Source organism: Lathamus discolor, chromosome 2 (genome assembly GCF_037157495.1).
Source record: "Lathamus discolor isolate bLatDis1 chromosome 2, bLatDis1.hap1, whole genome shotgun sequence".
Lineage (NCBI taxonomy): Eukaryota > Metazoa > Chordata > Aves > Psittaciformes > Psittacidae > Lathamus > Lathamus discolor.
The window spans coordinates 139196578-139268666 of NC_088885.1; the positions used below are offsets into that span (position 1 = coordinate 139196578).

Here is a 72089-nt window from a genome sequence, read left to right on the forward strand (position 1 = left end):
GTTTACACAATAGTCTTATCTCCAGCTACATCCTCTGCAGCTGGAGGCTCATTCTTATTCTTCCAGACTTTGTGAACTGTGGGAAGAATTACACCTCCGCTGGCCCGGGGGTTATCACAGGGGTTTTTTTCAACCACGTGCTGTACAGTTCTAACACGTGAAGCAAACCTGGCCCTAAAACCCCAAACCTACTGAGCATAAACAAATGGAGGGAGTAGGTGCTGGGCTAGAAATATAAGAAGAGATGGAATGCAGTCACTTCAATAATAAGCAAAGGTTTAAACGTTTCAGTCACATGCATCTGCTCTCACAACATTAAGAAGAAGATGGAACTGTAGAAGGTGTGCCAGTTCACCTCCAGTAAATGCCAGGTTCTGTAGGTCTGGGCTGCTTTGGATGTGGGTGTCTGCACTGAGCCAGTACGTCAGAAGTTTGGGAGGGTTCCACTAGTGTCACCTAGTCCTGCCTGTGCAGCAGTGGCGATGGAGTGCCTGGGAGTGATGGGGACAGTGGGACTGGTTGTTGCTATTTGGTAGAGTGGGTGCTGATCAGTGCATGCCCACTGACCTTCCTGCAGCAATCCCAGCAGGCTGGCCAGGCCCGTCCTGCTGGAAAACTGCCCTCAGAGCACTAAGAGAGAACACGGCTTTCAATAACCATGAGGTGATGGATATGGGAGATGGATACAGGCCAGAACCTCTGTAGATAAATCTGACAATTACTTCGAAGGAGGCAGGCACAGGCTGTCCTTTGAAGGGTTAGATTTGTGCACAGGATGTCTAATGAATATTAGGGAGAAAGATACAGGGAAGATTTCCATCAGCTGGAAGAGCTGGTGCAAAATTTGCCAGCGATGCTTGTAACAGCTAAGAATCCTAGGTATTGAAATCTGTTTGTGTCTGTGGCTGGGCCTCTGATGCTTTCTCATTTTCCCACACACATCATTTGAGACAAAGGTGTGTGTCGGATGATGTTTATTATTGAGTGTAATTAGCCACTCATAATAATTTTAGTACAACTGATTAGCAATGCTATTTTCCATTTATGTTTTATTTTAATATACTCTGCACTTCACACCTGGCAAAGCAAACGGTAGGGAAAAGTTAAGTCTAGAATTCTTTTCTCTCAGTTATTGTACATGCTAGCTAGTGTTCAACAAAAAGTTCTTCATACCCAGCTACTTCTTCATGACTTCTAATTAGTACTTAGCTAACCAACATCTGCAAAGCGGACTTATTTTACTTAGTTTATTTTAAATTAAGGCTACTGGGGATTAGCATCTACAAGGTCACTTGACAAAACGCCAACCTTGCTGATCAGACAAAGGGTTACTCTAATGGGCTCATGAATTCCCAGCGCTGTGCACTGCCAACACGGGTACCTCTCCAACAGGATCACAGAGCAGGCTTCAGCTAATGACAGATTAATGCCAATTTAGTCAGCATAATGCCTCCTGTCGCTAAAGCTTTTCTGTTGCAGCAGTGCTGATAAGGTCCCTAAAAATCCCAGGTATGTGAACTAGCTTTGCTTACAGCAGCTTTGACCAAAGGATGAAGTTTTGCAGCAGCAGATTTCAGAACTCCTGCATCTAGGCGAAAAGATAAACATTCAACATTTCTCTCAGGAGCTGATCTTTTTTTTGTTTTAATTTTATATATATAAATATACCATAAAGCGTACCATTTCCTTGTTTCAGTACAGAGGTTTCGAACTTCACTAAATAAATGAAATGTAAATGCTACAATTTTATGTTTAAAACAAGTTTTGATGACAGCCTTCCCCTAAGAGCAGGCCTAGAAACTGTTAGCTACATGGAGACAAAAACACCCCCAAAACTTTCTTCTATGCAAGAGCATTCAGGACAGCAGATGTGCCTCAGCTGGAGCTGCTTGCAGGTGTCTGTGAGGTCCTCACATGAATGCTCACTCTCCTTAGTAGAAACTGCTTTATTACTAACCTGAAAGTTTCACATTCAACACGTATCTCCCTTAAATTCATTGTCAAGACCCAGTTTTCCATATTCTGTGTCTGCCTTTGCTGATCCCAAATGGCAAGAGGTATCGTCAGTTGTGGATTTGGGGATCAGGATTGCAGATTGCTGAATTTTCAGACAAAGCCATGTGAAATCAATCACTGTAAACCTAGTAAAAAAGTCAACCTTTGTTTTTGCCCCTTCTCCTTCATGACCTGGTAAATGTTCACAGCATTGAAACAATGAGGCATTGGAGCGCGGGTGCAGGCAATACACCCCACACATGATTTGCCCTTTCATACCTCCTCCCTATCCTGTCTTTGACCTCAACTGGTGACTCCTGGACAGGAGAGGAAGAGCTCCAGGTGAATCCTACCCAACCCATCACAACCACTTTAGTTCAATCTCTACTACGCTTTCGGGTCCTGCGGGTGAATACTCAGTGACTAAGGTAGCAACCTAAAATCTGTCAGTGTGTCTTGCTGCCAAGGGCTTTGCTGTTGCTTCACTCCTTCTCAACGTGTACTTTCCAAAACAGACACGTTAAAACAAAAAAGTCCAAAATGAAATCTTTAAAACGATTATAACACCACAATATCTGTTTAAAACAGTACTGCCCGTGCTCTGGACAACTTGTTAAGAGCAATTCAGCATTCTTATAATTAATCCACAACAAAAGAAGCTATAAGATGCCACAAATGAAGGCATAATTGGCCATACAGAGGCAACACTACCATGAATGTTGTTTGGCAAGGAAAAAAAAAAGCAGATACAGAATTCATCCAAAAACGGGTTCAGAACTGCCCGGCGCTGCTGGGATCACACTGCAGGAGACGGACTATGGATGGATCGCTCTTGGCGCCTCGGATGAACTCCTCCAGAGAGAGCTTTCCTAGAAGAGAAACACGTTTGCTTAGCACATGCGGTGGCTTGCAGCACACATGCCAAGCCTTTGAACAAGCATGGTGGAAGGAAATGGGGAGAGCTCCAGGAAAATCCTTGGGAAAGCAACCCCACAAGGCAAAGCCCTGCCTGCCTGCGCCCTACTGGCTGTGGGTGGTGTGGCTTTGCCTGAGGAGCCGAGGGAGGAGTGGTGGGTTTGAGGGGTAACCCCATGTAGGCAGGACACCCCAGCCACCCAGCACAGGGGCAGAGGCATCTGGAGGGTGCCTACCATCACGGTTGGTGTCCATCTGGCGGAAGATCTTCTCTGTCCTCTTCTCTGGTGTCGACTCATCTTCTGGCATCTTCATTACAGATGAAACCATCTTATAGATTGCCTGTGTGATATGACAGGAGCAAAGACCTGGTCAGAAACACATTATCTTAATGCAGATTACCTCAATGCAGATTATCTCCTGGTGACAGAAATAGGCAGAAAATATCCCAGGAACATCGGCTTAGACCTCCTCTCTGGATGCTGAAGGCAGTCGCGTGGCACCAGGGCATGCAGCTGCCCTCTTCAGTGGGACGCTCATTTATGGAATACTGTGTTTCCTTATTTAGTCATGGTCGAACTTGATCTGGGTTTGGACCGAGGTTACATTTTTCCATATTAAACCAGACTTCAGATGAATTTATCACTTTCACAGCACATTAGGCACTGACAGCTCCCAGAGCCCGGGGGGAACGGTGAGACCGCTGAGGTCTTGTCCCATGCTGTGATGTGTCTCCGTGCTTCAACCACCCAGGCTCTGTCCTCACCACCCTATCCCCCTCACCCTGTCTTTGCTTCTCCCATCTCCTGTCTCTCCCCTCTTGGTCAGCACCCTGCCCACAGTGACTCACTCCTGCATTTGCCACATCTCACAGATAATGAAGAATTGACCAGCAAGGAGGTGGCCTTTTCCTCAGGGATTGGCATGCGTGCACAGCCCAAAACCCCATTCACAATTCATTCCACAGAGAGCAGGTGTCTAATCCCACATGGCACTGGTGCTACCCATAGCTATTCTCTGCACAGACAAATCCATTAGTCACGGATGGTACTAGCTGCCCCTAAATGAGAGGTGCTGTTAATTTTAAACCAAGGATGAGTAGCTGTCTCTGAGCTGGCCATCCAGACGTTGCCTGCACATGTGAGCATGCAGCACCAGTACCCAAGTGCTTTTTTCATCAGATACCGTTGTGGTGCCACACAGCTGTGAGAACAGAAGCAGCCAGATGACTGCAGGGTGGTGGCCTTGGGAGCCTTCTGGCCCCTTCTGGCCCCTTGGCACATCCCAGACAAGGCAGCCTTGCCCTGGGCTGACCAGCTCCTTCTGCTTCCAATCACAGCTCTGGCTGACAGGCACTGCACTGGGCAGTCACTCTGCCCTCCAACGCTGCTCTATAGATGCGGGTAGCTTGCTTTCAAAGACTCAGATTCTTGTCCCCCCCTCAAAACATGGTGCCTGCAGCCATCAGTTGATAACTTAGGGCAGACGTGGTTGCTGTAGGGTATGATTTCTTTAGCTATTTGTTCTCCACTTCCTCCTGATCTTGAAAGGGGGGTCCTTGGTTCAGGTCCAAGATTCCTCATTGGATCTCCCCTATCCACTTTCCCCATTCTTCCTAGCACACTCCCATCATCTGGCCCACAGCCCACAAGGGTTGGCTTCAGGAACATAGCAGCACAAATTCACCAGCTGGAGGATGCTGCTAAGCAGCACAGACATCTACATCCTGACTAGGGAGCATCCACTTCCTTGGCCATCTTGCTGGCTTCTCCTCTGCCAGCAGCTCACCTTTCAGGCTCCTGGCCTTTAAATAACTTGAAGAGTTACACACTGAGAAAGGCATTTTTCTGTTTAATTAATTATTCATGGTTTATGCTCAGCGCAATCAAACATCTGCTCCTCAGTTATGTCACCAACACTGCAACTGGATTTCCTGGTCTGCCCTCTGGTAAGTCTATAGGGCTGGCTATGGATGCAACCAGGGGAATGTAGCAGAACATTTCAGCACAAACAGCTGCTGGCTGAACTGAAAAGTGGTGGGCACTCTTTTAATCATCATCATCACCATCATCATCATCATCACCATCATCATCATCATCATCATCACCATCACTGTTACTGTAATGATTTGCGCTGCAGGAGGCCCAAAGACTCTCAAGAGAATTAAGGTGCTGGAATATTGGGCGGAGTCTCAGTAGAGGCAGGGATGCTGTCCACACAACCCTGATCATCTCATAACCAGGGCAACAGAAGGATGAACATGCAAGCACACGAACATGGGGATGAGGGAGCTGGGAGAGGGAGCCAATAAGGGAAGAAAAAGAGGGTGGACAGTAAGAATTTACACCTTCCTCGTCCTCATCAGCATGCAAGGCTTGTAGGGGTCAGAGCAGAGATGAGGCTTGTAAATCTGCCAATCTTTAGCATCTTAAGCTTTCTGGCTTTTGTCTGGGGTAGGAAGAGAGGTGGAGGGGTCATTCCCTCGCTCTGGGTGAGAGCACGGCAAAGCAGAGAATCTGCATTGAAAGTGTGGGAGGAATGCCCGAACCGGGAGCGCAGGCGTGTTTACCCCGATCAAAGTAACCATAGTAAGAATATGCAGATTTTTAGGACAAAAAAAAGCACTTCAGGATGACTTCATCCTACAGAGTCCTTTTCACAGAGGCGTGTGAAGGGAATAACAGATGAGATATTCTAGGAAAGCCAGATGGGAATAACATAGTAAGCGTTCCTTTCATGCTGAAAATGGTTACTCTGGACAAATTCTTGTGTCCTTACTCAGAAGTTCAGTGGGAAGTTTTCCCAAAGTAAAAGCCAGCTAAAGCCAGCTTAAGAATTTCGAGCCTTGCCCCATATTAATTCAAAGAAGCTACACAGAGCTCTTTATTGCTTGTCTGAAAGAGCAAGCTTTGAAAGGAAGCTGGTTTCATGTGGTAATTACGCGGAGCTGGGCTGTACTAACCCTGGGCTGTAACCTGGTACTGAAAGGCTGCAGGGCCTCCACTCCATGTGGAGTGTGACTCCTCAGCCTTGCAGCACTTGGGCTGAATGAAAGCCGTTGGTGGTATTCAGCAGGAGGAGGTTTGGAGGTTGTCATCTATCAGCCACTAGAGTCAGGGAGACTTTCTGTTGGTAGGGCTCCTCAATGCCGCCAAGACACTGTGCCTCTAGAGCCCTGTGTGCACTGATGGAGTGAGCACAGGCTCCAGCTTCATCTGAACTGGCTGGTTCCCTGCCGAGCTCTCCCCTTGGATTTCCCATCTGCATGTGGATGAGCAGTGAGGGGTGATTTAGGGAAAACCCCACCCCTTTGCCCATGCTCACAGGTTTGGTTTCTAGTCACTAGCTGCCACCCAGAAACCTTTGTTGGGGCTGCACTTTCCTGCTGTAGTTGGCAAAGTGTCAGAGCAACTTACAGTAATGGCAGCAGTGACAGCACAAATTTTCAGTAGATCTTTTTTGCTCTGTTGAAATAAATCTTGACAGCTAAAAATCTCATTAAGTGAATAATCATCCTGAAATAATTGCTTTCCTCTCAACCTCATGAGGATTTTTGACACTGTCTTTACTGAGAGCCCAATCAGCTTCTGCTTCCTCCCATATCAGCTTCTGTTTCTTCCTGGCTTACAAATAAGCTAGCCCAGCAAGTGAAATGTGTGTGCTCTGTCTGTATTAAACTGGAAATGTTATTCTCGTCTCTCAGTTCAGTATTCTTAAGATGCCTTATGACTCCATATGGTGAAAAAACGCATCCTTAGAACAAGGTTTCCATCACTTATTTGAACTCTTATTTTAAGAGACTCACCAAATATGTCCCATTTCAGCAAGGCGAACAAACACAAATATTCTAGCTGGTTTGCAGCTATTTTTGAGTGGACTGGGCTATTTAGATTATAGGTAAACATATGGGAGACATGAAAAGCATTTCTAGAGCAGGAGAATCTGAGAGGGTCTGTGGCGAGGTCTGTCAAGAGGGCAGGCTAGGAAGCATCTTGCTGCAGTACTTGGCAGATGTGCTATGCCTGGTAGGTGGAGCAGTACCCCATGGACCTTCTTTCATTAAGCTCTGCAATCATCAGAGCCTAATCAGCCCACCACTAAAGTCCTTCATGTTATGTGATCCTCCAAAGTGTGCAGCCAGCTCTAAGCAGGGCTGTTTGGAGACTGGTTTAAGGGCATGGACAGGCATGGTGAGTCTGTGACAGGCTATGCAAACATGGTCAACACCATTGCAGGTAAACAGAGTTTAACAGAATGGAGGTGCTTTGCCCTCTGTCCCATTCTTTGCAGAGAAAACAGGCTTCATATGGACCATTCATGTTTATCTCCTTGGCAGCTGACCCATCATTAAGGCTTCTGTGGGATATGAGCCATCTTATCCTATAGTAGCTCTGCTTTTTCAGTGCTGCTGCTGCTACCGCTCTTACCACAAGCGCCTTCTTGCCATGTTGAGCAAGAGTTCAATTGCCAGTATTGCCTGCAGTGGCGTTAGATTAAGCCAGACCATGGGAAAGGCAATGCAAGTGACCCTCAGCATAACAGTGAAAATCACTACAGAGACAGAACTCTCAAAGCACAAAGAAAAGCTGATGGAAAAAGAAGAAAAGCATGCTTTGTCACTATGTTATTTAAGATACAGTAATCCCACAGTAACAGAGGGCAGTATTTTTCTGTGAAACTAAGACTTTTAGATTGATGGTGTTTCTTTTAGCCTTCATTTTGATGTATTGTCTCATGCAAAAATCCCAATGAAAACATAATAAATCCTGCCATACCAATATGCAAATGTATGCTAGATAAGGAACTTGTAATAGGTTCTTCTGAGACATATATCAGGGATATAGCAGAGTTCTGGTTTTCACTATAGAAAGACTGTGATGGCTAAGTGCCTCCAGGAAGACATTTGCTAGAGAATCCTGTCTTTCCAAAAAATAATCATCTTTTGTAAATGAAAGTGATATTTGCTAGCTGTTGTTTTTTTTTTTTTTTGGGGGGGGGGTTGTGGTTTTTTGGTTTTGTTTTTTTTTGTTTTTGTTTTTAGGTCTAATCACTCTATATCAAGGGAACCTCTCGATAAAGCCAGAAAATGTGCTCATCTACTTCAGCTTCACATGTCAACCAAACATGCTTCCAGAGACTACACAACATATCTTATCCCACTGGGAGGAGGTACAGGTGACCAGTGCAATACAGGCACATCACCGTAGCCATAAAAACTGGAAGAAGAGAACAAGATGAGATCAACAAGAACATTGCCTCGGGGGAAGCTCTGTCGCAGAAATGGCAGCTTTGGAAAACTGTTGATGGTCCATGGTACAGAAATCACTGTTGCTCAGGCAAATGAGGCTGTTTCCTTCTACAATTGCTGTTTGTGTGGTCCCTCAGAATGTGGGGTGAGAGTATATGTGAGAAAGCATCACTCAGTTGCAATCTGAAAGAAGGAGAGAGCCAAATCTCCCAAGAGTGCCAGGCTGAGAGCTGTATGCAGTCCAAGCGTTGCTTTGAGCTGGATGTAAAAACTGGCTAAATGTTGCCCTACACTGATCCCTAAGCTTCAGGTTCATTTGATGATGGCATCGTGGCTGTAAAGAACAATGCTACAATTTGGTACCAACACGATTATGAAGAGGAGTCAGAGCATTTCAACCTCTAAACATGCTCATGAGCTGATCGGGGGTAACTGGAACATGCTGCCAGCCTTGCTGCTCCTTGCTTGGCTCCCTAGAGAGAATCCAGCCACTGATGTGTTTATTGTCCTCCCTCTTTGTGAATCTTCTGATCTAGGGGTTTGTGCCGCTGTTCAGCACCAAGGCCTTCTCGGGCTGCTCAACAGCAGCTAGGAGTCCTGTGGTCCTTGGGGCGTCTCCTCCTGAGGAGCAGGAGCTTGCTGGGGTTTGGCTCCTTGTGTTTGCTTTGTACTTTGCTAGTTCTTTTGGGATTCTCTGTTTTCTCAAGAGGAGAAATACAGCTAGAAAAACAATAAATGACAACCTGTTTACCTTACCCAGGGGAGAGGAAGATCTGTGAGGGACAGAGTATCTTCTAATTCAAATATTCCATGGGGCTTGTTATGGCACAGAGGCACGGAGGTCTCTGCATCTGAACGCTATCTCCTCTTCTACTCAGACACAGGAATGCAAATCGGAGTAAGTGAAAGACACAACCCTACATTTGCAGCTGAGAATTGTATCTGGTCTTGCTGAACCAGAGCAAGTGCTGTTGTTGGCTGCTGTTTGGAGGACATGAGAAGAGCCCTGGTAGAAAGACAAGGGCACCTGGTAGAAAGACAAGCCCAAGGTAGAAAGACAATGGAGTAGGCTGACTCCATATGCGCAGTTTGCCATCACAGCCTGTAATTTGTGGGCACTCCTTTCCCTTGACTTCCAGCACAAATAGAAGTCTGAATAATACACTGCACTGTTAGCACTTCAGAATTTCCGTGGAAAGAAAGGATCTTGATAACAGGCTCTTTTTTTTTTTATTTTTTAACAGGGCTGCACTATACAGCTTCAAGCTGTGTAAATACACTGCCATATCAAAAATGTTCTAAAGCTTTCAGTGGAGTGATGTGCCTCAAGGGTAAAAACATGTTAGGGGAAGCCAAAATGAGGTGAGACTCCTACTAGCACCACAAGAAAATACATCTTGAGAAGCTGTGTATGGAATCATTGTCTACCCAGATAAGGTTTATCTATCCTGGCACTTAATACAAAGACACAAGTATGATACTAAGTATGTAGACCTTACTGGAATTAGGCAGACAGACACCTTTTAAAATATGTGAGCTGGTTCTTCATAACAGCATGAGCTCAAATTATATTTGTTTCTTACTGTGTAAGGCACCTGCTTTCCTTAAAAGTACCACCTGGTTGACCTAGGATATCTATTTGGTCCAAATGTAATTAAATGTAATTAATTGTCAGTGATTTCCCAGAGGACAGAATCACATTTATCATCAGGTTAGTTGCTGTGCTCTAGCCCAGCACAGCTCCCAAGGGACAACTTCCCAGCGTGTTGCTCAGGAAGGACTTGCAATGGATACCAAATGCTGTAGTTTGAATTGTGAGATGATCTTTGCCAAGTGAAATAACATTTTATATTCAAGCAGTTATAACCAAGATCATAAACCCCCAAATGTTGCCAGAGTTTTTGTTCAGTGTCTCACTGCAACATTACTCCATAATTTGCTTGCAAGGAGGGAGGCCAAGAGGTGCCTCTAAGCAGCACATACCTGCACGATTTCCAGCATCTCTGACTTACTGATGTAGCCATTCCCGTCCAGGTCGTACATGCTGAATGCCCACTTCAGCTTTTGCTCCAGTTTCCCTCTTGACGTTACGCTCAAGGCTATGATGAATTCTCTGAAATCTATTGTTCCATCTCCATTGGCGTCAAAAGTGCGGAATACGTGTTCCGCAAACTTAGAAGCGTCCCCATAAGGGAAAAAGTTCCCATATATTTTTTTAAACTCCTCCATAGATAAATGCCCACTTGGACAGTCTCTCAAGAAGCCTTTGTACCACTCCTGGATCTCGTGTTCTGTAAAGTCTGTACTTTCTAGCAAATCCTGCATGACTTCAGGGCGTAGTTTGCTGTTTTGCTTTCCCATATTGGTGTCAAAATGTTACCTGCAGAGGAAAAAAACCCACATATGAATTGGTATTTTAATTATTAATAATTAATAACTATTAGCCTGGAGGCTGTAGAAAAGCAGTGTGCTGGATTCTGAGGTTTCTGATGATAGATCACTCTTGGGAATGGATCGAAACTTTGGGCAGCATCCACCACTACGTGTATACTGTAAGAAAACTCACAAGCCTTAAATGCATGTTGATTGGATTGTCTTTTCATGGTCTGGAAAACTGTAATTACATTGAATTGTTTGCCAGCCTACTTTGCCTTTGAAGTCACTAGCTAAGCAACGGATGCTGCAAGGTGCTGCTCACCAGTAGCTTTGTGCTGCAGCATACCCTCCATCCCCGTCACCCCTCCGAAGGATCTGACCTGAATGAGGTACATTTATTTGTACCTCTGGTGGAAACCAGGTTGCTACAAAGGGCTATGTTCAGTTGGTCTTACTCCAAAATAGGCTCATGGAGTAACTGCAGTGTACGCCAAAACCAAAGAGCTCGAAAGCCCTTCTAGATAAATCTTTATAGCCAGAATCAAACAGAGCAACCCAGAAGCTGCCTCTCGTTTGGTAAAGACAAATTTCAATTTTAATTCAAAATGCAGATAAAATCTAAAAAGATTTAACCAAAGATGGATTCCCTTCCCCTAAACTATTACTGTGGGGTTTTATTCTCCTTTCAGCCAGAAATTGGATCTATTACTAAGTAACAGTAACCTGGGTGGTCACAGGTCTTTGAAAAAAAACAAAAAAACCCAAACAAACACCTCTTAAAAAAAAAAAAAAGAAAAAAAAAAGAGGAGAAAAAAAAGTACCCAGACAATAAAACTGGCAATTCATTTCCCTTAAATGAACCATTAAGGAATACTATTGGATACTGCGTATGTTAAATCACTGTAATTATGTTTTATTTAAGGCAAGTTGCTACATACCACATTGTGCAGCAGATTTACTAATGACTGATGCCCTTTGGGTTTAAGTTTTGGAGCTGGAATGAGTTGGCTCCAAAAGGCAACATCATCAGTTTTACTGGAAGCTTAGCATTATACCCGAATTAGCTATTCTCTATCGACAAACCTGCCTGAGAATTTGTCATGTGAATGACAGTCACAACTAAAATATGATGTATGGATAACTTAAGTAGAACTACAAAATGATTTATACAAGGCTTCCACACTGTTGTCAGAATAGAGTCTCTGGGCCACAGAGATGGATTTATGAACGCTGGTGTGTCTAATGAGCATTCAATAAAATGTCTGTTCTAGACCAAAGTAATACTTTTAAAAATGAAGAATAACACAGTGTCATTACATGTCAGCAGCAGATAGCAAGAAATGTACCACCGTTTGAAGCAAATCTACTGTCTTTCCCCTTTGGAACTGGGAAGAAGAAATTGACGCTCCCCCCGGTTGATGCGATTTTTTTCCTGCGGTGAGAAGCTCCCCTTCTCCGCAGGGTGAATTTGAGCACCTAGAGGACTGTATCCTTAACCTCCTGTGTTCTTGGATCAAAATAACCAAAAAAGTTTCATTTCACACGGGTAAAATGGTGGGATCCATCCTAGATCTTCCTATGTTTTCACAGGATCCACTGGTGGCTGTCTGGTAAAACAGATACCTAGTCTAAACTTGTTGCCTACACAGTTGAAGGACAATAGGCTCTCCTCCTCACAGAGAGGAGGCTGAAAGGGGTGAGAAGTCCCTTCTGATGGGAGCATCTCCATCTCCTGACCATTTCAGGGGTCTGGGTGGCTACCTTGATCCAAATAATGTCTTTTCCTCCAGAGTGACTACAAAAAACTTGGAAAATGGAAGGGGCACCTCAAAGGCAATTTTTTCAATTACCTTTCATCCTTTCATCCCGATCAAAACATATCGTGCAGTTTTTAAGTAACCCAAGCTCTTAATATCTTGAAAATAGCAAAAAATCCCTGTTTTATAGGCCCGGTTCTACAGCTGCCGAGGCAGCTGAAGGTTGTGTTGTCTTCAGCAGGAGCTGGACAGGGTCCATAATAAACAACCTGGGAATTAGCTGAGTGAACGGATTACATTAGGGCAGCCAGACGGGTTTATATCAAGCAAAACAACAAGAGCAGGGTCTGCCAGCAGGATGGAAAAGCAAGTGGACAAATGAAGTAGTCAGGCTTAGCTTAGAGCAGCACCAGTTTAATACAAAACAAACCAGTAAAATCCCCTGAGTAGGTAGCAGCTACCCACACCCACGTGGGCAGCTATTCCATAGCCCCAGGGACTGCACACTTTTCAGACCATTAGAGTAGAAAGGGAAGATCTCTGGCTAATGTACAAGCCAGTTGCGGTAGGAATGAGCTGGCAGTAGTGATATAATCCCTTGCTGCTTTTTAATATCCCAAACATTTGAAAATGCAAAACTCAGCTTTCACACTTCCAGAGTCTTATGGCAAATAAAGCAGTGAAGTGACATGCAGGCAGTGGCCTTTAAGAGGAAGCCAGTAAGAACACGTTCCAGTCCAAAAAATGATGCCTTTATAGCTGCACATGGCTGCAGATGCAACATACTTATACCAAATAATAAAAAAGTAGAGAATAGCAGAAAGCACTGCACTGCAAAACACTGCAGTCAGAAAAAACTGTTCTCCAGGCAGGAGGGTGAGCTAACCTTATCTGACTTGCAGCAAAGGGTTGAAATTCATGCCAGGCAACACAGTCAAAACCAATAGGATTATTTCTGAGTCCACTTGTGATGAATTTGTATCATGTTCTTTGCCCTCTAGATTGTTCCTTATTAATAGCTGGTGTTCTAGGAACTGTAACAGTGGGATTTATTGTGCCCATTCTATCAACAAAGAGCAAAATGCTTTTGCAGTCCAAGTACAGAAAATCCTTGAAGACACTTGAAGATCCTTATAATCACTTCATACACTGCTGTCTGCCTCTTCAGGATAGATTAGATTACTGGCAGAGTATAGTAAGCTAAGGGAATCTCAACTAACAATGTCAGCAATAAATGAACAGAATGAAATAAAATTCAACGCAATTTCAGGCATCTTTTCACACTTTATCACCTCTGTAGATCTTTAAAATTTCTGATGAATGATTACATGTTAAAAATGCAGCAAGTAAATAGCGAACGCCAACCATGGTGGCAAAGTAAAACATTGACAATACTGAGGAAAAGCTGTTGGAGGTATACAAAACAAAGACAAAGTAAGTGTTTAATGATTATGTTTAATTGCATTTCTACAATTTCTTCTCTGATACAGTGGTGTTACACATAACATACATGAAGGGCTTCCTATATGGGACAACATGGTGTACAAAAATATTAAGGTCTTAATTCTGAAGGCAATATTGTTTAGTAAAAAAATGTTTATGTCTTGAAGGGTTGATACTACTTCAGCCAACAACCATAGACGATCAGAAAGAAAAACATCACTGCTGTGCTGTTGCTCTGGAAAGAATCTCTCTTCCTTGGCTATTGTAGGAAATGTCACAGGTACCACTCCACACAGCAAATACTTAGAGCTTGCCCTAATGAGGCCTAGGTGCGGAGTTATAAGATGAGACTGAAGACAGAGCTATTTGACAGGCTGTGGCAATTCAGCGTCTAAGAGAATAAATAAGTTAAGTAGTGACTGACACCACACTGACTTTCCTGCCGTGCGGTAGGTTGTGTGCAGACAGCAGGACATCAATGCTGTTACACCCCACTCCTCAAACAGGGAGAGCTGACTGGACAGGAAGGTAATGAACAATTATTCTCCCTTGTCAGCACTTTGCTGCTGCTCATTTACAGCTTTTACCTTGATCTGAAACCTCAGGATAAGGCAACCATAAGCAACAGCCTTGCAGGAGCTGGGAAGCTGCAGCAGCCAAGAGCATGCAGCTAACCCATGGCTGTGTGAATGCAATGAAGCATCTAAAAGTATTTCCTTATAAGAAACCAAATGTATTTTTTCTGTTTTCTAACAACACTTTTGCTTTTCAACCTTGAGACTCATCCATTGTCCAGGAAGCTAGGGACCAGGTTAGGGAAGCTAAGGCCCAGTTAGAATTAAACTTGGCTAGGGATGTTAAGAATAACAGGAAGGGATTCGGAACTAATGGACAAGGGTAGAGCAGTTGATGTCATCTACCTGGACATGTGCAAAGCATTCGGCACTGTCCCACATGACATCCTTGTCTCTAAATTAGAGAGACATCAATTTGATTGGTGGACCACTCTGTGGATAAAGAACTGGCTGGATGGCCGCACGCAAAGAGTTGTGGTCAATGGCTCAATGTCTGGCTGGAGACCAGTAACAAGTGGTGTCCCTCAGGGATTGGTGTTGGGACCGGTCTTGTTTGACATCTTCATCGCTGACATGGACAGTGGGATTGAGTGTGCCCTCAGCAACTTTGCCGATGACACCAATCTGTGTGGTCCGGTTGATACGCTGGAGGGAAGGGATGCCGTCCAGAGGGACCTTGACTCACTTGTGAGGTGGGCTGATGCCAACCTTATGAAGTTCAACCATGACAAGTGCAAGGTCCTACACCTGGGTCGGAGCAATCCCAGGCACAGCTACAGACTGGGCAGAGAAGAGATTCAGAGCGGCCCTGCAGAGAAGGACTTGGGGGTGCTGGTCGATGAGAAAATGAACATGAGCCGGCTGCAGTGTGCGCTCGCAGCCCAGAAAGCCAACCGTATCCTGGGCTGCATCAAAAGGAGCGTGACCAGCAGGGCGAAGGAGGTGATCCTGCCCCTCTACTCTGCTCTTGTGAGACCTCACCTGGAGTATTGTGTGCAGTTCTGGTGTCCTCAACATAAAAAGGACATGGAACTGTTGGAACAAGTCCAGAGGAGGGCCACGAGGATGATCAGGGGACTGGAGCACCTCCCATATGAAGATAAGTTGAGGATGTTGGGGCTGTTCAGCCTGGAGAAGAGAAGGCTGCGTGGAGACCTCATAGCAGCCTTCCAGTATCTGAAGGGGGCCTGTAGGGATGCTGGGGAGGGTCTCTTCGTCAGGGACTGTAGTGACAGGACAAGGGGTAACGGGTTAAAACTTAAACAGGGGAAGTTTAAATTGGATATAAGGAGGAAATTCTTTCCTGTTAGGGTGGTGAGGCACTGGAATGGGTTGCCCAGGGTAATTGTGAATGCTCCATCCCTGGCGGTGTTCAAGGCCAGAGACAGAGCCTTGGGTGACACAGTTTAGTGTGCAGTGTCCCTGCCCATGGCAGGGGGTTGGAACCTGATGATCTTAAGGTCCTTTCCAACCCTAACTATTCTATGATTCTATGATTCTATACAAAGACAACTCCCCCACCCCCTTTTCCTTTTTGATTTGATTGAGATCAGTCTGCCAAAGACAAAATGTCTTAATTTTGATCTAGGCTTAAATCTGAAGGAAAATCCTGTGCTGAGAAAAAGTATAATGAGAAAGGGACACTTTAGAGCAAAACAGAAATACTGCTCTAAAAGTGGAGAATTTAGAATATCAGGTACTTTGTACCTTCCAAGACACAAAACACCTGGAAGGTATAAAGAATCAGTTTAAAGACAAATCCTGTCTGATATATCTCCAGCGGGGACAGTAAGGTAATCACACCATAGGCTTGGCTACAGAGACCAACTGTGTAAAAATAAAGGCAGATCAGTGATCTCTGATGCACCCCAGCACCGGGAAACTCATGATCATGCACTGAACTCCTCACAAGCACATTGGGCAGAGCTCTCTTCTTCGCATTGCTGTGATTTTGCTTTTCTGATATTCATAACCTCAGAGCCACCTCTGGTGCTGCTCTTCACTTTCCCACTGGAAATTCCAGTGCCAGCACAGGATTCCACTTGTGGGAAAAAGCTCTTTTGGTTACAGCAGCAGCAGTGCTGGGAAGAATAATTGTGAAGCACAAGTGCTACCTGGTCGAGATTGTTTCTTCTTGGTCCCACAGAAAACTGCCACAGGTTCTTGGAAGCAGCTGCTGTGTTTCCTTGGGGCCGTTTCTTGTCTGTTTTCACATGTTCATTTGAGTAACCAGTGTGGTAATGCTTGCCAAAAAAAGGCTTTTATTTAATTATTTAAAACCCAGCATCTTGGAACGTATTTCTGAAAGAAATCCAAACTTATTAAAAATCACAGAGAGACTTAGCAAGGGAATGAATACATGCGGAATAAAATCTTGAGCCTTGCCATCCCCGTTTAATCTGCTTATATTGGCAAGGAGCAGGAAATGGATAAAATTCATGAGCAAGATTAATTAAAAAAATCTGACACTGTTACCAATACTCATGAGAAACAGCAGTAAACAGATCTGCAGGGCAGGGTAACAAGTACGCAAGGCCTGAGACGTTTACTATGGAGTAAAACTTCTGGCTAAAATTATACCTGATGTTAAAGAACAGGAAGGAAGAACAATGAAGAAATGAAGAGGGAAAAAATAGAGCAGAAGGTGTGGATGGGATCATAATTCAGTATTTATGCTTTGTCATTAGAAGCATTAGGCATTAGGGGACACATGGCATCCAGGCACCCACTGGTACTGCGTAACCTATTTGTCACAATAAATTTCACTCGTGTTGTATTAGGCTCCTAGTGTGATTCCAGGATCCTGATATTTTCAGCTCTGCAAGTCACTGTTTTGTGTCACCTTTCTACTCCTCTAGCCCCCTTACTGGGGATTCTTTCCCTACAAAAGGTGCCTCTAAGTGCTCCTTTGACAGTGTTTGCTCTGGGCTTTCCTGCTACAGCCCCCAGGAGAAACTCAAGGCAGGAAATAGAAGTAAAAAACCTTCATAGCTCTGTTTTAGCTGAGGTGGGCAGCCCAAGCAGGAGCAGCTGCACAGAGTTCATGTGTTTTGAACTTGGAGGCACTTACGGATATCGAACATCAAAAGCCCAAGCTCTTATCCCTTTGGATTTGCCCTGGCAGAGAAATGCTACAGCTGCTCCATGCTGTCTCCTGTTTCTCTTTATCATAATTCCTTTGTGCATTTTAGCAATGAGGGCTGGCGTGGGGGTGGAGGAGGGAGAAGCAGCAGAAAGCCCCTGTCAGTAAATGCTAGTACATTACCATCAGGATCTTCAGCATCAATGGGTAAACCAGGTAACAGCCTAGTGCTTATCACATTACTCTCAGCAATGCCCACGGTCTTGGCTGGAATTGTGAGACTAGGAAGTGGTGTTTCAGCCTTGAGCAGCAAAAGAGGCCCACACCTCCTTACCTCTGCATTGGTTTCAGCATCATTTGGGCTTCCAGACAAGGTCTCTGTTTCCAAGTGTTTCCTGTAAGGCTGAGTGTGTGGTATGAGAAAACACAGTCAGTGTTCCCAAGTCCTACAGTGACTCTCCAAGGTGTAAGTGGGTGTAAATGGGAGCTTTGTGCTCCTCAGTGCATACGGAGGGGAGCCTGGCCCTCTTTGGAAAGTGATGACCACAAACCTATGAGCAGCGTGACAAAAGATGCATTAAGCATTGGTCAGTCATTCCCCAGGGCTGGCCAGCAAAGGCTTCACCCACCCAGAACAGCTTGAAAGTAACGTGTTCTCTGCTAAATGAGAAGTAAGGAACAGAAAACAGGAACCAGACAAAAGGGGGAAACCTCACACAGCTTTGGTGAAGCCCTCTTCCCACACTCCCAAGGGTCTCACCAGTTAATTTAATTTATTGCTCATTCTTGAAGCAATCACAATAAAAATCATGTCAATATTCACGTGCTTTTCTGTTCATAATAGGTTTTTTGTGAAGAGTTAGGAGCAACAGTTTACCACAGGCTTTGTAAGAAAAAACTTTTGTTTGTTAATCCTGAGTAGAACCATCGAAGTCTTTAAAATAAGTAACTCTTTGTCTTGGCTGACTTCAGATGACTCTTTTGGGAATTAGATATATATTTATACATTTGATTTCTTCAAACTCTATGGAAATAATATTTTTGTAACACTACATTTGCCTTTGCCTAATTTTGTATGATAAAGGGCAAGAGGGGCTTTGCTAACAGCATACATTAGGACATCCACCCTCAGGAGGCAGCTTTTCCAGATTTTACCGCTTTGGACTGCTTCACTAAGCACAGGACATTCGTAGTATTTATAAACATGGGTGTTAAGCTAACAGCAGGGGAGCTGGCAAAGTCTCTCAGCCCCTTTCCAGCTGGGGGTGACTTTTATCTAGCGGCATCCTTTCAAAAGGAGACCATATTTCAAGATCCAAATGACAGACATTTTCTGCAGTTACTGTGTCTCCTATCATGACAGCAGCTTGTGAGCCTTAAGTCTCTTTGTTTAACCATCCCTTTCTGGACCACATTTCTTAAAATGCTCAAGGATCCATTTCCCAAGTCCTCAGTACGCACAGTTAAACTCAGGCTTCTCAAAAGAGGCTCGTCTTCCTTTTGGGCACCTGTGTAACAGGCAGCTTTTCAAAAAGCATCTGCAGCCGGTAAACTGAGACCTCCCAGAAAATAGCAGCACTTATTTTGGTACTTAGCGAGGGCCTGAGCACTTTAGAAAAGCCAGCCTTCCTACACACCTGTGTCACTGCAATCTGTCTTTATCCTGATACCCACATCTCCAGCCATGTCAAACTCGGTTTATTCTCCTTTCTTCTGAAGTGCTTCTCTCCTTTGTGTAAGGCACTCATTGGTAGTAATGTAATCTTCCCCAATGCACCCAAGCACAGCAGTCGTCAAACTCATCTAGCAGCAACTTTATCAGGCTTCTAATCTGTCCTACATCTTGTTTGGTCCTTTTATGTAACCATATATGCAACACCTTGGTGGAGAGTAGTGGAAACTCAAGCAGAAAGCTACTGTTGCACAAAGTAACACAAGAAGCTGATGTGAATTCATGATCTGGATTTTTTTTATCTTTGTAAATAAATAGCATGTGACTCCCAAAGAGTGATATTTGTGCTTACTCTACCCTTAAAAAAATGGTGAACAGATGGTCTTCTATCCCACAGCAGAGAATTAGTGTTGACAGATAAAATAAAAGCATGATACTGGAAAAAATGGAGCCATTAACAGGCAAACTAGGTAATTTTAACAATGCTCTTGTGATGGGAAAAGGAATGATAGTGGAGATTCCTACCTGTAAAGTAACTGTGGGCTTTTGTTCCATATTGAAGAAATCTAGCGGAACATTCTCTGGGAAAGTAGGCAACAGGAGAGTGGGAGGGCCTGGCTGCCAGGGCCAGAGTTTTGCTAGGGAGATGGAAACAAGATGCACTGAAATAATGTCAGAGTTTACAAGTTCATGAAGATGAAGGTCCACGCCAGGGATGATTTGTCCAGCACTCAGCACTGTTGAGTGCGCCTGAACACAAGGGGTCGAATGTAAGAGATGATATGGTTACCTAAAGAAATTTTGTGAGTTGTAGGAATTTTTTAAATCAGTTTTCAAAGAAGTTTCTAAACCACAGATAAAAGTGTTAATCTTCTCTCTGTGCATGTCTTATTTCTCAGGTTCTTTACGTACTGGAACTTACAACATGAGCCTGAATTACTGGCACTGGAAGAATAGCACTGGGTGAACGTTTTTTGAGTAGAACCCATTTCCATCAGGTAATGCAGCTTAGCTGAAATCAAAATGTTTTGTGGAAATGGAAAACAAATTCAGGGAAAATGTTAGGATTTATAACCTCAACTTCATCTTTTCCTTTTAATAAAGCAAAAAGTTTCAATGTGACTTTATCTTTTTATTAATTTTGTTTTGGCGTTTATATTGGATGTTAATTTTAGCATTACAGTGGTTTTGACATTATTGACAAATTCATTGCCAATGAAGTGAAACCACTTGGTGTTTCCAGATCATTTTTACTTCCATTCCACTGGGAAATTTCGATGTTTTGTTCCAATTTGCAGTGAAAATAAATATAAATGTCAAAATTTCCTTTGGAATGGGAATTTCTGATTCTAACCAGCTCTAATCAACAACAAAAGCCATCTGCTTTGTATTAATGACTTAGGGCAACATGTAACGCTGCAGAACAGGGTAATATTCTAGTGTTCAGCATTGCTTATGGAAGCCAGCGACATATGGCAAGTTCCTCGCTCCTAGTTGTCTAGGGAAGTTTGATGCTATCCACTTCTATTTTATTCTTCATGCTGTCTTGCCAAATTCACAGAATTCATCATTCAAACCCAAGATTTTCCTGCGAATGTATGAGGAAACATCCTCCCAGTGACATATGGCACAGCCTACAGCCCCTACGTCTGAAGGGAACCTGTAATTCCCAAATTACAGTGCAGTAAGCTACTTTCATTTTACAAAGGTTTTTAATTGAGAATTTAAATGTTCCATGTTAAATGTCTGTTTTTGAACATTCATAGGAAGATAAATCTATTTGTTTTCAAAAGATAACTGCATCCAGACGAGTCGTAATTTGAACTGTATTTGAGAAGTCATATTGACATGCAGGACTTCAGCACCAACAAGCTAAAGTAACCTTTTAATTCTGGTTTAAATCTGTTTTTAATTCTGGTGTAAGACAGTGTCTTTGTTATTTTTCCTAAAAACTTTTCTCTGTTTTCACAGATGCAGTCCTCATGCTGCAGGTAAGGTGCAGGAAAACCACATGTCCCCAGACTGGTCCAGCGATCCAGTTTGCTTTGCTAAGCTCAGCCAGGGACCCCAGTTGAGGCACTTTGCTCTGCCCCCTGAAAAGTTTCCTGTGGACAAGAATGCAGTTACCTTTGGTGAGGACAGTATCTCCTCTTCTTCTTAACAACCTGATGATTACTCAAGCCACCTCAGGGTACCTGCTTCTCTCCACTCTATGTGGGCAGCTGACCTGGGAGGGCTGGGTCTCGGAGTGTGTATCAGGTGTTTAATGTGGAGATGCTGCTTTCTGTTCACTCTGAGCACAATTTCTGTACTAACCTGATAGGAAACTTCAGTACAATATTATCTACAAGGTTACTGGAAGAAGATTCTGACTTGTACTCATTTTGAAAGTCAGAATGACATCCAGTCCTGACAGCCCGCCATGAAAAACACAGCCCCGTGTCTTACCCGGCTGCTATTTCATGCATAACACAGTGTGCTGCCTGATTTTAGAAATTACTCAACAGGAATGAATTTGGGAGTTTGAACAACATGGTAAAGGTCGGTAAGCAAACTCCCTTAAGAGGCATAGAAAAACATTTTACAAATTAAGTGCAAAAATAATTTGCTGGGCTTCTCTGTCCATCTCTCACACACACATATAAACAAATGCTTGAATAATCTTTATGTTCTTACTACTACTCAAATGTAGATAGAAGGCACTCATATAAACAATACTGTTTTACAAAGGAAGCTTTGTAATGGCATCTATCATATAGCCATAATAGAGATTGTAGTAAAAAACCTAAATTGCTTGCACAAAGTCAACAGAAACGGTTGACATGTTCATACCATTACACAGACTGCAATGAGAAACACTGTACAAAGCCTACGACTGAACCTAGACTGGAAAATCTTAATTATCAGCTTGAAAACTTTTCTGCCATCACAAAGCATTTTGTGTAAATTCAATTAAGATGAACTCCTCCACAAATTAAAGGGTTAACAGCATTTCTGCCTTCGCTATTAACATCTGAGGAGGAGGTAAACAAAGCTCATCAGACAACTGTTTTCAGACAAACAATTATTTTCTCGTATGAACACCAATTTGTTTTATTGCTGTAGAAAAGTAGATGTGGCAGAACCAGAAATCTTCCAAAGTTACATTTTAGGAAAACCAGCTTTTATCCAACATGGAATAAAATACCACTTTTCACCACTTCCTAATGACTCTAAATAAATAGAAATGCTAATTCTGTTATATTTTTAGGCCAGGTTACTTTTGCCTCTTTGCTGTTCTCCAGATGTCAGTTTCTCTGAGACTTGTTGTATATGACTTTTAGTGCCTCGCCCCATTTGCCTCTTTCTAGGACTTTTATTTCTTGTGTTAATGTATACAATTTTGCTCTTCTTCAAAGTTTTCTTTCTCTTTTTCCCTCATCTCTTACTTTTGACTGCTCTTTCTGAGCTCCCCAGAACAGACACCATCTTTCCTACTTTCTTATTGTCTTTTAAAAAGTCCACACCAAATAATTTCTCCAAAATTCTTCTCCATTTCTGTATTTGTGTTCCCACTATTAGCATTTCCAAATATTGGTGTTTGCCACACTATGCAATGTGTTGAAACAGTATCTTAACAATGAAATGTACCATGACTGATGCAGCAGATTTTAGAAATCCTGGAAGGAAACCATCTATGGCTTAATCTCTGTGTCTTTTTCTCCAATTAAATCATCCAGCAGACATGGGTAGGGAAGACTTATTCTGTATCTAATTCCTAGCAAATTATTACCATTTCATGCACCATATTTTTTGCCTTGCTGCTTTTGTCTTAATGGTAGAGCAGCAGTGCTGCTATTAGGAGCAGTTTCTGAACTGTGAACAGTATCATCAGCAACATTTGATTAGAAATACAGATTTTGATGAACTGATTCCTTTTCCTGGGAAATAATACTTTTCAGACATGGAAAGGAGTGGAAACATATGTGAGTGTGTGAGATGCTGACTCTAATCAGAGTTTTTTGCCTGTGGCTAATGGAAGATTCACAAATTACATGATGACAAGTATTTCAGATCCATTCAGCAATGCACACTTTTATGTAATCATAATCTCATCAATAGATCTCTATCTCTGGCATTATTTGTTCCAGTTGATTTTCTTACTCTGTGCACCCTATATGCCCCAATTGTTCTACAGTAATCTTAACCTCTTGCATTCTCAGTATCATGCCTTATAAAAATGAAGGCCTGGTACTTGAAATGTCTCCCTCTCACTGCTTGCTACTTACAGCTCTTAAGATGTCCTTAAAATATTTTCAACTGACAATTCTGTCTTCCACATCATCTTCGCCAGTAAGGTCTGTCCCAAACCACTCCCTGGACACTCCACGCTTCCTCTCACTTCATGCATCAAATATTTCCTAATCCTCTCTTCTGCTACTGCTGATATGAAAACCAGTGAAATTCCACAGCTTAGAAACAGGATGAACACTGAAGAATCAGCCCACTCTTCATAAAGTGTCATAAAAAATCACCATACAAATCACTTACTAAACAATAAAAGCACATCCTGTGACACCAAACACGTCTCATAATGTTCTCGTGATTCACTGGAAAGTCACTTAAATCTGTGAGCAACACTGGGATCCTCCTGTGAATTGCCAAAGTAATCCTCCAAGAAAGACTGAGAAGTTGATAACTATGCAAATATATATACATATATATGTAAAACGTCTGATTTCCTAATTGCTTTTTCTTTATTAAAAGAAGGATGCTCCCCATGAGGCTTACTACTTTTTCATGAATGTTTTAGGAAAGGGAACCATTCATGAACAAACAGGATATATTTCGTTGCAAGGTGCTCTAACATCTATCACCCAGTTAAATTAAAATAAGGATGTTTTTACATTAGTCTCCACAGGATGATAAGCCACTCACTTAACATTTTACCACCCAGCACTTGGTAGGATTAATTTGATCTCAATCTAAATGGAAGACGGAGCGATTATCACACTATGAACACAGTTCAAAGCCACACATCCTTCATTCGCGATCAGATGGGAACTGGTTTCAGTGATCTCATGCTGATTTGTGAAACCTCCTATCATCGTATCTTGTCATTCTTCTGATTTTTAAAAGGTTGGCAGTAAAGTTGGCTTTGGAGTTGGTTTTCAGGCACTCAAAAAAACCCAACAAACCCACACAACAACTTTGGGAGAAAGCCAGAGTTTTCTTGGAAGTTTCCTTGGTGAAGGAGTAGGAGTGGGATGGAGCAATATCCTTGATTTTGGCAGCAAACCCTTCTTTTGGCAACTTCATTAAAAAGCCATTCCACTTTATGAGTTATGAGCAAAGAGCTGGCATTTCTGAGCGTGACTGACGCTCCTCCCTGCGCTCACAAAATTAGAAGCATCAATAATTCTTAGATTAATTACTGAGAAAATTTCCAAGAGGCAAACATTTCCTTATTTTTAGACCCTTGTTTTCTGCTGCAGTCAAAGCACTAGAGGTCAAAGTTCATCTAACAGGTACTTCACTTAAATACTATACTCTGAGTTTCGTACGTGTGCAGAAACAAGTGTGCATCAGTGCTATGTGTGTAGGGGTATATCCTATGGTGAACCCCCAATTCCCAGTCCCTGTGTAAATCCTGATTTATCACACAGAGACCTGGAAGTAGTCTTCTTGACCCTTCCAAAGAAGCCTGGGACACAGGCATATTAGGGCCTCTAACAGGGCTATTAGGTACCAGGAACATGAGTGCATGGAGGACAATCCATGCTCCATGGTTGTGGCTGAGCCATAAAGAACTTTTGCATGTGGCTAATGAGTGGTAAAAACCCTGTATTGGCCAAAAGGTGAGGGTCTATGCTGGCAGTGACATGGTCTCCTTGAGTCCTGGCACATCAGTTGTTGCAGCCACCTCAAGCATGAAGCTGAAAGTTGGGGAGCTGCTGTAAAATGATGCAAGTCTTATTGCTTAGATTTTTCCTGTTGCTTATGCAGGGAAAGAAAAGGTCTTTTGAAATGAGTTTTTCATGCCCTTCTCCACCCACTGGTTAGATACGCATCTATAAATCAGATAATGGGCTTGCTTTCTGACTGGAGGTCTATATTAGCATTCCTGGAAGGCCTCATATGCTGCCTCTTTGCAGTATAGATAGTCCTTGAAGTCACAATCCTTGTGTGTCCTCACCCTCTTTTGCACATGACGTGGACAGAAAAGTATAAACACAGCAGAACTTCATAAGAATGCTTAAAAACCACTGCTAAGAAGCTGTATTTGTGAAGAAAGATCTTCAAAAATCTTTTATCTGACCACCTAATGAGGTAAAAACAAATGGACTCTCACAGGTACCTTAGTGGGTCAGACAAAACAGTGAGGTCCAAGCTAAACACAGGAGAGAAACAGGTTGCCTGCAAATTGATCATTGCTAATGCACTACAAACAAGACAGAAAAGGGTAACTAGCACATCTGGAGCTGAGAGGGATATTAGTGTAAGGGCAGGTGGCCATTAACATCCATGGAGCAGGTGACAGGCGGGCAGTTAGTACCTGAAAAGCAGTGGATTAGCAAGGGTGGTGAAAGACGTATTGCAGTGGGCCACAAACTGTACCAAACCTAAGACTGGTTTAGGCACCTTAAGCTTATTTTAAAGATTTTACATAGGCCTTCTCTTTAGGATCAGGACTTCAAGGCTGGTATTGGAGTAGCCATTTTACAAAAGAACATTTTCCTAATCATGATTATACGTCTTTGTAGGTCTCAGCTGTCCATGTGAGCTGATACTGACTAGCAGACCTTACACAGCTTCATCTTCTTCATTTTAAAGGCAGCTGATGATGGATTAGAAGATACCCGGTGACAAACATGTATGAAACCCACTGATTTTGAAGACCTTGGGGGCTTTGGCAAGGCCTGATTTCACCTGATGCTTCCTGGTTCTTGGGACAATTGACTTCTGCTGACAAACTGGGTGAGGCTGGAGACTACTTGAAACTAAGTGGAAGACCTCAGCAAAAAACGTATTTCCAGGTGTGACCAGCCCAGGCTGAAATTCTTCAATGATTTCTCCATGTAGATAGCAGCCTGTAAAACTCACCAGTATAAGCCAAAGGTACATTCTGCTTTTTTACACTACCTAAAAATATTTTCTTCCTTATTAATCTCTCATTCTCTTAAACCATCATAGTGACACCACTTGTATCACACTATACGGGCAGATATATCCATGCACATATGTATTGACCTGTCTAATTCTTGACTGATGACAATAAAGTATCGAATGAAGAAACAGAGAAGGCAACTCCTGAATGTTGTAACAGATCCAAACACAGACAACTCACAGCCAAGCAGATGCTCAGTTTTTCCAGCATCTTATCAGCTAAAAGGTTTGAGTTGCTCACCCATGCACACTTACAGGGCATAGAAAATACAGGGTTTTTCTTTCCCTTCTGCCCAAGACAGAAGGTAGGACTGGACTGACCAGGTCAAACACATACCAGCAACTTGAGGAGACCTCCAAATGCCCTCTGTATTCAGCAGCACACAGGGCCTTACACTGAACAGAGCACGAGCTGTCCAACTCCCCCTGGAATCATGAGCATGGACATGCTAGTATTTTACACATTTCACTTAGAATCTGATTTTACTCTTTTTTAAATAAATGTCAGTCTTTATAAGCTTAGCTTTAAAGTGGGACCAGTATAAACAAGGAAAGATTCAGGATAGATTAGGCAGTTCAGGTTTATCATTAAATTACTTGTTCTTCAGAATACACACAGGATGCTCAAAGTAGCCTCTGTATGTAGTAGCTGGGCTGGAGAAATGGTGAAAGGAGCTACATTTTGGAAAGAAAAAAATGCTACAGTTGATAGTGGTGTCCCTCAGGGATTGGTGCTGGGACCGGTCTTGTTCAACATCTTTGTCGCTGACATGGACAGTGGGATTGAGTGCGCCCTCAGCAAGTTTGCTGATGACACCAAGCTGTGTGGTCCGGTTGATACGCTGGAGGGAAGGGATGCCATCCAGAGGGACCTTGACACGCTTGTGAGGTGGGCTGATGCCAACCTTATGAAGTTCAACCACGACAAGTGCAAGGTCCTACACCTGGGTCGGAGCAATCCCAGGCACAGCTACAGGTTGGGCAGAGAAGAGATTCAGAGCAGCCCTGCAGAGAAGGACTTGGGGGTGCTGGTCGATGAGAAAATGAACATGAGCCAGCAGTGTGCGCTCGCAGCCCAGAAAGCCAACCGTATCCTGGGCTGCATCAAAAGGAGCATGACCAGCAGGTCGAGGGAGGTGATCCTGCCCCTCTACTCTGCTCTCGTGAGACCTCACCTGGAGTATTGTGTGCAGTTCTGGTGTCCTCAACATAAAAAGGACATAAAAAGGACATGGAACTGCTGGAACAAGTCCAGGAGGACTGGAGCACCTCCCGTATGAAGACAGGCTGAGGAAGTTGGGGCTGTTCAGCCTGGAGAAGAGAAGGCTGCATGGAGACCTCAGAGCAGCCTTCCAGTACCTGAAGGGGGCCTATAGGGATGCTGGGGAGGGACTCTTCATTAGGGACTGTAGTGATAGGACAAGGGGTAACGGGTTAAAACTTAAACAGGGGAAGTTTAGATTGGATATAAGGAGGAAATTCTTTCCTGTTAGGGTGGTGAGGCACTGGAATGGGCTGCCCAGGGAGGTTGTGAATGCTCCATTCCTGGCGGTGTTCAAGGCCAGGCTGGACGAAGCCTTGTGTGGGATGGTTTAGTGTGAGGTGTTCCTGCTCATGGCAGGGGGGTTGGAACTAGATGATCTTAAGGTCCTTTCTAACCCTAACTATTCTATGATAGAGGTTTGATAAAACCCTAGGATGATTCCATCTGTCATTTCTGACTCATTCTATATATAACTGCTGAATTAGCAACGTACTAATAGTCACAGAGGTGAAAAACCAGTTTATTTAAATTTGTATAATCTTCCTGTGTTACATATACACACATTATACACAAAGCACAGACTGTTTTTTCCAGTACTGTTGCCAGATCTAACACAAGATTTAGGCAAAGCAATTAATTGGCACAAAGAGGGATAAAAATATCATCACTAAAATCAACAGTATGTTGTTTCCTAAAAAATGAAATACATGAACTTTGAGAGTTGACTCAAACAAAAAAGCACTATTCTACTGGGTTCTTCTTACTGCAGAATCTATTTTAGCAGATTACCTCTCTCGTCTGCATTGAATTGCCACTTAGGAAGCCGCATATTTCATCTGGGAGTTCTGTAGCTCTCATATATTCCAAACCCATTCATTTGCAGAGCTAGCTGAGATCAAAAGTGTATTTAATTAAAATTTGACTGAAAAATGTCTAGAGTATCTCATTCACAGAGGAAACTACAGCTCCTCGATGAGATGATCTTCTAGAAACACACCGAGACCCTACTGAACAGTGCATCATGATCACCATGGAACAAAGATGTCTGGATGCATCTTATTATTTCTAAGAAAGACACTTAGATTGGATTGTTCAAAATAGGAAACTCTCTGGATATTTACTGAGATACTCACAGACCCACACTCGAGTCAGTGTGCAAAGTTACACTTGATGGGATGATAATATGTGTAAGTCCCCCTTGTACGCTCACACACAGAAATACTCAAGCTGCTTTGCATGGGGACAGTTGTGGTGCAATGCAGGGGAGGTTCCACCAATTTGCAAGTAAAGACTCTCTACATTTGAAGAAGCACTGAATAAAAGGTTCAGGGGTGCACAGCTTAGGAATTAAAAGTAAATTCCCTATAATCTCAAAAGAGATCTCCTTACTCACAGAGATCCTGATCTTGAATTTCTGCAACTAGTTTCTAAGGTGTGTTAGCAAAATGGAACATAAAGGAAAGGCAGATCTCACTGCAATAATATATATTCTTTAATTACATGGAAATAGGTGCAAGCTAGAAGAGTTGAGAGATGAAAGCACTGATCACTGAAACTGCAACTTTTCCAAGCATTTGACATTGAAAATCCAGCTTTTCCAAGCATTTGACATTGAAAATTCAGCTTTATCTTTTGATGTAATTTATGTATATGTACATGTAAGAATTATGTATATAGAATATATATGTATATATATGTGTGCATATGTGTGTATAGATATAAATATAAAAAATTAGCTTAAATAATACAGAAAGATGGACTTATTATAGAAATACACTTTCAAGAGTACAAGAGACTCCCTGATTAGGTTACCAGATAGGTGAGTGTAAATCAGTGTAGATCAGGCTGCAGAGGTGGGATGCCAGACTGAACTGTGAATGACTTGAGTAGGGAACCAAATGGGTTCTTCAGATGTGCTAGATGGGACAAAACTCAGGTCATCCATCAGAGCTGCTCTGCACAGGCCTGACCGCACCTTTGTGTGACCTTGGTGCTGCAGGCCTGTTGAGCTGCTGCAGTGAGAGATGTGGTCAGTGAAGCGTGGAGCGTGAAGCAGATGTTGGAAGCTGGGCACTTGCTTTTTCCACTACTGCAAATTAAAAATGTGCCCTGAATAACGGATTGCCTAAAAATGTGCTGCCTACTGAATGAATCCTCTTCTGCTTCCTCCCCTGCTCCAGGGAGGTTATGTTTCCCCTCCACATGGGTAACATTATTTCTGTCCTACACCAACTCAGCCAGGCTAGGCAGCATGGTATTAAGTTTTCACCAACTTATTTAGGATATGTCTGTAGCATTACTACTGTTGTAGAAAGAATCAGTTCCTGAAGCCCAAAGATCAAGCCCTCTATCAGCTGGACTTACTGCCACCAGGGAAATGACATCACCTTTGAGAAACAGGTGAATGGGAAAAAGTACGAAAATTAGAGTTTTAGATAGTGGATAGTACCCTGCAGGCATGAAATAATGAGGGGACACATTTAATTACAGATATTTCGTACACAAAGGCAAGTTTTTACAGCATCAAAATTAACTACAACTTAAAAAATAACTGCATAGCCAAAAATAAATGCAAAACCATGGCAGCCAACCTGCGCATGGTCAAAGGAGTGTTGGACAGCCAGCCTGCTCCCTGCCACGGCAGAGAGGCACATCTGTCATCAGCGAGCTATTCCCCTGCCTGCCTAGAGGCAGTGGTGTGGTGGAGATGCTGTAAGCACTATGTAGTAGCAGGGATTGTGAGAAGCAGCTACACGCTGACCACATCTCTCACTGGGGGACTTTCTTCAGTCATTGACCCTGATCTAAAATCCCTCTTTTAGCATCTCTGTTTCCATTTGGGGTTTCAGTGAGAATTCCATGCTGGATATCCCTCCATAGCCTGTGCTCTGCTTTTGAGGGCAAAACAGCACTGTCCTTTGCCCTGGTTTGCAAAATCTTTAGATCAGTGTTCAGCATAATTGCTGCTGAGATTGTGGTCAATTTTGTACATGAACAGCTTCCAGTTAGAAAGCGGTACTAGCTCAAGAGGAGCTGGGCAACAACAGCAAAACAATGACATCTTGTAACTCATCAAAAAGGTGATACCTAGCAGCTCCCGGTCAAGAAAATACTAACAATGGACTTAAACAGCATTGGACTAAAGCAATTGTCTTTAGAAGGGAATGGGAGAGCAGCCTGTATATGCAGAACTGAATTCACATCTAGGGGAGCCACTCCTTTAGGGCATTCACTTCCCCAATACTTCAGCCCATCAAAGAAGCCTTTGATGAAGAGCTCAGTTACAGAGCAACAAGGCATAGATCCAAATAAGTTTAGACATAGAAAGTAAGTGTGAGATGAGGATTAGGTCTTTCCTCGCTCTGCAGCTATTTGTCCCTGGAAGCGTGCAGACATCAGATTTTGCCTTCTTATCACATTTCTCAGCATAAACCAAATTACACACCTGTCTCGGTAGCACTCAGCACCTACCTCACAGATGATCTTTCTTGTGAACCAGAAACCAGATGTTCCTTTGCCCAGAGAGAGTCTAGTGGGGACACATGCACAGGGAGACGCCAAGTCTCCCATGACCTGTTTGGGTCACCACCATTTAAAGATAAAATAATAAACTTAAGCAACCCTATATTTGGGGTTCTCTGTCCAAAAAGCTTTAATGGAGAGATCTATACTGTGACATTGAGGTAACATTGTCTAAATAACAAGCAACGGATCAAGAACAGTCCGTGAGAGACCTAGGGGACTGCATGCACTGCAGTCCTGTTGACTAAGCAATCTCCTGGGTAATTATTGTTTTATCACAAACTGGAAGTGCCACAATGTGGTAGAGAAGAAGCTTCTTGCAAGGTTTCATGTTTTAAGAAATCCCGGGGGTGGGGGGTTCAGCACAGTGGTGATACTGAGAATACACAGTCATGACTGCTGGCGGCTCACCAGGAGGTCCTGAAGGACCTGTGCAGGACTCTGCTGGTGATGCACAGATACATAGAGAGAGAGGGGCCCTGCCTCGACAGCATGTCTTTGGGTGGAAACCAGAGGGTTCAAAGGACATGCTCAGGCCTTTTGGGCTGTTGGTGGCCAGGACAAGAATTGGAAGCTCCTGGTCTGTTTTCTGCCTCATGGTTTTCATCTACGCCTGACTGCTGCTAGTACCAGTCTAATATTCTCTCTTTAACAAGTCAAGACACTGATTTCTTCACCTCTACATAGAAGTTGAAGATGAAGTGCATGCTGATATATATTAATTAACCTCTGCTATTTTTCTTTAGGAAAATTATAAACAGTAAAAATTGATTTATTTTTACTGAAGACTCCTAAAATGTCAGCTGTGTGCTAGTGAATGGAATAAGAAGAATGTAATTAAACATCTGCTCTTTCACTGCTATTAATGAGTGTAAATAGCCAGAAAATTCTGAAGGTTGTGGCCATGGTAACAGACACTAGCTTAGGAAAAAGGAAATATCTGCAGTTATAATTCAACATAAAGATTGCTCATCTCCTTCCCAGAGCTGGAAGTTTACAATCAAAGCCTTGACGTGTGTTCTGGTCCCTCTATTACGATTTCTTCCTATGCACGTCGCACATTTGTTGTGAGAAACTACCATTTATAAGAACATAGTGTGACTCAAGTGCTACATTCACTCATATTTGAAGGAAGAAAAACTGCTCTTTTTTGGCAATGGATTAGAGCAATTGCTGGTAAATGCTTCTGTCGAAATCATCATGTAGCATGATGAAAGGGGCCCATATCTTCCCCTAACATTCATCTGTTTCCCTCCCCTACACCAATGATGTGATAGCAGCTTTTACCAGGGTGAAGCCCAGCAGCTATAAGCAGCATTCCTGGAGGATCCCGAAGAGCTGAGCCTGGAGACCTCCTTATCTTGGCCAAGGCAGAACTGACAGAAAATGATGAGATTCCTCAAAAACACCTGCCCTTACCAAACCCTGCTCACTGCCTCCAGTGCCTCCTCTAACACGGTCCTGCCTGGGGCCATGGTTTGGGTAGTCCACCACCTTGCATCCCACCAGGCACTGGAGCTACTCTGGCACATACAAGTGGAGAAGAAGGTGGTCATTAGTCAAATGAAGCTCAGCAAAATAAAAATCACAGCAGATTGGGTCAGGACAAGCTGAGACAGAGGTGGTTGGGGATAATACAGATTTGCTGCACACAGAGCTGATAATCAGTTCCAGGTGCCATGTAGGATGACTCGAACTGCTTGCGCCAAGAGCCAGCAGTGAAGGAAAGGACTTCTCTGAGTGCACTGTTTTATGCACCTGTGTGACAACTGCACCTTACTGCAAATGCTTTTAGCACACCATTTGGAGCATCGTACGTTTGAGCCTTCGTACATGAAGACAGCACACCAACACAAGGATTTCTTCTTGTCCTGATCAATTACTTAAAATGATATTAAACTAGTACATACCAAGCACATTGCTAGAACCTGCAGTGTAAATACTGCCTTTACAAATATGAAGACAAGCAAATGCTAAGGAATATTTGGAGTCGCTTGCAAACTCCCCCAGCACGGCCAAGAGAAATAAAGCTACTGCCACCAATATTACATGAGCTTCATGCCTGTGGTTTCTGACAATGCCATACTTGCAGTGTAGCCAGATGAGAGATTTGAGTCAGTTAAATTGTGTAAGAAACTCTGGTCCCGCTAGCAATACCAGGCAGCTCAAACATGAGTGAAAGATCATTCACCTGTTAAGAGCTGTGATGCACTGGAGGGCACAAAACACCTAACTGCCTTTTGCACAGCTGCCCCATGCACAGGCAGATACTTCTTCTCTAGATCTTGGCCACACTGCGGTAGAGCCACCCCCACCTCTGAGACTGCAGAGGTTCAGCGGTTCCTCTGCTGAGATCTGAGCTCCCATCCAGCCTGAAACACCCAGCTCTTGGGGTTTCCTTACCAGCTGCAATACCTATCCCTGAACTGCTGTCACAGGAAGCCTGCAGGTACAGAGCAATCCCCAGACACCATCCAATCTCGTACAATGCCCAGCACGTTCAGCCATCCCTACCCTGAAACATGTACAAAGCCCTGAGGTGTCTGCCCAGCACCACCGTGCCACGGGCTACTCAATCCTTCCTCCTTCTGTGCCACTTCTTGATGCTGAGCTGCAACAGCCTGTGGGAATCAGCATCTCCAGTGCTATTAGTACTCAGAAGCTTCCCGTTTCCAGGCCAGAAAGAGATCCAGGGGTTGGGCTGGCAGTGCACACAGCTATTGGCACTCATGGGGGCAAGAGGGCAGTCAGAGACCGCTGCAGAAGTGGGAAGGATGGGGTGAGGGGAGGGAGGTCTTCTGATGCAAAAAAGCACTTATTTTCCTGAAAGGGATTCTCCAAGTCCTGCTCCATATGACCTTTCACATGAGCTGCAAGGACTGACAGCAGATGCTGGTACCCAGAGGGAGGGGAGTTTTAGTGCCGCTCTATTTCCTTCCCCAGAAGATTTGCTTTTGGAGGAGGCTGGAGGCAGGGAGCAGCTACCTGAGGGAGGGCTTTCTTGCCTGCTCCTCCTAAGTGTTGGAAATTGAATGGAATGGAGTATGCCATGAAGCCATGCCTCACTGGAGCTTTTATCTTTTAAAATTAGGTTAGCAAATGTATTGCTACAGAAGCTTAATCCCAGAGTGCATTATCTGTACACATGATGGACTAGAATATGAACTAATTCTGCCAATAATGTGACTGCCTGTATCTCAATTGCCAGACACAAGGAATTCAGTCTTCCCTTTGAGATGCTAAGCAGCTGCACGCTGGTACAGTACCCTTCCTATGCTTGTCGTTCAGACGCTTCCTACATCCAAGTTTTCTCACCAACAGATGATGCTCTGGGAAAGAAGAAGAGGAGAGGGGGAGAAATTTGGCTCCAGGCACCTGGCTGCACACTGTGCCTCTGCATTAACTGGTGCCGTGGTTTGGGGTGTGCAGCTCCGAGGGACATCTCTGATGGATACCATGAGCTCTGTATGTGCTGGGAAACCAGCTGCCTGGCTCTGCTCATCTTTAGCCAGTGTCCTCTATTGACAAGAGAGGCAGAGACCAGCAAAAGAGTTCTCTCTGCTGGGTGCAGATCAGCAGGGAGCTTCCTTGGCGGAAAGGATCTGCTGCTGGAAATTCACAGCCAGAGCCCCCAGAACAGAGCCTGTTGCCTGTACAGAGCAAGTGGGCTGGACCGGGACAGAGCATGTGTGCAGGTGCACACTCAATACTTTGAATCTAGAAACAACTTTTTCCAAGTTACATCCTTTGACAGCAACTCAGGAGGTGACCATTTCAATATCAAATTATCACATTCCTTGCCTACAGAAAGTAGGGGGCATCAAACTACTGATTCAGAAACCAAAATTTTGCTGTCTCCAGCACTATTGACTATGGAAATCTAGTCAATACCACCTCTGGAGAGTGACTGAACAAACTCCAGTTCTTGGGCTGATTTCAGGCAGAAACAGAAATATTGAAGACTCATTTCACAAAACTGCTTGACAGTCTCAGTTTGCTCAGCATCCAATGTCAAACTGAATTATGTAATTTGTTGCTGTGGAGTTACTTCATCTTAGCAAAAAGAATTGGAAAATGCAACCTCATGCCAAATTAAAGCCTTTTCTGCCCGACTGCTCAGCAGACAATTCCTCAAATTGATTACTCTTAGAGTTGCACCCAGGATAACTGTCCTCCAAGCAAATAAAATGAAGTCTGGAGTATCATGGGAGTATCTGGTCCTTGGCTTTACATCTCAGATGTATGTACAAGGTGAAGGCTTGTCAGCCAGCCTCCAATATGCCAAAGTGAAGGCTTATTCTTCTGATTAGTGAATGCTCTAATGTTAATAAAACCAGCTAAATTACAATGCAATGAAGAGGTTTGACTAGACTGAAACGGTACTTCTGAAGGCTTTTTCATCTTTTTAATAGTAGAATCATTCAGTTCTCATTTATACAGCACATTCAGAAGAACTAAATGATAACATTGAGGGATATCTAAAACCTGAACTGTTCAAGGGAAGGAAGGTAAGGACTGCTCTTCCTGTCATCAAAAGGGCAGACAAATATTCAGTAACTTCTCCTCTTTCGCTTTATTTGAGCGTCAGACAGAAGTAGCTTTGTTCTTTGGTGTGTGGGATGTTACCACTAACTCCTCCAAAAGTCTCTAAACCCTTCGGCACAATGAAGACAAGAAGACAGCCAGATCTTTGTGAGGAATAGTATGGAGATGTTGGAGGAGAAGTCTTTTAGTCTTTATTGAAGAACTAGCAGGAATGTTGTTTTAGGACTACAAGATATTTATAGTCTCACCCATATTGAATGTAAAGGGCATAAATACCATTTCTGCTATTCCTCTGCAGGCCAAGATCTGAGGAACACAGGCCAGAGCACAAAAGAATTTTCACCCTATTCCAAATTCCCATAAAAAAGTGTACTAAGCCTAAATAATGAGGTTAGTGATTTGAATCATGGATTTGGCTTCATAACCCACTGGGAGACTGAAGCAGAGCAAAACATGTCTGCTAACACCCGGACTTGAGCACCACAACTGGCAAGTCCTGCTGAGGAGACATCTCAGACTGAAGTTGTAGAAATGTCAGGGGTTAGAAATGAAGTTTCTTGGCAGAACAGACCTTATATGGAAACCCCTTAGAAAGTCTGCCTGCACTGGCTTTCAGACCAACACATCAGTTTCATTTCTAATAGATATATAGATGTATATAAAAAGATCAATTCAAAACCACTTAAGTAAAATAAGAGTGAATCATTCCTGCTGGAGGATGTGATGGATAGTGTCAGATAGATGTTTCCTCTTTAAGGATCATGGGTGGAAATGCAAGAGGAAATCCCAAGATGGTTACAGTAGAGTTCTTCAAAGATGAGTCTCAGGATGAATCTTGTTTAATATCTTCATTTCATCCGAAGCAGTGCAGTTGCTGATGACACCAAGGTGAGATGCACTGTTGGACAGCCAGGCTACCACATAAAAAGAACAGGAAGATCTTAGCACCGAAACAGTACAATGGGATGAATTTCTCTATTACAAAGTTCAGTTTCTGAGGAACTAGTAGGAAGAATTGATGCTTTAACTGGAAATGATGAAGCAGAAAGAAGAGCTGAAGATCTTACACAGCTGTAAGATAACTGGAAAATACCAAAATGATATGACCTGCAGCAGACAAACAATGCTTCCTAATGAACCTGCTGAGACTGACGTGGTAAGTCTGGGAGGCAGAAGTATCAATGCTATTAATGGAAACACAGCAGGCTGTACAAGGGCTTGGAGATATGAGAGCTCACCTGGTTGCTGTAACATGTGGCCAGGAAAACATGCTCAGGAAAAGGGAATTTGGCCCGCAGTGGCTGCAGAGCAGGGACGTTAAGCCAAATAAGGGAATGGAAAGCCTGTGCTCTCAGAGGAGACCAGAGGCACTCGGCTGTTTAGCCTAGCTAAAGAAAGGCCAAGAGGGGATATGGTTGTAGTCTATAAATACATCAGAGGGGGTAAACACTAGGGAAGGAGAAAAGCTATTTAAACTGAAGGACAATGCTGGCACAGGAACAAATGGGTAGAAACTAGCCATGAATAAATTTTGGCTGGGAATAAGAGCAGATCTCTAACCACTAGAGCACTGAAGTCTGTGGAATGGCTTTTTCTGAAGATCACAAGACAAATGGCCTAGCCCATGTGAAAATGGAGTTTGAAAAATCACAGATAGGTTCTATATGGTGTAGATACCTGCAGTGGGCTGGATGAGTGAGGAGGTCACTTCTTGCCCTGCCTTCCTCTAGAAGAGAAACAGCATCCTAAAAACCAAGAGCACTTCTTAGAGTAGGCAGAGTCTTTCTAGCACAAAGGATCACCAAGAGGAGATAAAAAGGCAGTAATGCTAAGTAAACATGTTCACAATATCGGTTTTCCTCTGCTGTACGTAATCTCCCAATGCTGCACACCAGAATGTGGAGCAGCAGGAATGTGAGTGGAGGGTTATACAAGCAAAGGAGTGAGTGCCAGGATGCAGCAGACAGGTCAGGAGAGCCGGCCAGCTCTGTCAATTCAAGCATCAGAAAGCACTGGGAACAGCAATATGATTATTGGAAGAAATTTAATTGAAATTAAGATTTACAAGTAACCTCAATAAAATTCACAGCTGGTTGGGCTTAACCTTGGAGTCAAGAGGATTGGCAGAATATGTTGTCCAAATCTGCGAAAGAGTAAGTTTTGCATTTTCTTCGAAAGCGAATCATGTCCCCAGTTTCTATTCAGTATTCATGGCGCAATTCACCCCTTCTACAAAATTTTTCTTCCTTAATGTGATTCCTTTGCCTTCTACAGGAACACAATGACTCATTAATGCTATATAATTTTTCATCCGTCCACTTCACAAGGATTACTGTGTGACAGCTGCATTTCAGTGTTGACTGGAGCAATGCACAGGAAATGGGAGGAAAGGATTTTCTGTATGGCTTTTTGTATCAGCTGGTCCTGTGCTCCTGGACCACTTGGGGTCAGTTTTCAAGGTTCCTGGGTTGGCTGGGACTCACAGAGGAACATCCGGGTGCAGAAGCTGTTGGCACTTAAACCTCCTGACTTCCTTCTGCTTCAGGATATGCCCAGGACTGTCTCAGTTGTGATGGGAGGGAGGGACCTTGCCCTGTGCTCCCCCTAAGCCACACCATGACAGACGTGGAGTAACCCCTTTGCTTATCACCTTCACACAGCAGCGCTACGAATGCAGGGGGCTGCTCCCACAGCCACAAGCTGCTGCTTAATTGCTAAGGATTTGCACTTCCACATCCCTGTTCTCCCAAACCCACATTTCTGGTGTTGCATCACATATCACTCTGCTGCTGGGCCTCCTTCTTTCCTCGTGACCTTCAGCACACCCATTTAATCCACAGGGATTAAAATGGCCCTCAGATATTTGCGACTAGAAAGTACTTCATATAAGACAATATTTACCCTTTGATGTTATTGCTGAAATCGCTGGGCAGGGCACATCTCCAGGATGGAGGATCACCACTTCCCTGAGATTCTGTTTTACGGTGAACTCGCCACCAGCTGCCGCAAGAGAAGTGCCCCAAAGAGGAGATATAAGGACTCCCCAAAACAATACCTCAGCCTTGGCCATACTGAATACCACCAGTGGTCCACCTTGGCCTCCAATCGGAAGACTTGGAGCCACACCACACATAATGCTGTTGTCTCCTTTGAGAACACACGCAGAATTACTCTCAAGGAGAAAAGACAATGTAGAAAGAATTATGCCTCGCCCATACCACCCAAGGAGACCTTTCACTGTGCTTTTTGCAGCCAGATTTGCCTATCCCACATTGGCCTTTTTAGTCATCAGCGAGCTCGTAGTAAGCGTGGGTAAAGCCCTTCCCAAATCTTCGCTTGCAAAGTCAAGCCATCACCCTTTGATGTATCTTCTTTATGTTTCAAACACTATAAATGACAGTTTTAAGGAGGGCTGCTCCTGCAGCAACCAACATATGACCCTTTGGATGCTGCAGGGTACTGGAGATGTTTGATTCTGCTGTTCATCTATCAGGTGCTTATATGCAAAAAGTCAAGAAAGTTGTCAACTGTCCACTTAATGGGAAGAACACAGGTGGAAGAGAGCTGTTGTTCCACAACACCACCTTGGACTGAGTCTTCTCTTTTCCTCCTGCAGAAAGTGTCTGCTCAGGACTTGAAATAGCAATACATAACAAAACAGTAGCGAATTACATAAAGGCACTTCACATTGTAGACAAAACCTAGCCTTGCATGGGTCTGCAGCTAGAGGAACACTACAGTCCTCTGCTATCCCATGAGCATCCAGAGGGCAGGACCAAGAGCAGTGAAACTGATTTTAGATGTGGTGGGAAGATCGGCAGCCCATCATCTGAACTCTCTGCCCACATTTTGACTATCATCTATCTCATGAGTTTCCTCAGGGTAAGAAAAAATAGCTGAGAACAGATACCACAAAACCTAACAAATTCGTCTGATGCCAACTTCTCTCGGGCACTGTGTAGTATAGTTAACCACTGTTCCCATTAGAAACACCAAGCCTAATTAGTAACTGCATTAGATGGAGAAGGTGCATGGCGCTTATAGTTGCATAGTGGGAATGTAGCCTAGATCTTCCTTTTGCCCACCTATAATTAAAGAGATCTTCTTTGTATATTAGATTCAGCTGCTTATAATGAAATGCAATAAAGATTCCTGGAGCAAATCACATTTTTCTTAATATGTTTAAACAATTTTATGGAGTCTTTTATTGATCGGAGGAGGAGCAGTTTCAGGAATAATGTGCTTAAACAGACATGACAAACCACTCAATTACCCAGCACTTCTCAAGACTAATGCCTGAAGTAATGAGCATGTCACACAATGGTGCTGCTTCCATTTGTGCCAGACGCCTGAGAGACAGTGATCATAAACCTCTGCAGCGGGTGGGGTGGGTGATTTCAGCAATGACGGGGAGAGAAGCCTGTCACTGTATTGTCTGCACAGACAAATTTAACATGCTGTGAATCTTGACCAAAATTACCCACCAGCAGAATTAGATAACAAGCTTAAAGTAAAAGGGAATAGGGAGTTATGTCCAGTTGAGCAGTGGCAATCTGGACAACACTGATGCTTCAGTGGAAAGATTGAAGCACAACGCAAAATATGATACAGAATAAGGAATGCAAACACTGATGAAACACACAGATGGTTGAACAGGCTTTTATTACCAGACAAAAAAACCCTGTGCTTTAAAACAGGATCACATTTTGGTAAAAAAATGAACATTGTACATTAGAGCCAGGTGCTTAGTGGAACTATAAACTTAAGACAGATTTTGCCATTACCTAATGATGCTTGGAAAAAACACTTGTGTGCAGTTTTGTGAAAGAAATATTTCCTGTTGTTGAGCTTTCCTTTAGAAAGACATATTTCTGTTTCATTAGTGAGAGCAGTTGTGTGGCTAAAAATATATGGCAGGCTGCACAGGACAGATCTTTAATCATACCTATCCTTCTGTGAGTTTGCTCAAGGCTAATAAGGATTAAAACATATTCAATGACTCTGAAAAATGTCTTAATGCTAGTCTTCCTAAATCCCCTGTATTATTTGGAGCAATATGAGCACAGTACCTTCTGTTTGCAAGTGAAAGGTGAAAACTTGACACTTTCAAACCATTATGGCCATGTCCTGCTTCACTAAAAGCTGGGTCCTGCCTTACTAAACCCAGCCAATATTTTCTTGCTGTGCAGGGCTTTGATGTAAAGCTGCAAATAAAATCAGAGTGCCATGCAATGAAAGGATGAAAGGACCTGCCAAGACATCATAATCATGGTCATGTTGATCTGACTGGGACAGCCACTGACATTAAGTGATTTGACTGGGGTTAGAAGTCAGTCTGTGGAGGGGTTTAAAGGAGCACCCCAGCCTAAAGAGTCCCAAAGTGGCAGATTTTGCCCTCTACCAAGTGACATAGCCTACTTCTGCTCAGCATCTTGTAAATGAGCTGCATTTCCAGCATGCAGCAAGGTGGAAGGCAAGTTCCATTCCAGTGGCTTCACAGCCAACGATGTCCTCAGGGACAGGAGGCTGCTACCAGAACAGAGGTATGGGCAGCAGATCTGACTGAGAAAGCCAGGGAAAGTGGAAAACACTCCATGTCTAACAGAGGAAGTAACACAAATAACCAAAACTGACTGAAAAGCTGCAGGGAAGGAGATAGATAGGTAAATGCTCCCCTAGCTCTCGCAAGGCCAAAAAGGTAAAAGTGGAATTCAACAAAACCAGAAGCACCATCAGAAAACTGCATTCAGAAATCTCCTTTGCTTTTTGCCTCTTTCATCCCTGCAGGTTTACAAAGAGAGCCCTTGGACATCACCTCTCTCTTGCAGAGCGAAATACAAAATACTTGAGCACGCTGCACAGCAGACGCAGTGCTGCGAGGTGCTGTGGGAGTCGGGGAGCAGCAGCGGCATTGTGCAGAGCACAGTGTTTGCTTCAGGCAAGGGGGCTTAGAAAACAGATACTAGGCACAACACAGCATTAGCAAAGTGGATCATGTCAGTCTCTCATTGAGAAGGTTAATACAGATGATAACAATTCCCTCATTCTGGGGAAACTGTGGAGCAACGCAGTACAGTACTGGATATTCACCTCTGCAATTTTCACATCTTTAAAATAAATGGATTGTAAACTAGAAAAGATTTACAACTGAACCAGGCAGGATGAAGAGTGAGTACCAAGGAAATCAGCATCAAACCCACACATCGGGGAAAGAAACCTCTGTAGAGAGTCAGGTCAGCAGTGTATGTAATAATGTCCCTCTATACAGATGGCTGAGTAAAAAGCCTGTTTCTCTATAGACCAAAGGTTTTTCTTTATCCTTCTTTCTAGTCATGTTCCTCACTTCTTTTGCTTTGGTTCTATTAAAACCCCACTGCTTCGTTTGACAGACTGGAGCTGTCAGCCTTTTTGTCACGCTCCAGTGGGCTGGTTTCCTGCTGGTGGCCATGGCAAGAGTGCACAGCTCATGAGCTCTCCCCAGCTTTGGGCTCCAGAAAAAAACCACATTTCTACTGTTTGGGTTTGGGTTTTTTTTTTTTTTATTGGGCTTTTTATTGTTTTTTCTAGGTTTGGTTTTGTGGTTTTTTTCCCAAGGATTCCCACCCAGTTACGCATGATGACATTTAACACATCACCTGTGACTACAGAACAAATGCATCTGGCTTCATTCCCCAGCACTGGGACCAACTGGTGCACGAGTTCCCTCATCCATGCTAGTTCAATTTGCACGTTCCTGAAGAGTGACTGTATACCGTCTGCCCCTTCAGATGGTCCCAGTGGCACAGACTAAGTCCCAGACCGGGCCTGGGCACCGGCTGGGAGGATATGAATTGGTGGAAAGAAAAACTGGAATAGGAGCAGCTGCGGGTGGAGAGCAGTTTTCATCAGTGAGCTCCAGTGGTGGGGATGCTCCCTATTTTGTGCAGCATGGACACAACCAGCATCCATAGTACAAACACAGCCATTATCTCATGAAACTGGATAGCTTGTAACTTACTGGAAAGTTAGTGATAAAGTAAGAAATGTCAAGGCTTGGGGGGAGCAAGTTTACCTACTGGGAAAGGGGTATTAAGAAGGGATTACAAATTATACCCGAAGTCAGAATCATCTGGGACATGGTCTGCAAGTTGCCTCAGACTCTTTCATGGGCTTCCTGGGGCTCTGAAGGGCTTTCAAGGCATTTGAACCAAGGAGTTTGACTGGGATGCCATGGAAGGCCAAATGCACCACTGGTGAGGAAAATGCCAGCAGGAAGGGCTAGGGGAGGTGGGAATGGTGGGGTGGGCAGCCCAGCCCCTGCCAGGAAGGAGGAGGACACTGGGGGATGAAGTCTGCCAGGTGCTGATGCTTTCTGGTGATATAGGTGGGCAGGGGTCAGGACATCACCATCTCAGCTCTGCACCCAGGCTTCTGCCTGATTTTGGCAACCCTCTGCTGACAGCAATACAGAGCCTAGAGCCTTGCTCCAACACTGTGTATATGTGGGTCCTGCTCTCCACCACAGTGGACACTGCTTTTCATGTATGTGTCAATGGAACCCCTGAATGCAAACCCCAGTGAGGCTCAGCCCTTGTACCCCCTAATATCAACCTTGGTAGGCTTGACCTTTGCACCCCAAATGCCAGTGCCAGTAGGCTCAGCTTCTACCCACACTACGCAAGCCCATTGTTGGGGTTATTCCAGACCTCAGACCAGACAGAGGGCTGTGGTGTGGCCAGTCCAGCTCCCCAGCACCCCGTATTTAGCAGCAGCATCTGTCCAAGCAGTGTGTGACTCATCTGGGTCTGGCCACCTCCTCACGTGGTGCCTTTCACTATGACTCTGGGGATTTCCACAGAGAGGCAGGCACTGCTGGTTCTGGTGGGGCAGATCTGGGGGTCCCGCACACAGCATGGGGCAGCTCCTCTCCACCCCCACATCAGGGCAGCAAGAGGGCTGGCTGGTCTTCAGTGAGCACAGCAAGGATGGGATGCTCCTCTCCTCCTGCTCATCACCTGGGTGCCAGCCATCCACAGTGAGGTGAACTGCTGGCGGCAGTGACAGCAAGTGCTGCCACCGAGCACTTAATTTTTAATTGCTCTCAGGGCTTCTTTTCCACTGTTCCCGGCACCCCAGGGGAATGCTGCCAGCACCTGTCTCTGGGGCTGTTTGGCTGCATGCCTGACCAGGAGGGATGAAAGAGGGGTGTCCCCAGACAGCCCTGGTGCTGCTGCCCAGCAGCCCCTCCAGAGCAGCTGCTTTCCCAGGTCAGCATTCACTGACTGCACGCCCCAAAGGCCATGGCTGCATCCTGGCTCAGTGGGATCTGCCTGCATCATGCGTTCTGGGGCCAGGCTCCCTTGGGCTTATCTTCCCAGAGGCTTCCCCTCCTTCTCCTTCGAAGGAGTATCCACCAGCAAGAGATGCTTCCAGTCACACTGGGCTACAGAGAGCCTGGCTGGGAGAAGCACGTTGCCTGACAGGGCACCTTCCCACTGTGCTGGCCATAAGCACATCCCCTGTGTAGCTGGAAGCCATCCTGACATGTTCAGGCTTCCCCTCTGAAAGAAGAATAATAACCATTCCTCTGCAAGGGCAGCTGCAAGCTATGCAAACCCAAAGCTTGCCCTGAAGAAGCACTGCTGAGGGCTGGCAGGAAGGAATTGTCAGGCTTGACCCTGAGGAGATGAAATTGCCTGAAATACTGGGATTGCCACCCGTCTGATAGCTTGCCATGAGCATCCAAGGCCAGCTCTGAGCCCCCCCGGTGCAGACACAGGAGCACGTGCAGCTGTCCGTCTCAGGCTGCAGATCCCCTCCTCTCCCCACTTAAGCCATTCCTCTGCTTAAAAATGTTATTTTGGGAAAGAAATGAATAATGGGAACAGTGCTGGAAAAGCACAGGGCATTCAACAAACAAAAGAAAAGATGCTATTTTTGAAAATGCCTCAAACTGGTAACTGCCTTGTCTTAACCCGTTCTCTCCCAGCTGCTTCTGCAATGCCCTGCCTGAGTGCCATCCGCAAGCATTGTGGGAGCCACATGCAGCAAAGGTGTGTTTTACTACAGGTACGGGAGCAACACCACAGTGGACTAATAACTGACATGGGGTGAACTGATAGTGAAATACACTTAAATTTTTAATCATACACTTTGAATTGAGTCAGGTGGGGGTTCTGCACGGGTCCCAGGGTCTAATAAAATGAGTGACAGTCAGGCAAGCAGTCACTACTTCTGTCACCTTTTGTCACCTCTTAAAGAAATGTACTTTTCTAATTGGGGTATTGCAAGCATTATGTGGACATCGTGAGCGTGGGGGTCTAGCCCTGCACAGCAGCCCACTGCCAGTGGTTCACAGAGGAAAGGACATCATTGCTGCAAGAAGAGAAAATGCACCTCGGAGCAATCCCAGGCACAGCTACAGATTGGGCAAAGAAGAGATTCAGAGCAGCCCTGCAGAGAAGGACTTGGGGGTGCTGGTCGATGAGAAAATGAACATGAGCCGGCTGCAGTGTGCGCTCGCAGCCCGGAAAGCCAACCGTATCCTGGGCTGCATCAAAAGGAGCGTGACCAGCAGGGCGAAGGAGGTGATCCTGCCCTTCTACTCTGCTCTTGTGAGACCTCACCTGGAGTATTGTGTGCAGTTCTGGTGTCCTCAACATAAAAAGGACATGGAACTGCTGGAACAAGTCCAGAGGAGGGCCACGAGGATGATCAGGGGACTGGAGCACCTCCCGTATAAAGACAGGCTGAGAAAGTTGGGGCTGTTCAGCCTGGAGAAGAGAAGGCTGCGTTGGGACCTCATAGCAGCCTTCCAGTATCTGAAGGGGGCCTATAGGGATTCTGGGGAGAGACTCTTCTTCAGGGACTGTAGTGACAGGACAAGGGGTAACGGGTTCAAACTTAAACAGGGGAAGTTTAGATTGGATATAAGGAGGAAATTCTTTCCTGTTAGGGTGGTGAGGCACTGGAATGGGTTGCCCAGGGAGGCTGTGAGTGCTCCATCCCTGGCAGTGTTCAAGGCCAGGTTGGATGAAGCCTTGTGTGGGATGGTTTAGTGTGAGGGGTCCCTGCCCATGGCAGGGGGGTTGGAACTAGATGATCTTGAGGTCCTTTCCAACCCTAACTATTCTATGATTCTATTCTATGATTCTAAACTGAATCTCTAAGGCTGTAAATCCAGGTAAACATAAACTTATCTTAACAAATTCACCAAGACTCCAGTGGAGCTGGTGTGGAGCATGTTACACTGCTATTTTGTCAGCTCTCATTCACCCTTGCTGCTGTTGTGATCAAGTCATAGAATCATAGAATCATAGAAGTCTGCAAGGTGCCTTTGCAGCCACAGTCAGCACTGGCATGGCTCTCCTGCTTGTGGCATCCTGTGCCAAGGGAAAGCACTGGTGACATCTGGGCCACCACTGCAGGTGCCTCTGCAGGTCCTCCTGACAAAAGCAACCAGCCACCTTCCATCGTGGGCTGAAACCTAGCAGAAGACGGGTAAAATAGGAAATGAGTATGGAAGAATCACTGCTCTGCTGGTGCTGGAGGAAGAATGACTAAGGTCTGGGCTCATGTTTTCAGTTCCTAAACAGACACTGCCCTGCTATGCATGTTTGCCGGGACTCCCATGGATGCCATGAAGCCAGTGGCAGGGATGGGGGCTGCTTTCTCACAGGCAATCTCATTTCTGAATTGTCAGAAAAGAGCTCATCTTGCCTCAGGTAGGTGACTCCAGACACTGGATTTTCAGTTCCCAGAGAAGCCTGAGAAAATAAAAATCTGTTTTTCATTCAGGAAGAGAAGAGTTCCTCTTTCCACTGCCCCTCACCTTCCCAAGTCCCAGCACTTCTGCCTTTCACTGAGCTCTGCTTCGCGACTTTTACCTTCATGGGGACAAGGGGGACTTCCTTGGCAGGAGTCACTCAGCCCTTTGTCAGGCTCAGACAGCAGAGGTAAAGCAGAACGTAGTTTTTCTGCAAAGTACTCAAAGGCTCTTCAATAACTCAGAGACCAGACAGTCCCAAACAGACCCCAGAGCTGTAAGTGGTTTAAAATCACATGCCATAAAACATTACATGCCTTGCAACTCATGTTGGGGATTTTGATTAAGGAAACCCTTCAATGCAGCAAGGAAGAACTGCAAATTTTGACAGCGTTCTCAATTTTTAGCAGTAAACTAATCAAAAGTGAAAGATGAAGTGAAATAATTGAAAGTGAAATCTGCATGCTGTGTCACATCAGCAATAATGTTCGAGCAAGAGGAGGCTGTGGTTAGACTGAAAGATATGTCCTTGGCCGGCTTCTTCTTATTATTCACATCAGCCTGTGAAATAAGTATACAAAAAATGCAGGCTACCCTTCAGATGAGGCTGTTCTAGGGTCAGACCGACTTTACATGAAAACCTCACAAAAGATAAACAGCTATGAATAGGACACTTGACAGACAAATCCAGAGAACAACAGACAGTGTTTCTGCTGAGATATAATTGCTCTAATTGGACCTGGGCTCGCTAAAATGGTGAAGTTAAAGAGGACTCTGCAATCACGCTGCCATTCTGCACAAAAGAATAGTGTTGTGATAGGAAGCATATAGCAGTTGTGGAAATAATCAACGGCTTTGTGCTCGCTTTCCCTTGGTCTCTTGGATTTGCCATTAGGAACACGCACACAACATGAGCAGAATATTTCCTTTAGCGTTTAAAGTTCTAGGGCTGAATTGCTTCCTGGCTGAAGTCTCTTTGAGTATTATTCAGCTGAAGTTAGACACTTCGAATGAGCTGGATCCACTGTGTTTTTGCAGTCCTGTAGGAGATGCAGAAAGGCTATGTGAGGCATAATCAGGGAATCTGCCTGCTCTAGGAGCGAGGGAATTTAGCAGGGAAAGAAGCTAACTTTGACCTTCTTTGCCTTTAACTTGTCTTCTCTGAAGTGAAACCCTATAAACTACCTGATCTGCTTGTCTAATAAAACCTCTGTACATGTAGTCTTGGCTCTTTCCAGAATCTGGTCTATAATATGAGAACAAGCATGAAGCTCTTTAGGTGAATAGAACACCTATGTCCTCCAGTAGCACCTACTGTGTGAGGGTTGACTGTGCCATGTTTCTCCAGCGCTATTTTGTACCCAGTACTGAGCAGAGACCACAGCCCGTTTAGCCACACCAGACGGTGTCAAAATGACAGAGCGTCACTATTAAGAGGAAGCACCTAGCTTTCCTAACTCCCTCAGACAGTCCTGTTTCACACGACTCTTGGCCTGTACTGCAGATGCCCAGGGACATTGGGCAACATTACTAGAGGTCCCTGCTGGGGCAAATGCAGCAATGCAGGAACAGTGACAGCAGAACAACCAAGAAGTGGCAAGGCTGCCCCTGGCCTCATCCAACTATCAGCTCAATCACCACAGAATCATAGAATGCCATGTTGGAAGGGCCCTCAAGGATCATCTGGTCCAACTTTTCCAGGCAAACCGTGATCTAGACTAGATGTCCCAGTGCCCTGTCTGGCTGAATCTTAACAGTGGGGATGCTCAATAGTGCACCGCTTCCCTGCGGAGATTATTCCGATGGCTGACTGTCCTCATTGTGAAATTTTTTACTCTTGTGTCCAGTTGGAATCTCCCCAGCAGTAACTTGTGCCCATCACCCCGTGTCTTTTCCATGTGACTCCTTGTAAAAAGGGAGTCTCCATCTTCTTTGTAGCCACCCTGTAACTACTGGAACATGGTCTCCCCTGAGCCTTCTTTTCTTTAGGCTGGACAAACCCAGCTCTCCCATCTGGTCACCTAGTCCTGCCCAGGGCTCTCCTTCCCCCACTTGCCCTGTCCCACCTGGTCCAACAGAGTCAGCGTGGCTTTGGCACGCCCCTGGGGCCCCGTTCTCTTGACAGTGAAATTCAGCACACTGCTAAGAGGCTTTGTGACAAATGTGGCAGGTATAAACCTGTCTCAAAGCTTTCAGCCCCAGTGTCCACCTGCTTCTGTGCACAGACAAAGCCGGCTGAAAGTCTCCTGCCCCTCTGGAGTTCTAAGTAGATTTAGATTAGATATAAGGAAGAAGTTCTTTACTGTGAGGGCAGTGAGATAGTGGCACAGGTTGCTCAGAGAAGCTGTGGCTGCCCCATCCCTGGCAATGTTCAAGGCCAGGTTAGACAGGGCTTTGATCAACTTGGTCTAGTGGAAGGTGATCCTGACCATGGCAGAGGGTTTAGAACTAGATGATACGTAAGGTCCCTTCCAACCCAAGCCGTTCCATAATCCCATGCCTTTATGACTATAACTCCATGATTCTATGAAATTTGCAAAACTATGGGTGTGATGCTCAGGAGCTGCTCATGCCCCACCTGCAAACCAGCACTCACACAAGGATCCCCAGGCAAGGCCACTTGTCAATAAAGAGCCAACCTGGCTTACTGCACCCAAAAATGCCTTCTCAGATCATCGTCAGTGACACCCTGCAGATCCTGCCCTTTGCTCACATTGCAAATACCTGATCCAGACTGCAAGATGTGCATCACACAAAATGTGACCAATGGGGCAGATGTCCCCCCTGCGCCCATGCAAAGCACCAGGGCTGGCTGAAGATGAGTGCCGGAAGGTAGCTTTGGGAGGCACGTGGCCTTGTTCCACAGAGTATTTTGGGAGCGACTGTATCCCTGAGTCACTGGGAACCAGGCAGCCCAATTATCCATGCAGTCCTCAGTTCACAGGTCCACACTGCTCCTTTTCCTGCTTGGCTCTGACATTTCCTCTGAAGAACACTGGGAATGTCTCTCAGCGGGACTGAGAGAGCTGTACAGGGATATTAAAGCATCAAACATGCCCCACAGTCAGCTTCTACCTCCTCCCAATGCCAGCTTTGCTTTGTGCATCACAGGCTTTGCTCCACATATGGTCCTGTCCAACGTCCCAACAAGGTGGTCAGAAAAACTGGCCATGATGGTCCTCAAAGTGTGTGTCTCTGACAAAATTGGACAGGATATATCAACAGAACTAAAAAGAAAAGGTATGCTCATTTCCAGCTAATTTGTCTATGATAAGCTAAAGATCATAATAAGAATAGTAAACAAAAAAATATGCAAGGATTGACATCAATGAGATTTACACAGCTAAAACTTTGCACAACATTGTGAACATGTGCAGCAAAAAGTCTTGAATTACAAAAGAAGAGATGTAAACTGAGACCCATCCTCTGCTCTGCCCTGTGATAGGAGGCATTGCTGGGAATTCCACGCTCTGGGCAGATTAAAACCAGCATTTCAGCCCAAAGTACAAGCTTCTTGGCTTTCCTGTGTGTAAATCAGATCCTTACATTATCTGAGTGTCACTTTGTGGCTGAAAGCAATTCAGCAGCTCTCAGCACAGCCAGACTGAAATTCAGCTGAGCAGGATCTGAGCACTTCAGCTCTTAATGCTCAGATGTTTCTGTGGAAATTAATCTTACAGAAAAATGAAGTTCGGCAGAAAGCTGACAGTGAGTGCAGACCACAGAAGGGAGAAGAACTTTACAGCTCAGCCTTCGCATTTTCCACCTATAGGATTTTGACATTTGTTAAAGTTGTAGTGAGGGCAGCTTCTTCGCAGTGCTCCCCCTGGGAAACCCCACATTCAGCAATTCCTGAAGTACAGTTTCTAATTATATTCTCATACTGTAATGCTGTCTGAAATGCAAATTTGATGACAGAATAATTCGATCCATGTAAAATAATTACAAAATTGCTGTTTCTCAAACCTCAACTCATACTCCCTGCTATTTAAGAAGATAAATTTAACAGCAGCGAAAGTACAGCCAAAACATTGTCTATTTTTTTAACTGTTATCTGACTATAGCTGTCTGCACAGATTTTGGCTCACCACGGAAGATTACTTCTAAAATATGACCACCAAAAACATTCCAGAGTTAGGATTTTTGTTGCTTTAGCTTGGAACCGACAACCAGGTCAACTTCTATTTCACATTCAGAGTACCATACACATGGCATCTGCTTTTAATTGGAAAAACAACTGTTGATTAAAATACCAAATCTGTACTGCAGCTCAGTTATCATTTAAACCAGTTGTTGCTAACGTTGATGCAGGACATTAAATTAGCACAATGTAATGATTTTTAGCAGGGTGGAAACCAACTTCTGCAATATGTAATTTAAGAGCCTGAAATTCCAGAATCCTACATCAGCTCCCAGTGTCTGACGATTTTTCCCCCCTGTACAGGGGATTTTATTCCCTTTGAATTATTGCCTTGAGTAACAACTAGGACCTTTAAAAAGACAGAAATCTCATTCTGTTTGAAAAATGCAAGAAGGAGTCAGCATTCTGCTTTGCAAGTTTTTTTAGGTTTTATTATGCTTCTAGCCTAAATTTGGATTGCCATTGCCCATCAACTCAACCAGAACAAGGTAGAGCACACGAAAGGCTTGAGTGTGTTATTATTACTAGGCTAGAGGCATCAACAGATCATGTCTTTTTTTAATTTCCCTGTCTGTATCCAGTCGTGTGAGAAGTGACTTAAGGAGATCTCAGTCCTGTTTTTAGCCAAGATATTTCCTAAGGTGAAATGCTTGAATTCTTTAGGAATTCTCGGTTTCCTCACCGTTCTCCATGGACAAGGAGGCTGTCAATAGAAACCATCTCCTCCTTGTGTGTGTGCAAACGGGTGACATTTGTAAATGACATGAAGGCTGATGGGAGGTATGAGGGTCAATCTGGCCACCCCAGAAGACGGTGGTTTCTCACCAAGCCCATGTGCAGTCTTACATTTCTCTCTTTACGTCAGAGGATTTCAAGTCCAGCTAAGCTGGCAGTGTCACAGTTGCAGTGCTGGGCAGAGGATGAGGGATGGGCGGCAGCCACCTTCCCCCTCTCTCAGCGGTAGGAAGGAACTTGCAGGCTGTTTGCTCTTTTCTCATGGTGGGTCAAATCATGGCAGGGCAGAGATTTTGGGATGCTCAGCATTACATTGCCTGGTAACTTCACACACATCCAGGGTAAAATCCAGGTGTCTGTCAAAAGGATTTGGTACACAGCTGACCAGCGAAAATGAGAGCATGTAATCACTGAGCAGAGGCACGCAGCTGTGGGACAACACATACACTGTCCCCTGCCATTCCCCTCTGCCTCTTCCTCCAGCTGCACACTCTGGCCCTGCCTGCAGCTGCCTGCCTGACCACATCTCAGCCATCCCCACGTCTGCGGCTCAGACGAGCCTGGGCTGATGGGATTCCCAAAGCCCCCAGAGGCTCAAAGAGAGGGGACAGAGTTGGTCATTCTGCCAAGCAGGACACATCCCTGGAAAACCTCAGCAGCACTTACCAGCTGCCTCCTGCCACAGCATGGCTGGGACCCTCCTGGTAAAACGTGAAGGAATTTATCATCCTCCTCTCTCAGGTCAAGCTAGAGCTTTTAGAAGACTTGCTCAGTACCACTAATGCAAGATATGTCCATTCCAGCTGTTTATAAATATTTCTAATTAATAGCTTTTTAGCAAAATGCATCAATTATTTTTGCCCTTGCAGGTGTTTTCAAGGCACCGGATGCTACAGGACACTGTATGCAACACTAAATGATTGAGGTGAAGCCCCAGCCCTCACTGAGCATCACTGCCACACCGACAACTCAAGTCAAACCTGGCAGGCAACTGCAGCTATACATGGAGCCAAATTCTCCAGACTGGAAGTTAATAACTTTTCTTGAATGGCAGGTGCCGCTCAGCAAGAATCAATCTCCAGACTCCATGCCTCACTCCTTCACTGGGCTTACCCCGCTGGCGTAAACTGGTGAACAAGCAGACCTAAGAGGCTGGTGGGTCACATCAACTGCCTCCCCTTGCCCTCCCCTCCTGCCCCACTCCACAGATTCCGGGGAGACCCCCCCAAATGCAGGTGAGGTGCATGGACCACCATCGGCCAAAACACAGCTCCCCACACTAGTTCGCACCGCTGTGAGAACACTGAGACTCCCACTCCCCCTGGGAAGGCTGCACATGGGTTGCTAGCACCTCCACAGGGAAGCTGCAAGGCTCCTGTAATCCTTGGTTAAACTCACCTACAAAGGAGCCAGGCGAGATTCCTCTTGCACTGATGCATTGGCATCAGGTAAAGAATTTAATACAGGAAATTAAAAATATTCCAGCCTCCCTAAACATTGATATTCTAGGCACAAGAGTTAAATTGGAAAGAGCATATGAGATAATGGCAAGTGGAATGCTTTAGAGGTTTCTGATGCATTTATCCTTGTTGCTCTGTTAAGAATACCAAACGCAGTGAAATCCACAGCATTAAGCCATAACTTTCCTTTCAGAAGTGCTTTCAGTTTTAATCTCTGCCTTGCCTCCCTTTCTGAAACAACTGCTTCGGCTGCATTTGGTCACATTCGAATAATGTCATAGAATTTTTTATCTTTTATTGCTCTGTGTTTCAAACTGTTTTGTAGCTCCGCGATTGTTTCAGAGTGGCAGCTGCTTTAGAAAATCATTACCATTATCAATAAACCCTTTGAACTTTGGGAGGAAGGGAACAGGAGCATATAATTCGAGAAGATAAGAACGATCGAGCATACTTTTCCAGGAAACAACACACACGATGCTTCAGCTGTAATCTGTTCTTCAAATGAATCTATATGTTCCCACACAAACGAACTCAGGCTGTGGCACTAAACTTCAGGAGCCCTGTGATCTCTTTCCCCACAACAGCCCCCTCGGAGTAAGTGTAATACAGAAACAGACCCAAACCCGCTCTTCTTTTGACAAAAGGACCCAAACAGCATTTCATTTTTCAGTTCCTGTGATGCTGTTCATCCTGCAGTTCTTTTTTGGCTCTTCTAAATGCTCTCAACCCACAACAGAAGAAAAAGGCAAAACCCAAGCCGTGTGTGTGTGCATGTGAGGGAAAGGGTAAAAGCCCGTGCTCAGCAGTGCTGCTCTCTGGGCTTGTTTCAGGCAATTTTTCAGGAAGCTCTTGATCCTTCCCTTTGTAAACACTATATGGTCAAGAGCGCCCGTGCCCCAGGAGGGGGACACAAAACCCGGGGAGCGTGCGGGGACTGTGTGTGAGCAAAGATGGTTTAAAGACTCCAACTTTGGGAGCAGGATTTCAAGCTGCTCCTAACTGCATCGGCTGCTGGCTTCCCCCTCACCGGACACGCTGGGCAGAAACCCGCCTGAATTGGGCAGCATTAAAAACCTAATTTCTAAGTTCCAACGGAGCTAGAAAGCTGTAGAGATGCCCCAATCAACAGAATACCTAAACAGAATTTCTTTCAACTCCTGAACGCATTAGCCTAGGATTACTCGTGTTCATTTGTATTCCTAAAGTGTCAAATGAGAACAATATAATTTTCTTCTCCTTTCACGGATCATCAATCTAAATTTAAGTCCGCTTTGCAGCCTGCACACAGAATTAGTAACTGGAAGCTGCTTTGCATTTATCTGATAGTGCCGGGCTTGTTCATCAAGGCAAACTTCCAGCCAAAACAAACACGTGAAAAAAAATATCAGTCCCGATAAGCGGCTTTCTGTTCTTTTCTTTTCTCTAAGGAAACCCCAGGCAGTACCTGACGAGAACATAGAGCAAACGGTTACCTCACACTGCAGCAACGCAAGTTGTTAATAGTCCATGCTCTGGCAGCCCCTGAGGAACGGCGGCGGCGGCGGGGATAAATCCAGCATCCACTGGGCTCTCACAAGGCTTTGACTGCGCGGCCGAAACCGCAGGCTCTGCCTCCGGCTGACGTCAAGGCGGCTGTCACATGGCCAGGCGCAGGCCCAGGGAGCACGGGTTGTCCTGGCAACCCCAGCAGTGCTCCGAAATGGTTTCAATAGGTCATCTGTCACACTGCGCGCACGCTGAACCAGCGCGGGCGCCCGGACAACCCAAACACACGGCGCTCGCGGGAGCGGGCTGAGCCGGGGACGGTCCCATGGCCGGCACCCGCCTAACCCTGTCCCCAGGAGAAAATGCGCCTCCCTCTTCCTCTTGCTCCTGCATCCCCAGCCTCTGACAGAAAGAGCCCCTTCACCCAAGCGAAAGGGTGAAAGCTCTGCCCCCCGTGTGTGCCAGGGCACCTCAGTGATGCGCAGCGGCGTGCTGCGCTGGCTGGCTAAAATTAGGGTCTTTCAAAATGACACACAGCTGGGGCTTTATTCATAGTCACAGAGATGCACGTTTGGTCACCAGCATCTCTGCGCGGGTTTGGGGTGAGGCAGCAGCCGTCCTTGCTGAAGTCATGTGGGGCAGCAGCCGTGTGGGGCTGCCATCCAAACCCCCAAGGTTCCCGGCCAGCTTGGCCACAACTCCCTGAGCCTTGGCCACCAGTCCCTCCTGCTCACCTGCCTGTGATGCTTCTCCTGCTGCTCCTGGCAAAACATCCCAGGAAGGGGACAAAGCAGTGCCTGCCTGCACCTGGCTCCGACCCACCTCTGCAGCCTTATCCTGCAGGCAGAGACATGACACCAGTGCCTCAGATTTCTTTGTAGCTCTAGCTGAAATCCACTTCTTCCCTCAAATTTCCTTTTTCCCTCTCTGCACACTGCCATACCAGAGCTCCACAGCACATGCACTCGCCAGGGGCAGAACACGGGAGAGGGTAGGAGGAGAGAAAGGCATTCACCTGCAAGAAGCAGGGAGGAAAGAAGAGTGTCAGCAACAAGAAAATGCTCCTGTACTTATCTGAGTTGGTGATAGTTACTGACCAGTGCCCGGATATGAAATACCAGGAATGAACTGCAGTAGACAGCTCTGGTGAAAGTAGAAGCAGATGTAAAGCCACATGGGGTCTGCAAATGCTAACACTGGGGCATCCGCAGCTGAAGTTGACTTTGGCCCTTCTGCAACAGGCAAAAGAGAAAGTATTAAAAAGGAAAAGACAAGCTGGGATGGTGACGGGGTGCTGGGGATGGCTTTCCCCATCCAAGGCAGAGGGAGGATGATGGGAACATGGACTGGTGGGTAGTGCAGGGACTACAGAGCCCCATTGCCCTCCTCTGCATCCCTCTCTAGTGTGCGAGCAGCAGGCGCTGGGGACATTTAGCTCAACACTAACAGCCAGTGCTGGTTTATGTAGCATTTAGTAAGATGTGCATCTCTCTCCAGCACAGCTTACAAACCACCTTCCCAGCACCGTCACCATGCTGGGGCTTCCTGGGGCCATTCATATTAAGGGGCAAAGGTCTCTGGGATCATGAGCTCCCCCCCAGGCCTTGGTGCAAAGTAGTGAAGAGGGCTCAAAGAGTTTTACAACAAAATAAGGCAGCCTCAGTGTCTAAAATCCATGCCTTAAAAATATTCACAATTTGCTGGGGGACCTGTGACTCTTTAACAGAACAAGAACAATGCAATGAATTAAAAACCCCCACTGATTACTACATGTTATATATAATCACACATATTAATCCAGTACAGAAGGCTGAAACTTCATGTCAATACCCACAGATAAAATTGTGCCATAACGTACAGATGGGTTTTTTTTTTTCACTTAATGCAATGTTTGTACAATACAACAGAAAGTTGGGGATTGCCATTTAAAAAGATACCCCTCAACACTGCCTAGTGCATTACTTCCTATTAGTCTGTCAAAAGCGTGTGTACCTGGGGGAGATTTTAATGGGTTTTATTCTTCTAAAGTCCCTACCACAAAAGTGGACCACACAAGACATGCATTTTAATGGCCACAAAACTTTTCAATAGCCATTCTGCCGATGCCCTAAAGGTCTGGTGGAGGTGTCTAATTAGGGTTCCCCGGAGCTCCCCACATAAACCACGCAGGGACCCATGCCCACTCTGTTCCCCATTAAGTCTGGTCCCCCACACCTACAAACACATGGTTGTGCAGAGCACCTCTGTCTTCCAGCATGAAAATAACCCTTTCACTCTCTTTCATGGGGCATTTCTGCTGCAGGACGAGAGCCCAGAGGAGTTTTTAAATCAGGCATGGTGTTCATAAGGATGCACTCATTATATGTTTTGAAGGTTGTAATTTTCAGCCAGTTGAAAAATGCTAAGTGGAAAAAGAAAAGACCAATGCTCTGAAAAACATATGATAACGGCAGTCTGAAGTGTGCTGCTCCCAGCTCCCAGGGCTGGTCAGAGGTGCTGCTGTGCCTCCCACAGATGGTGGCTGTGGATGGCTCCACAACAGGGAGATTTTCTGAATTTGTGGCTGAAATCTTTGCTTCTCCCCAGCATTTGCTGTAACCCACCAAGCTTCCCGGGACAAGGAGCAAGGGAGACCTTAACCCACACAGATGGGCACAGAAATAAAAGCGACAGCATCCATCCCTTGGAGACCCAAATCCTCCTAAAAGTGGCAGAAAAGCCTATATTCCCTGAATAAGCTTAATTTCTCCACAGTAAAGCCCCCAGCGTCAAACCAGTCTCTTTTGTAGTGTCAATCAACTGAGTGAACGCAAAGCAATGAGACATGGGCACTGACTGGAAAAATACATAAAAGATATTTAAAGGTTGAAGCCTGCTGAGAAAAAAATGCCTTGCATCCACTTTGGACCATCGTACAAAGACTCACGCTCCTCCTCCTGCTACAGGGACATGATGCATCATGGGGAAAGGTCTCTGTCCTGCACTGGGGACAGAGGAGAGGTCTCTGTCCTCCTCTCTTCAACCCCTCCATGTCTGGGGCCTGTGGGGAGCACTACCAGGGGACATGAGTTGATCACCTCAGCCCTAATGGGATGGGCATTCTGCCAGAGCTTCACTGACTGCAGTAATGTGTGTTGTATATATATCATAATATATACATAGATATATGTAATGCCTAAACCTGCCTATAAAATACATGTATCAGGACCTCTATAATAAATTACACACAAATACGGTGTTACAAGGTGGGACACAATCCAGCATTTCCTCCCCTACTTCTTCTGGCTCTGCAGAGCTAACAATAGATAACATTTGTTTGCCTATAAAATGGAAGTCATGCAGGGAGCAGAAACTCTATATGGGTTGATCTTTGAACCTACAAAAGACTAGATCTTCCTTGGTGTCAGCCCTTGCTCTCAGAAAGGAGCCACATCCATGTAAGCAGCTGAGAATCTACTCTTGGCTTCCCTCTGACCAAAACAACACTTAGAAAATTGCTTCATCTTGAAATCTTCCCTCAAACATCCATGGCTTTTTTTTTCCTTTTTTAAAAATAAAATAAAGAAAAAAAGCAAGTAGGCATTATTTTAATGTAATATATACACACACACACACACACATATATATATATATATATATATACAAACCCACATGTATTTTGCTGGCCTCTGCAGCTTGCTGTTTGCAAGAGTGGCTAATGTTTCCATTGGCATCAGTTACACAGATAAAAAAGGGACAGAAACAGTGCTCAGCAAAATGTTGTTATGTTGACTTTTTCTCTTGTAGAAAAACAGGGTGGAAAAAAACCCACAAGAAAAGACATTTTAGTTTTGATACAGCTAACATGGTGCTACCAGCACAGGGGGGTTGAAACAAAAACAAGAAGGGAAAGTGGTTCAGCCCACCCTGTTCACTGACGGTGGCTCAGTGAAAGAATTATTGTTAGAGTCAAATCAGGTGGAAGATGGTTTCCCAGGAATGCAGCAGTGTAAGAAAATCCTAACCTCCACATGTATCTGTCATGGCTCTTTAGTGCCACTAATTCCTGCTCCCAGGAAGCATGAATGAAGGAAGCTCCCTTTCAGAAGCAATACCTTTGGGGTCATATACAGCACCAGCAGCTTTGTAGATTCACTCAGCACCCATTTTAGCCACTGGACTGGAGTGCTGGGAGGGTGTGAGCATTCGCAGTGAGGACCTGTTCCCAAGCAAAGATATCTGATGGGTGCTGCTGAGTGGTGGAGGCTCTTACACCATGAGTTAGATTTTTGTGATATATTCTGTAGAAAGGATCACTTGGTCTGCAATACCTTTTCTGGCATTTGAGCCTAAGTAATGCCATCATCTACCCTTAGACAGTATTGCGTTGACATATGCAATAGCTTCTCACATGGCCTTATAAAACTTTTGCTTGCACCTGCCTCCTCACAGAAGCTGATCACTTTTGGGGCTGGTGCATCTCTTCTGCATCTCCTCCTTTATGCCAATGTCCCTATATCATCTCCTCTTTCTGCCCATTCTTCTGGATTTCCCTTGCAATGCACTTTAATTCAGCCTCACTCTGCACTGCTTGTTGGTTAGATGGGACAGCGTCTTGGGCCACGAGCAAGATGGAACTCGCTTTCTGCCACTTTGCACATTTCCAGGAGTACATCTGCTCTGGCAGCTAAAAGGAGCCAGGGCCCATTCCCTGGCCTGGAGACTTGGTGTCAGAATGCCGCTGGAGCCTGCAGTGCTAAGTCTCTCCCGCAACAGGGTGGCCTCATCCCTTCATGCCTGTTAGGAAGGACCTCAGGCCTGTGCTGTACCCCAAACCACAGCTGGGAGAGCAAGAGGAGTTGAGGTTGGCCGCCACATCGTTTAACCTCCAGGGAGCAGCAAGTATGCTGGATGAGAATCATCCTTGCGGGGATCCCACCTCAGTGGCACTGAAGCACCAGGAGACAAGCTCAGAAACTTAAGAGAGCAGATGGAAACAGAAATACTCTTAGCTGGAAAAAAATCCCATCATCTAGCAATCATGTCAGTACCTCCTAAGGGACCAGCCAGAAGGCTTTGCTGCTGAATGTGGATCCTTCCTGTTAATGGATACACTTGAGTTGTGTTCACTTATCTGGGGGCCAAACTGAACGAAAACAGGGAAAAGTCATTTGGATCAAACAAGAATTGATTTCTTGGCAGCATGCAGGGAGAAACAAATGCACTTTGGATCAAAGAAAACGTTTGGGGCACTTTCAAAACAAACCAAGGTTATTTGGAAACAAAGGTCTTCATCTGCAGTGGGGCTTCAGCAAAGACCTGTGTGGGCAGAAGGGGTCACCGTTGCTTGCCCCACAGGCAGTCACCCTCCCTTGTCCTTGGTGACTGCCTGGCGAGGAAGCACTGCCCACCCTCTCCTCCCAAACTCTGCACGGTTTAACCTAAACTGTCTCATTTAGACTGAATTTGCTGATTGCTTCCAAAAGCAGCGCTTTACAGAGAATAATTGATTTACCAATTTCCCCCCCCAGACCAAAATAATACTTCAGGTAGCAATTTACCCCTTAGCCCCTTGTGAGGATCTCTGTGGTCTCACAATAACATTTTCTAATTGTCTGGCTCTTCTGCGTCTCCTCCTTGCTGTGTGGAAGTCACATCTGAGCTGCAGAGATATTAAGATCCTGACCCAAAGTCATCTAAGCACATGGATAACCTTACGCTGGCTGGGATGTTACACGTGTGCTTAAGTATTTGCTGGATCAGAGCCCAAGTGCCTGACACCATCATGGAAACCAACCATGCACACAGCGATAGTGAGTGAAGAAAAACAAAGAAACAAGATAGAAATACCCTTTTGCTCCCAAATAAATCTTTCTCCACTAAGGAGAAAGGAACAGAAATCAGTGACAGGAATTCAGTCATCTGTATTTTAGTCCCACCTATATGAAAAAAGAACATTTCCAGTTTTTCAAAAAGTGTTTATCACACTTGGCAAATTTCAAACGTTTTTGCTTTTTTCTTCTTTTTATTTTCCTGTGCTTCCACTCCCTATTTTTCTTCTCCCTTCCTGGAGCTGCTGCTATCCACTTCTGTGTAGCTTATCTTATCCAAGTAGCTGCTAGTATTTAATTTGTAGTAACAAATCACCAGCCTGCACACTCAACGGAAATACTGTATCACACTCCTGCAAAATACACCAGTGTGTGAATAGCCCCATTTATTAAAAATATGAACCTTTAACATGGTGTTTCACTGCCCACGCTCAGGAATGAGAGCGTGACGTTATCCTTCCTTCATGGACACATCACCACCCCAGCACTTCCCATGGCTCCAAGGAGCTTGGAGGCAGGTCAGCTCTTGGCACTGGAGACCTGTTTTCCTCTGCACTGGTGTTTTGCAGCCCACTCCAGGGAGCCCAACTGGTGCCTGTGTGCACATCCCTGCAACGCGGGCTGGTTCCTGCACCCTGTCCCTAAAGAAACCCCCATGGTGAGTCTTCAGGCTGTGCTCGACACTGCCCCCCCCCCCCAGCTCCAGCTCATGGGGAAAGTCTCACCTGGGTTGAACTTATCCACAATAAATATCTGACTCTGCTCCAATTCCTTGCCAGTCCTGACCAGGACATGTCCATGTCCTTCCCAATCACCCAGAGCATCCCAGCAGCCAATCTCTGCTCCTCAACACTGGATGGGTGAAGCCTTGCCTGGCTTTTTATCAGTGGTCAGGCAGGGTCTGGAGCAAAACAAAAAGGTCAGTTCAAAAGAAATCCCTGGACTTCTGCTCTTGGGAGTGGAACTCACTGTCCTTGCACACATCATTATACAGTGTTCCTGGCAGGTGCTTCCTTAATTTCTTCCTCCACAGATGATAGAGAAAGGTTTCCTACTGTCCTACTGACTGTTGCTGAGAAGATAGATAGGAATGAAAGCGTTTTTGGCATCAGTTTTCTGGCTTACACCAGGCATCTTTACCCTTTCCTTGATAACAAGTAATTTTCCCCTTTCTCCCTTTGATACCCAAGAGGTAAATGGTGATAAATTTGTCATAAATTTCCTAAACACAGGAGTAGGAGCTGGAGGGGGTATCGTGCTGGGACGTGAAGGATCCCTGCTACTTCAGCAGCAGCTCTTCCCAAGCTAATCAGGAGGATTGACTCTGGCAGTAGCCCAGCCAACTGCATCCCTTCACATCCCACTTCTCCCTTTCACCTCTTCTAGCACCCAATGCTGCCATTTCTCCAGGCCAGAGCCTGCACTGCTGGTGCCTGCCTGTGTCCCTGACCTTGGTTTGAGAAGGACACCAGTTAGTCACATACCTGCGGTGTAAGCTCACAGCACTTGCACAAAGGCAAGCGCATGAGCTGTTTTCATACCGCAGGCTCTGTAGCCCCGGCACAGCCTGGCGCTGCAGCAGGAAGTGGGCACGAAACAGCAGAAGCAATCACTGCACTGCCGGGCATCTGTGGCAGCAACAAAACCAAAAGCTGCTGATGTCTGGGAAGAGAAGAGCAAAACAGCCGCTCCCTAATCGTCTCCCACCCCTTCCCCACAGGTGATGACAAACATGGAATCTGTTCCATGTTTTAGACCTTTCCAGGCACCAGTCGGTGCTTTGTGTTTCTCTTGAGTGCTCTTCCCTGAAACCAGACCTGGCACTGCAGCTTGCTCTCCCAGCATGCCCATGTATAAAAGCAACGCCACACATCAGGCAACTTTCTTTCTGTTGACCTAGCTGTGTCCATGGGTTTGCACACACAGTGTTTTGCAGACAGGTATGAGCTTGCTCTGTCCCTGGTTTGAATTGACTGGAAGCCTCATGAGTATGGTTTACATGGAAAAACCCGCTACTAAGAGCGTAACCATGCTCAGTGTTTAGTTGCTGTAGAGCACATGTAAGATCAAGCCAACAACCGCTTGCCAAAAACATGCAGAAATACCCCAAGAGTAAATGAATGTAAGCTAGGAACAACCACATGCTGTAAGATCCAGTTACCAGTACTTGCTGTGTTTAATGCTCTAGTTTTTTTCTAACAGGAACCAAGAACTGTGTCATCCTTCGAGTGAGAGGCCTCACTGCATGAAGTACCTTTCAGTCCTTTGCTGAGATGACCCCATCCAGCCACAACAGATGTCCCCAGCCTCCTTGGAGCAAGTGAAAGCTAAGGCTGTTTTCCCACATTATCTCTGAGTGGGATAATGCAGGTCGCCCAGCTGTGCTAAATCCCAGCAACCAAACTCGGCAAAACAAAACAAACTGGAGCAAACATAAAGCTGTCACCATAACGAGAGGGACATGGCTTTGGTGAGCCAGATCGCCAGCCATGGCTGGATGCTGTGTATCAAGCCCTTGCCTCCACTGCCTTTGCACTGCAGGCTAGAGCATTATTTTCCAGCTGGCATACCCTGTTTTTAACTCCAGTGGGGGAATGCCACTCAGCTGTTTGAGGATGGCTTCTAGGCTATGAATGGATGAACTTTTTAAGAAGATGGAAAGAGAAGATAAATATGGACAGATGCAAGAACCTGTGCTCCTGACCCATGGAGCCTGAGCACTGCTGCCACTGAGTCCTGCTTAGCCACCTGCTCCCAAGGGGATCGCAGACCCTACAAGGATTGAGTGGCATCTCTCGCTGCAGCCTGCTCCTTCTCTGCCCTGCTCCCTGGAGCTTTATCGCACGGCCAGAGAGCAAAGCCCTGCAATCTCCTCTCCAGGAGGTGATTATGCGTAAGGTGTATTTTATCTGTTTCAGGAAGATTCAGGTAAGAGAGTGATATTTTATTAATACTGGATTTGATGAACAGTTACCAAAAACTGATGAACAAGAAACTGAATATTTTGCAATGGGTCAAGTAAAAGCTGCCCCAGAACAGTGTCAACTTTGCAAATGAAACTCACTCAAGTAGTATAATGCTGTGAGAGTGCCCTGAAAGACAGGAAGAAGGAGAGAGAGAAGTTATGCAGACAGAAGAAAATCCAAATTCAATGTGATCTAGGTATAGTCCCAAACCAAACTTAATCCTTTATCTCAGTTCGCATTAAGAAAGAGCAGTGAGCACAGGGACAAAGACGGGGTTGCTAATTAGACTAAGAATATGGGGATGAAAATTACTGACCTGAAATGGAATAACATTTGAAGAGTTTTAATGTGCCTGAATCGAAAGACCGGGTGATGTATATTTAAGACTCACAGAATAATGAAAGAGCTGGCAAATGAAACGGTAAATCTGGCACCAAGTATTTCTAACAAATAGTTCTACTTCTCAGGCTGTCTCTAATAAAAGAACTGTAAGTAACGCACAAATGTGGGCCCCTTTATCTGGACTATGTAGCATGTAAAGCATAAGGCAAAACTTTAAGGAGAACAAACACAGAGAAAGAGAATACAAGTCCATACCTTTATTAAACAGATGTGTCCAGCTTAGCCAATATCTATTTTTGAGAAAAGGATTTTACTGGTCAAAAGAAATGAGATTTACCTAGACTCTGCTAAATCACCCAACACAGCACTACATGGAATCATAGCACAGTTAGAATTGGAAAGGACCTTAAGATCATCTAGTTCCAACCCCCTGCCATGGGCAGGGACACCAATAGGAAATTATTAGTGAAAATGGAGATGATGCAGACTGTACAAGAATCATGAGGGGAGAATAGCTGGCCAGCAGGCAACACCTTGCTGAGCCTTGAGGGCGCTGGCAAGTGTACACTGCAGAGCTTCTCAGAGACTTAGGCTTAGGATTACTCTGATTTAACGTGGCACAAACCCCAGTATTTTGCTGGTGGAATGTGATGCCAACATGGAAGATGGACACAGTGTCAAAGAGGAAGAGATGGATGGACAAATTCAAACTAGGAAGGGATGGGGATACCTGGGATGGGAAGCCTACCTGGCTGGAGGAAACAAAGCCAGTTCTTAATGCCATTCACTTCAGTTCCAGTCAGACTGGTGGGGCTAAAATGCATTTTCCAAGAAGGCATGAGGGTATGGAGCAGTGGCCATCACTGATCCGAAATACATCCAGCTTTTCCTACAGGCATTGCCCTGAGGACACAAGGCAGGCAATGACACTTCTCCCCGTTCACTCTACTGCTGGGTTGTTTGCCAGAGAGGGACTCTTCATCAGGGACTGTAGCAATAAGGCAACAGGTTAGGGGTTTAAACTAAAGCAGGGGAAGTCCCGGTTTGGTATAAGGAAGAAGTTTTTTACTGTGAGGGTGGTGAGGCACTGGAACAGGTTGCCTAAAGAAGTGGTGAATGCTCCATCCCTGGCAGTTGGACAGAGCCATGGGCAACACAGTTTAGTGTGAGGTGTCCTTGCCCATGGCAGGGGGGGTTGGAACTAGATGATCTTAAGGTCCTTTCCAACCCAAACCATTCTATGATTCTATGACTTGGATTTGCAACTTTCCTTTTCAAGGTGTCTGGCAAAAAGCGCTGATTCCTTGAAACTACAATCCACAATGAAAGGGGAAAGCAGCTCAAATATTTGACTTCTGTTAACTGTCTGCATATTTACCTCTTTTGAATTGTTTTACTGAAAGGTACTTCTGTCCTGGAAAAAGGCAGAAATCATTCCTAAAAGGCAGAAGCAGCTTGTTACACTATGCTGGTAATTAGTCACTGTTTTAAGCTGTTGTCATGCAACATTTCATAACTAGGCAATGCAAAAACAAAAACAATATAAAATAAGCCTGGATTTATCTCCTGGAAATTCTGTGTTGGAAAATGAATTGGATGAAGGAGATTTTCACATTGCCAAGGGGCAAATTTTACTGGATTTTAAGGTCTTTGCTGGATTAGCAGCAATAGAGAGCATAAAGCAGTTAAGCTGGGGGTACATAGTAAATGGCATCTACACAGCAGAGAAGTCAGTGCCACCTTCACACTGACAGGGAAGAACTAGATCAATGCAGTTGATCCAAAGAAGGGGGTAGGACAAAATGAAGGGGAAAAAGCCATTGCCTTGCCTCATCATGATCATTGCCTTTGATTTTTGAAACAGCCAGCAAAGCAGATAAGCCATTAGAAATGCATCTTTAAAAGGAAAATATTGCTAGTAGAGGCAACAGTGGAAGCACCTAGGATGAGCAAGAACTGATTCCCACTGCTGCTTGGAATAAATCCATTTTACCATGAAAGGGGGCAAAGTAAATGAAAAAAAAGAAAATAATTTTCTTTTATTTTCTCCTTACAGCGCCGAAGCAAACTCACTATTATCTGATTATTGGAAAAGTGTTATCTCCAAGAGCCAAGAGTGAAACTCAGATTCCTCTAGAGTCACATCATATGGTCACTACACTCCCCACTGCTGTGACTCCAGACATGCTCCATGTCCATATGACTCCTCATTACAGGGCTCCCAAGTCTCTCCCACATCTGCAGACAGCTCCAAAATCCTTCCAGTTCTTCCCTGCTGTTTCCAATCTGCCTCCATGGGGTGCCCAGCTCATTCCAAGGGTCCATAGGCCAGCCATGCTCTGTCTTTGCCCCCTGCTATTCCACATAAACAATTTTGGACATGTTAGCTGAACCAGAAATGATGCTGGTAGCAATGGTGGACCTCATCACATACTGCAGGACTGGTTTAGCAGTATGTCTTAACAGATTAAACTGCATAAAGAAGACCTGGAGTCTCTCTGTGAGTCCTTAGGTGGGATATTGTTACTTTTGGTTTCTTTTACTAAGCTACCAGTATTCACAAAATATAGAAGAACTTGTTCTCCTTGAAATTTCTACCCATCTGCCAGTTTGGATTTGGGCAGCGGTTTCGAAAGCTATTTGGGGGATGGAGGGGAAAGCGAGACAAATGTTGAAGACATGTTCAGAGAGACAGCATGCTCAAAGAAATCCCATTTTGATTGGCAAGCAGGGCAAAAGGAGCACTCCTCCATTCTTGCTAATATGCAATACAGCAGGTCCTGGATGTATCTCCCAGCCATTCTGCCATTGCAGAAGCCACGCTGAGCGAGCCACACTCCTCTCCTGCAGCCTTACTCATGCTAGGAGGCCTGCTGGAGACCACATAATCTAAAGGTTCTGAGAAACAAACCACAGGGTGTCAAAATTATTGAAATTGGCAAGTTGGCAAGAAAAAAGAGTGAATCTTTCAGCCAGCTACAGCTTTTTTAACACCAGGATAAGACAACAAAAGCAGGGACTTTCAGAAGAGCCCTCTACATCCCAGAGTATTTTGCATACTGGGAAAGATATTGGCCTAGTTTGCTCCCTTGTGCGCAGTAACTCCAAAGTCTGTTACTAGCTCTTGTGGTGGATTGACGTAAGGAAGTTAACTCCATCCCGGTCAGACCCAGTACAACCATGCTGCAACTAGGACTGACACCACTGGGGCTCACAGCCCGCTACACATCCCTTGGCTGTCCTCTGGCACAAACCGTGCTCCCAGGAAGTACCTCACACCTCTATCAAGCATGGAGAAATATTTCCCATGTTGTCTGGAGCAATCTTCAAGGTGAAGCTCTGAAGTTTCAAGTGGTTTTGCTGCAATCAGGAAGAGCTACAGCACCTTGTCATCTTGCACAAGCTGGTCATTCAACCTTTTACTCCAAAAGAGGCAAGAGACAACATAAATGGGAAGGTTGTCAGTCAGTTTTATAGCTTTCCATGCAAAAGACCTTCTTCAGTGTGGTTGCTACTTGCAACTCCAGCTCAAGTCTCTCTTGTCAGGACAGTTTGCTGTGCAAAGGTCTCCTGGGCAGTGTGAGTGGAGCTTGTGCTGAGGTGCCAGATGCTGGTTCATTCTCTAAGGCTTGAACTTAAAGCTTAGCAGATCCTTCTGGTCTTTCTCCAAATAATGTACAATCCAATGTAACTGGGCCACAGCACAGATAACAGACCTGCAAACCTGCTGAAATGGTCCTCACCATTCTCTGTTCTCTGTTCATCCCCTAGCCCAGCACTTTGAGCCAGTGCTCCTGGACAGGAGCCCAGGTAACCAACACCAGCACACAGCCCTGGGTTGAAGGGAATTCCTGCCTGTCATGTGTGTGCCGAGATTACCTCCTGCTGTGGAGGAGCAGGAGGTCCAGTGACACTCCAGAAGTCAGGGCTTGTGGGATAAAACTGTGTCAGAAGTTTGGAAAAATCTAGCGTTTCACTATAACCAAAGCTGTCTCTGTTTCTGGCTCTGTTACCCTGTCAGCTTAAAAAAAAAATGTAAACATATCTCCTGCATTCCCATTCCTACTTATGTGGGTGTAAGTGAGGAGTAACTGCCCAGATCACCAGAGGTTCCCTGGAGTGCCAAAGAGCAGCAGGATCTAGGACAGGCTCAAGTTGCATCACATGGACCCAGGGCTGAATGGGACTAAAACCAGTGGAGTCTGGGCAGCCTGAACGTCTCTGGTCCCTCCACATTGTCATGATACAAATGATATTTACTGTGGAAAAGGGGAGAATGTACTGAAGCATTAAATAGGGTAGCTATTTTCATTAGTGGTACCACCAGAGACCCCATTACAGAAATGCAGCGTAACTGGGATATGCAGCTCCTACTGCCAGAGCCTTCAACATGCAGAGTTAATTCCTTCTCTTACTGGGCTTTCCTGCCTAGTGGAACTTGTCCAGATGTAATCAATAGCAGGATGAAAGACTGTGGGACAGGAACACAGCCATTGCAGTGGGCACACTGAGTATCTGAAGGGATTCATGCCAGTACCCAAAGCTGAAAACAGCCCTGAGAGAGCATCTCAAGAAAAGCAAGAAAGATGTAGCTCCATCTAAATACTGTTTCCATCTTCAGTGGTAGAGGGTACAGAGTTACAGCTGCAAGTCAGACCTTCATTTCAGTAAATGAATTATATCAGAGGTCAATGGTAAAGTCTCAGTGACATTTATGAGAGACTTCTTTATATGGACAGTGTTTATGAATAACCCTGAAACATTTGGAAACCATTTGTTTTTTCAGACACATACTACTTAGCTCACCAAAGCTAAAGACAGATTTTGGACCAAGAAGGGTGGAAATGTATCCAGAATCAGCCTGTTAAAGGTGTTTCAGCCCAGCTCCACTCTGCTGACATATTTAACCAGTTCAGGAGACTGGGGCTTGTTTTCAGCATGTGTGTGCTTAGCACTGCAGACATCACAGACACTCCGGGACAGGCAGGTTTGGCATCCCCTACTGAAAGTTAACCTACACTGGAAAGCAATGGGTGTCCATATATTTCTGTTTCTAATCCTCCCACCGTGCCTTTTAAAAGCCTGCCTGAACAGAGCATTGCAAATTATTTTGAGTGCTAATCGGAAGTGACCTGTACCCCTTTCGATGAGAAACTGAATGAATGAAGCTCAATTACATCCTGAGATATATTCAAGCAATACATCTCAGGAGGAAAAGGTGTCAGCATCTGTCATAGGATCAGGAGGCCAGGAAGGACAAGAAATGTCCAGCACACTTGTAGGCTGCGCAGTGATGAGAAATGATCTCTCACAGCTTCCCCTGCTGAGGTCTCTGACCAGCCAGTCCCTTCACCCAGACACCAGTACCTAAAAGAATGGCTTACTGCATCCAAGGAGGTCCCACAGCCCAGACCAACCTCTATGTAAAAGGGCTTCTGCACAGCCTTTTAGCTGCTTTGTGGAACAGTGAGTCCTCTTTAAATGCAGAATGTTAAGATTTCAGCTAAATTCTAGGAACGTTTTCTATATTAGTAGCAGCTTAATAGCAAGCAGGAGCAGGGATGTACTGCCAATATCAGCTGGATCTGGGGATGTGAATGTGCAACGGGGCTGTGGCTGAACACTGGGAGGTTGGATGCCATGGGTGGGCAGCCAGGAGGAGAAGAGGGAGGAGGAAAAGGAGGAAAAAAAGAAAGAGGATGATACATGTTTGCTAAGGAGAGCCCCGCTCCAGTAGGTATGGTGGCATCAGAGGCACCTGGCTGGGGTGTTTTCCAAAAGCTGGCTCAAGACCTGGCTTAATTTTACTGTTCACCAGACCGTGTTGGAACAAAGCCACATCTCTGGAATGTTCAGGCACTGACATGATGATTTGAGAGCCTTGTTTCACATGTTTGCAACCCTTCAGGAGACACATGCTGATGCCTGTGCCTGTTCACGCCTCTGCCTGTGCGGCCAGCAGTGGCTCAGGAGAGCTGTCCCCAGCAGCCTCCCTAATCTGCTGTCTGAGCACTTAATCACTGACTTACAGGAGTGTTTGGGAGGTGAGTGGCAGGAGCCTTTACAGAGGTTTTCCAGTCGCTGTCAGCTGCCATGAAAGACTGTCCAGCCTCATGCCTGCTGATTTTATATCATTTTGCCGGTTGGGAACATCCCCTGCTGGAGCTATGAGGACCAAACCTCTCAATTATCGTAAAGTGAGAAGCTGGGAAACTGGATGGCAATGAGGACCGTAGTGCCAGAGATTCCCCCTAAGCTGTCCCCCCTCTTATAGAAGGAGCTAGGGGCACAGCCAGCCCCACAACTTGGGATAATGAAAGCAGTTGTCTTGCAGGTGTCAGTGCTATTGTACCGTAAAGCCTAACCCAACAGTCCCTGCAGCCAGTGTCATCCTTTCCACTGACATTAAAAGCTGTTGGATAAGGGCCTGAGTGACTAACAAGTACAATATTTGAAATAGAGGCGTGGGGCATATTTGCAGGAATATGGAAAAAACTCCATTCAATCTCTCTTCAGGAATGAACTTTAAAAGATGTCTATTGTCACTAAGCGTTTTGAAAACATGCTGAGTCTGAAAGCAGAGAACCAAAACTGTACACTTCTGAGCCAAAAAACCCTTATCTGAACACAGGTGGGGCATGCAGAGAAAGGGGAGCAAGTGCTTCTGAAAATGAATTTGGATAAAAAGACATCAACTGATGTGAACATAGCAGAGGTTGTATGAACTCACAGAACATGTGATGAGAAATCCTATTAAAAATCCTAAATTGGGTATCCCTTCAGTCTGGAACCAGGATAACTCAGGGGATATTTTCATGCTCTTCAGGTGTCAGAGCTCACCAATAATGGTCTGAAATGAGTTTTAACTGCATGAGTGTATAACTATATATATGATATGCTTAAGCACTGCCCTTAAAGCCTATCTCCAAAGGCTAGGTATGATGCTATCAGTCCCTGGCTACAGTCACAGAGGGGAGACAGGCACCTGCAGAGAGCAATTTCTCTCTTCCTAGTTCATGCAGTTAAAGGCATTTTGACCACATCTGTGTCCCGTGTATGTCACAAAACCCACAGAAACCAGTATGAGGTTGCCAGGGTCTCCTGAGTGACTTCCCTGTCTCCTTGCAATGAGCGTGACCATCTGTCTGCTGCTGAGGAGCAAACCGAGGGGTCTGGTGGCCATGGGGGAGATGAGGGCTGGACAAGGGAGACCATCAGGATTCCTGAGACTCTGGGGTCTCCCGGGAGACAGAGGACAGGAGTCCTCCCAAACAGCACTTGTGCAGCACTGCAAGGGGGTTGCTGGGACAGCAGGGGCTTCTGCCGTAGTTCAGGCTTGTCGGAGGGAGAGCCCCTGGTGCAGGATGCCACAGCACTAAGTGAAGGAGTCACAGGCTTCCAGCCATTAGCTTACCTTCACACTAGACTTCATGCTTCTCGTGGAAGTTGTATTTCTAATCAGTGTGTTTTCATAAAAGATCAGAGATTGTGGCTGCCTTTCCACCAGTCTTTATGGCTGAGCAGGCACCACGTCTTTTGTACTTGAGAGCCCTCCCCGCTTTGCTTCTGCGCTGACACTACAGTCTGAAAAGCAGCTGGGGACCATTTTTAGGACCCTGACTTACACCATGAGCACTCCTGCAGCATCAGGCTACAAGCAGTATCTTCACTGGGCAGTGGAGACATATGAACCCTTCACAAACTGCTGAGACAACTATCACTGTGTGAATGAAGGGAGCACATCAAGAATGAAAGCTCTAGCGCTCATTTCTGCACTCCCATAGAGTTTTCAAATCCTGATCTTGCTACTCTTGTATTTGCAAGATGGTAGTTTCCCTGTGCTTCATTCTCCTGAGCAGACAAGGGCAGGAGGGAGATGAATGCAAATTTGCTCCTGCTTTTTTCATGAGCTCAGTGGCAAGATTAAACAAAGAATTTTAATGCGCTCATCACAGATCTCTCAAATAGCCAATTCTAAGGATGTCCACAACCTAGGAGTATTCAAAGATGAGCTGGGCATAAAATACAAAAATCACCTATAACGTTTAGTTAATGTGTATTTTCTGCAGTTCCTGAGCTTGGTGCTGAGGGTTCATAAGTGAAACCCCCAGGCACCAGTTTTCCCAAGCCCTTGAGCTGCTCCTGCACCAGCAGAGCTGTGGGAGAGCCAGGCAAAGCGTAGCAGGACCAGTGGAGAAGGGAAGGTACCCTCACGTGGTGGGAGAGCTCCTGAGCCAAGAGGTCTCGGCACATATGTCCTCTCAGACAGAAGGGAAGTTGCAGACTTCACAAAGCCCTTCCTCAGCATCTCTCCAAGGTTTGCTCTGAAGAGGTCTGCAATGCCCCCAAGTGACCAGCTGGATTTCCCATCCTTACTGCTCTGGGTGAACCCAATAGAAACTGCTGTACAAGGGCAAGGGTTGGTGGCCTAGAGTCACAGAGGAACTGCAGAGGAAAGCCCACACATCAGGCAAGAGGCTGAGAACCCAAAGCTTCCAACAACAGAAATTCACAGCAGCTGCCAGTGAAATGGTACCACTGACAGGAGCCTGCTGCAAACAGAAACTGGAGAAAACAAGTGAGCTCCTTCCGAAGTGAGGGCTGGGTGAGTATCATTCTCCATTTCCTAGAAACTTCAGCTGTGGGGTTTGGTGAGAAAGATGATATAAACCAGAGCCTTTTTAGTTGGCATGTGGGGACAAACCTCATGCACAAGGTCTTCAGTGGCTTCCTTCCTGCTGAGGAGATAAACTCCACCTGCCTAACTTCACAGGCTGGACATGGAAGATCTGATTTATCTGTTTTTTCACCACTTCGGCACAAACCAGGGCTAAAACTGCAGGCAGGTTTGTGCGAGCACATCCTA

General features: G+C 45.1%; 1 protein-coding gene across 2 annotated transcripts; it reads right to left on the reverse strand.

Annotated features, from left to right (window-relative positions):
* Positions 1–1628: 1628 nt before the first annotated feature.
* On the reverse strand, positions 1629–54306 carry NCALD (neurocalcin delta). Of its 2 annotated transcripts, none has more exons than XM_065668716.1 (4): positions 54093–54306; positions 10142–10538; positions 3147–3252; positions 1629–2864 (listed from the first exon to the last, which is right to left on the reverse strand). In XM_065668716.1, the coding sequence occupies exons 2-4, from the start codon at positions 10517–10519 to the stop codon at positions 2767–2769; spliced, it is 582 nt and encodes a 193-aa protein (XP_065524788.1). In that variant the 5' UTR covers positions 10520–10538; positions 54093–54306; the 3' UTR covers positions 1629–2766. The 2 variants fall into 2 exon arrangements, with proteins under 2 accessions (XP_065524788.1, XP_065524789.1); XM_065668717.1 differs by lacking the exon at positions 54093–54306 and adding an exon at positions 17726–17803.
* Positions 54307–72089: the final 17783 nt, after the last annotated feature.

Excerpts from the sequence above, each read along its gene's own strand:
- NCALD (XM_065668716.1), bottom strand. The coding sequence starts at position 10,519 with ATGGGAAAGCAAAACAGCAAACTACGCCCTGAAGTCATGCAGGATTTG. Across the intron at positions 3,253-10,141 it reads AGATGCTGGAAATCGTGCAG|GCAATCTATAAGATGGTTTC; the intron begins GTATGTGCTGCT and ends CATATCACACAG. Across the intron at positions 2,865-3,146 it reads GATGGACACCAACCGTGATG|GAAAGCTCTCTCTGGAGGAG; the intron begins GTAGGCACCCTC and ends TTTCTCTTCTAG.